The 72089-nt window shown below is 48.5% G+C and overlaps 1 protein-coding gene across 1 annotated transcript; it reads left to right on the top strand.

Moving 5' to 3' along the window:
* Positions 1-38502: 38502 nt before the first annotated feature.
* On the top strand, positions 38503-65620 carry LOC126540707 (uncharacterized). The gene is made up of 2 exons (XM_050187550.3): positions 38503-39392; positions 64605-65620. The coding sequence occupies exon 1, from the start codon at positions 38610-38612 to the stop codon at positions 39342-39344; it is 735 nt and encodes a 244-aa protein (XP_050043507.2). The 5' UTR covers positions 38503-38609; the 3' UTR covers positions 39345-39392; positions 64605-65620.
* The last annotated feature ends 6469 nt before the right edge of the window (positions 65621-72089 follow it).

The following is a 72089-nucleotide window of genomic DNA, read 5'->3' as shown; positions in this document are numbered from 1 at the left end:
TTGACGCTTTAGTTTTCCTGAATGTTGAGACCTTCAAACATTTTTGGTAAGGAAATTGACAACCTGAGGAAGGATGGTAGAGTAAGCCAGCAAGAAAGTTAGTTTAGTTTAGGTTTTAGCGTCAAAAATTGATGCAATGACTTAAGAATAAGCTAAGGAAGGACGTGATGAAGTAGAGGGAAAATCCTCAGAGGGAAAATAATTAGTAAGAAGAAAAATAAATCTAAACAAGATCTTCGAGGGTGATGGGAAGATAGAAAATTCGAGCATTCTCGTACAACAATTTTGACGCTTGTGCTAAAGGCGCAAGCACAAAACTGTGCTTCTCCCAAAACGCCGCCTGTGTATGTTTTGTAAAATATTTGGTGGATCCTTTCTCGAAAACTACTGGCCAGATTATAGCGAAACGTTTACAGCCGATAGTACATTGTATTGCCAAGCACCTCAGCTTAAATATTTTAAAGGTTTTTGTATCACGTCAGCGAAAGAAAGTCAAGGCCATTCCGCCCTGCGAAGGTGGAGGACCAGCGTAGCTGTAAACCACGTGACAAGAAAACTTTGGGTAAAGGCTTTATGGCATCACTCATTGTCACTTAGGATCGACGGTCACAATGGCTTTGTGGTCGCTACGATATGCATTAATCGGCATGCTCGCAACCGCAAACGCATTCTTTGATGATGTAAAATCGATGCACGTACGCCGCTGGGTGTTCGGTTGGGCCGGATCGGTGTGGCATCGCAAGCTATATGTCTGCAACACGGAACGCGTAAAGCTCTCCCTTTTCGGACCCGACAAATCCACATTGAAATTACCGACAACGACCACAGGTGTAGTGTCATCGCAGCTAACCCCCGTAAAGTGAGTAACCGTTACTCAAGCAAAAAATGCAATTGTTCATTGCCCCGGGGGCAATGAACCATTGCATTTTTTGCTTGATTATGGGGGGTATAAGCCATTGCTTACGAAGGCATGACCCGTTGATAATGACAGTTTTCGACATGCTGTTCTGTACGTTCCATGCATGACTGGAAAGAATGTAAGCACTGTTCACTTCACTTTGCTGAGTGATTGCGGCCTCTGCCTTACAGGGCTATGAGCGATTGCATTTACTGCTTGCTTATGGGGGTATATGAGCCATTGATGATGATTGTTTTTGTGTGCGGACATAAAAATTATATGGTACCATAGCCATATACAGCTTCGCTGTAAAAGGAATCTTGGTGTTCTTGAACACCAAGATTGAACAATATCTGTTGCCTTTAAGATGGTAATAAAAACCAAAAAATTTTCAGGTCGGTTTAAAGACAGTAACATGTGGAATTTTCCTGCCAACTCATATTATAATCAGTTTCTCAGAAAAGGTACGCTGAAATCTGAAACGCTATCCAAATTTTGGTGCACACACACACACACACACACACACACACGCACGCACGCACACACACGCACACACGCACACACACGCACACACGCACGCACACACACACGCACACACGCACACACACGCACGCACGCACGTACACACACACACACGCACGCACGCACGCACACACACACACACGCACACGCACACGCACGCACGCACACACACACACGCACGCACACACATACACACACACGCACACGCACGCACGCACACAGGCACACACACATTTTGAAGTGACACTGTGAAAAATGCTGCTGAAGTTTTAGCCAAATGGTATATCCTTTCGCCACGCAAGACTTTGGTTTAACGTATGCAGTAGTTTTTACGATAGAATGCTGAAAGTAAGGTAAACCAAGATGAAAAAAAAATCGCCACCCAAGCACTTTGTACAGATGGCTAACCAGCGAAGCTGAAACGTGCGGCCCCGGTGTCTATGCCTGAGTTAATCCTGTCGTTGCATTAAACGAAGGCTTGGTAGGCTGCCGGATCGTCGGTACGCAGTTGCTGCTTGCGCTCGGCTGCACGAGCCTGTCCTTGTACCCGAGCTGCAGCATCGGCACGGCATATACGAGCTCGTTCCCGGTTCTGCTCGCAGCGTTGCTCATCGAAAGCTGCCTGCTCCTCAGCAGTACGTATGACGCATCGCCTACCCATTTAGGAGACGGAGAGAAACTGCTGCGTGCGCGCTCAGCTGCGCTGGAGAGCAACGATGCCACTATTGGCGCAGCTAATCACCCGCCTCTCTTTCTCTTTTGTTCTTGCGCGCATGCGCGTGGGGTTGCGCCGGTGGAGATTTCAGCGTACAGGCGACAAACGGATGAACGAATTGGCTAGCCATAGCTTCGCTGTAAAAAAATAACACAATTTGAAGTGCTGCTGCAATAAATACAACTATAAGTTAAGCTAAATCATATCCCCATTCACCACACAGAATTTCGTTTTGAAGTATGCAGTAGCTTTTACGATAGAACGCTCAAAGTAAGATGAACCATTTACCCTACCGCTCCCCCCCCCCTAAATAAATAAAAAAATAAACCGACTGTCTGCAACCGCTAGAGCGTTTTTCTTCCTTTAGGTGCGATAGCCCGCATGAAAATTGGTGCAGTTGTTGCCGAGAAAAACACTTTTTCCGTTCCCATGCATTTAAATGTGAGCTTTTGAGGCAAAGGTTCCTTTTAAATCGATAACATATCTGCGTCGTATGGAAACCACAGCAGATTACACGGACTCTGATCCTGCTCTTCATAAATGTCGTCAACGACCGATATCGCAAAGAATGCGAACCTTGGTTCGAAGAAAAGGAAATCAGCTGTGAAACGCGCGCAGAATGTCCCATGTATATACAGAACGCGATATGTATCTGGCATCAGATTACAGCGGCCTCTATTTGCGAAATGTGCACGCATTGTATTTTGTTTACCGATAAAAATATAAAGCTCCGAAGAAGCCCAAAAACGTGATGTGTCACGAAGTCGGGTGGAAATTTTGTGGGGATGTATTCAATGTTTATTCACGTGGCATCCGGTGCGTGATTCCTGGCTGTGATAAAATTCACGACAGAAAGATTGAACGGAGATGATGGTTGTTTTATATAAGGACAAGGGCAGGGTGGAGTGTTTCGTCACCGCTGGTGTCGTCGAAGTCATTCGCGGCGTCTCGTCTACAGCGGCGGTGGTACGGTTCACCCCACCCATCTTAAATACCCCTAAAAGTCTTAATGCACCCCAGCATATGCCATAGACTCATCCCTTCTTAAATGAAATTTATTCATTCATGGTTCTCTCTCTCTCTCTTCAAATTGTCTCCAGAATTTAGCTTCGCATTGTGGCTTCACTGCATTATCAGTCCCTATGCAGTGAAGACAAAGCGCAGAGAAACGTTGTGGAGGGAGCAGAGGCGCAGATTGTAAGTAGCCATAACATTGGCTGCTTAACAGGATGTGTGCCAGAAGCAGCAGAAGCTTGATGTGGGTGTGTTGGTTTTGCATACTTGAAGAAAAGAGCGCTAAGAAGACGCGGACTAAAAGAAGAACATGTACGACGGACAAAGCGCTTTCTTGTGAATACAGGAAAGAGCCCAATGTAGAAGAAATCTGAAGCAGCAGAAGCTTGATGTGGGCGGGTTGGTTTTGCATACTTGAAGGAAAGAGCGCTAAGAAGACGCGGACTAAAAGAAGAACATGTACGACGGACAAAGCGCCTTGTCCATCGTACATGTTCTTCTTTTAGTCCGCGTCTTCTTAGCGCTCTTTTCTTCAATGTGTGCCAGAAAAACGCCCCATAACTTGGTCGGCCGCAAATTAGGTAAACATGGGCTATAGCCTAGCGGTCGCTCCAAAAATACAAACGTACCTCGGATAAAGAATTACAAGACCTTTTCTTTCTTTACTTTTTTTACACTTCGAACAAATTTTCTTTCTTTCCGGGTGGATTTCTGGAAGAGACAGATCTGCATGAGCAATCGAAATATGCAGGTCACCAAATTAAAAATCCACTAATTAACTTATAATTATTATCTTTCGGCACACGTCATGCTTTCGAAATTTAATCTTAGCACTTGCGAAGCCACTTCTGCTTAGCAGAAATCCTATAGACTATATAGCGCCGCTCTCGAGATATCCGTCCCCAGAATTTGCTAACAAGTGAATTCGCGTTCCACTTAATATCCTCCTGCGCTGCTGCAGGCAGTTAGTATTTTTGGGAAACTATTAGTTGGAACGCCCATGTATTTGGTAGCGCATATTAAAGGGACACTAAAACAAATATTAAGTAAAGCTAAAGGGATCGATTGTTGTTCGAGAAAGACTAAGGCGTCAGTATAATGGCGAACAGAGCTTTAGTAATCGAGAAATTGAGGTAAAGGCAGGACACGATCTGAGACTCTACCACGACATCCAAGTACCAGCCCGATGACGTAGCAACCCCTCATTATAATTCAGTCTCTAGCCCCCAACCACATATAATAAAGAAACCATCGCAATGCACTACAAGACGGTCGAAAATGCTATCTGGCTACTTCTATTCGATTCTCAGAAAATAATTGTTGACGTTTCCCTTGACAACGACGCGGGCAGTCGAAAGGTTTCGTTTTCTCTAGACTCAGCGCCGCCCTCGCTTTCGCGCTTCAGTAGTTCCGCTATAGACCGTTTTCTCGTAGGCGCCGCCATATTGTGAACGCAGTGGCGCCGCCTATGAGCAGCGCCATACTGGCTTGGGTGAAAGCGGTCTTTTGCATGGCAGGTATACGCTCGGCGGCAGTTTCTGGCGCTTGTTTTCGCGGTCGTGTGGTCTGTTTAGTATGACGTGCGTCTTCTACGTGGTAAACGGTTCTGTGAGACGTGCTGAAGTGGTTAAAGGCGTCATGGCCGGAATTTCTGCTGGCGTTGAGGTGGACGGAGCACGCAGCGCGATGTGTGCGCGCATGCATATTCGTGCCTACAATCAGCCTCGGAGATCACTTGTGTATTTCTGAATGTTCCAATCACTAATGTGACCTTATTGCAGTATTATCCTCTATTTCTGAGCTGCGATTTAGGAGCCATGAAACATACGCGACGATCGTAACAGCGTGAGTGTGGGTACCGTTCTGCTACGATAGGAGCTGTGATGTTATACTTTGACAAGCGTTCAAACTGTTCGCTGCAGATTACATTGCGTGACCACTTGGTTGGATGGATGAGGTTTCCGCCCCTGAATAAAATAGTTTTGGCAAGTGATAGCAGCATACCTTACAGTCCGGATTACGCTTGTCCAGCAAAGGGACTGTTTACGAACTGCGCGAGCGTCCTAAGCAGTGGTAGGTGCTGGATTATATATATCTTTGTTCTATATATACCGCATGGTCCAAGCATACCGCATCAGCGGTTATATATTTAATTATGGGGTTTTACGTGCCAAAACCACTTTCTGATTATGAGGCACGCCGTAGTGGAGGACTCCGGAAATTTCGACCACCTGGGGTTCTTTAACGTGCACCTAAATCTAAGTACACGGGTGTTTTCGCATTTCGCCCCCATCGAAATGCGCGGTTATATATTTATAAACGTTGTGCGGCGTGACCATGCGAGGCCCTATTGCGGCGTTAGCCCGTTTTCTCTTGCTTTTTCGAGAAAGAGGATGATAACCGAATTTCTTTTTCGGATGTGTTCGTTCCTTTCTCTGCGACGCACACACACGTATTACGGAAATTTCGTCCTCAAAAATAGGCATCGCATTGTTTTTATGCGATCCCTCATATATTATGGCTGTATGCAGGCAAAAAAAGGCAATGCCGAAGCGCACAGGTTACATATGTACCGTGCTGGTTCACCAACCGCAGTGATCGCTGTGTTGAGCAGCGCCATCGGCCTCACGCAGGAAGGCTACCGTAGACATATGGTAATTTGAAGTTTAATAGACTTGAAATGCGCGAGAACAATGCCGGTGCATCCCAAATATTTGATTGCGCCTGCCGCTTAGATGTTTCGTGGTATCCTTAGGTTGGCCGTGCACGAGCATGCGCTCTTATGCTTTATGCTTTACTCCCTACGCCAAGCGATCAGATATTGAGCAGATTTACCATTTCGTGCTGCTAATACAGAGGCACCGGTTTTCTTTGTTGAATTAAAACCAATATAAGCAAAATAGTTCACAACACATACACACACCGCGACTGATAATGTGCGTACACCACGGCTGATAAAACGCGTCCCATTTTTGCGCCCCCAAAAGATATTTCCGCCTGCTGTAGTTACCGATGCACCGAAAGGCTTCCCTGACGACCTTATATGAACGGACATGGCGTAAATTTCCCAAAGCACCATCTAAAACATCTCAAAATCGTTCCGCAGCACGCGACAGCAATACTTTCAAGCAGTGCCGCGCCGGATCGCCCAAGCCAGAGAGGAGGAAAGGCTCTCCGCGCGCCCTATCCTCCTCGCCCGATGAAACGGTCTATAGCGTCCTGTTGTTTTGGTGGCTCGCGAAACTCACACCAACGCCGTCTCTGGCCGCGCTTTTGCGTTTGGCGCAAGAAAACGGCTTTCAGACGCCATGTTTTACTCATAGAGGGCAGTAAAGAGAACGGTGACGGCGCATATGCACCGGCACCACTCCCAACTCGGGTGCGGGCGATTCCGAATCGCGCTACAGGTATGCGGACCCTTCAGACGCGATCTTCTTTAAAGTAAGACTTTTCTCGGCACGAAGCAAGCGCTGCGACGTTTCTAGACTGGATATTGTAAGAGTTACACTTTGACTTAATATTTGCTTTTAAAGTGTCGCTTTAAGGAGGGATATAGCACCGCTGTCGTTGTCGGTGCTTTCGAAAACTTATTCGGTGGTTGTCGCTGTGTGCCACCTCGTCCTTTTTTTAAAAGGTCATTGAGATGTTTGGCGCGCTCGTCACGCCACGTAGTACGTGCGAGAGCATGTATGCGTACGCGAGCGCCACTTTCCATTATAGGCCAATTACGCAGGGATTAAAAAGGGGCCACCCACCGCTCGCGTTGTATACTCTGTGCACGGCCTCTCGTCCCCACTCTTCTCTCGGCGAGCATCGCGTGAGTGCTGGCGACGTCGCAGCGTCACGACGTGACACAATGTGCGTCCGCTTGATTTAGCGTTGGCATTTGTGTATTCTGTTGAACGGCGTAGTGCATGAGCACTGCACGAGAATGAAGTTGGAGCCTATGCGGTGCTTAAGCACAAACGTTACATGAGGTTACACGTTGCGTATATACTGAATGGCTGTCTGTCGCGTAGCTTTCTTTATGTTTCTACTATAGCCTTTATAGCTTGGATCTATTGCGTTTAGCATTTGTAAATCTTTTTGGAAGGATTCGGATATATTTAGGCTCGTACAGATTACGTACGAATACAACCTGCGCGCACAAACCGCTGCATTTGGGTGTTTTCCATACCAAGAAAAATGGGGAAACGAACGTCGTCAATGCTGCTAACACAGCAGCTTCTTGCTCCTTTCCTAATATTTTTCTGCTCATTCTATAAGAAAAAAATATGCATAAAGATATTGAATGTAAACCCACTCGTAGACATCGCATTTAGCTTTTAATTAACCTCTTCGTAAGGTCTTCGCTTTGCGCTGATTTGAATTGTTCTTTGGAAGAAAAAGAAGAAAAACTTTATTAAAAAGAACTATTAATATTTTATACCCGGTTTTCTTCTGATTATTTCCTTTTTTCTCCAAACCCAAAACGTTTACTTTTAAACTTCAACGCTCAAATTGTTAACTCCCTTGTTATTGTTATTATTTTTATGCACCTAATTGAACCACCCGATTCATGGGCAATCCCCCCCTCCCCCCCTTCTGGGTAGGTGCCACGGCCACTCAGGACAACAACAACAACAACAACAACGGTCAGGTGGTTTTGGTTGTGGTGGCCTCAGGTGGCGGTTCGAAGTCCTTGGACTCGGCCGGCATCTTCGGCTTGCCGGACAGCTCAGAGCTGGCCTTCCAGCTTCGAACTTTTGCATTGGATCTGCATATTCTTAAATCTCTCATAAGAGCCAGAATTCATCCGGGACAATGACAAGGCACTGGTTTCTCTTCTTTACCTGCCGAGCTGGATGAGATGCACTATGGTGTTATGCTGCTGGTCGCGAGGTAACGGGTTGGATTCACGGCTGCCTCTTTAATTTTGTGGCTTAACGCAAAAGCGTATTTGTTACACTTTTGCATTCCAGCGGTACACTATTTTGGGTGCACGCGTTAAAGAAGGCCTGGTGTGAAATTAATCCGGATACATCATGTCTCACTGCGCAGCTTCGCAACGTTAAACATTACAATCGTTCCTTTGTTATTAATATTATTGTTATCATTATGTTGTTGTTGAGACAACAGCTGTATCCTTATAGATTATGTGGTTTTGTAGATCTCTCACTACGCAGCTGACCAACTCTAGTGGGCAGTTTCTCACCGACAAACACCTGATCGCCACCTTCGCGAAAAATTTGTACCGTCAAATCCCCTAATATCTGAACAGCACGGCATGCTATGACATCTCAATTCGATTTTGTAGTTTGAGTTTGCAAAAAGGTCATCCAAAGAGAAACCGCAGTGAGCACTGAGCAGGGCATTTCTATGCCCCTGAACTTCCGTACTCACCGGTGCTGCTCCTGTAGTCGCTTCTGGCACATATTCACAAATATTCCTGCAATGTTGGATTATGACAACAGCGTGGCCTTTGGGGCGACGTTGCTCCAGAAGAGGCCCGGCCGCGGCGTAGCGTGGACCGGCATAGCGTGGGCTCCTGCGAAGCGTCTCTTGCCAGGTCACACAGTTTTGTTACCCGAGCTCAAGGTGAATGGGTATGGCGTAACCCGAGCGCTACGTTAACCAGTTCTTGGGCTTCTAAATTTACGCTCAAGACAAAATCTAACCAATGAGCAATAATTGGTTAGGTCATGACAAAAAATCGTGGCAGCGTTACCAGCGCTAGTGTGGGGCGGGTGCGCGTCAAAATTTTGAAGATACATACATGAGGAGCTCGAGTAGCAGTCGACATACGTTGAGATAGAGAGAGAGAAAAGGATGAATATAAAAGCAGGGAGGTTAACCAGAGGTAGTTCCGGTTGGCTACCCTGCACAAGTGGAAGGGTTAAGGGGATAAAAAGAGAAATAGAGTGGAAGGGGGAAATAGAGAGATTTCGACATATGTCGAAATCTCCCTGCTCAGTCATGATATGCCGACTCAGTCGTAATGATGACGGCTCGCTTACGCGGTATGCATTCTGTGAGTGCACCACTGTGGTTCCCGATTCATCGAAGCGCCTACCTTTGCAACGCTGTTGAGATGCTGAGACGCCCGCCAAGTTTCGGCGCTGTGCCTATGTACTCGACACCATATGTACTATGTCTATGTACGCGACATTGCCTGTTTTAGCGCGTATTAGTGCGAGTCGCCATATTTCAGAGTGTGCATGTACACACACACGCACACACACCAAGCGAGACACGCGCACTCGCGTGCACTAAAACACGCACGCACATTGAGGACTGCCAGCGGCGCATATCACATCGACGCCGGCTCGATCTGCCGTTGATGGCGGCAGCCGCTCAGTACGAAGCAGAACAGCCCCCAACGTAATTTCTGCGCTGTGCTGGGGGAGCATGTTTACAACAGGGGGCGAGGCAGGCAGAGCCGCACCACGCTACGGGGCTCGTCATCCGTGTCTGCGAGCCGTAAACGAGCGCGCACTATATAGCACGCACGCGCGTTCTCGGCGACGCAGTCCAGACCACTTTATACGCTGCGACGGCCCCTGCCCGCGGCAGCATCGCGCTGCGTACACGGGCCGCTCCTGCTCGCCGTCTTCGCATTGCCTTCCTGAACGTACACAGACACGCTCGGCATCGACCCATCACCACCGCCCTCGTGGCTCGCGTACGGCAAACGCTCCGCGCGTGGCCGTGTGTATACACACACTGCGCGGTGCCGCGTACAACGCAAGTGCTCGCGTACAGGGTCGCTACACGCAATAAACGCTACACGTAGCACGTACGTAATGCGGGCCGAGGTGTCAGATGCAAGGGCCATGCGCCGTGCGGACCACACACGCACACCGCCGAAGGCGCGTGCGCGAATGTGTACTCAGGCGATCTGTAGCATTAAAAGTGTGCCGAGGTGCTGACCTATACGGACCCGAGCCACGGTGGGAGAGAATACAGTAGATGGTCGCAGAAGCTCTTGCGCGATGTGTGTGTCTGTGTGCCACGTTTACGAGCGCGTTCAGCGAGAACCAGGCGCCCAAGATTTCCAAATTTCTTCTCACGAGATTACAAGCTCCGTTAGCACGGGTACTAGTTGGTCAGTTAAGGACAGTTATGTGTCTTGCGAAAGCAGATAACGGCAGAGGCGTATACGCTATATCTACTGACAAACTGCAAATATGTGTGCTCCTGTGTATGGCTCTGAAAACTTCGTCCCTCTGCTTATTCGGCCCCGCATGCTTCGCAAAGTGCGCCTAAACCCGGTCGAGTTAGTTACGTCACAAGCGGCAGAGAAGAAAGCGTACTTCTATGTGTGTTGTCTCCTCCAAGATTGTATGCCAGCACATCGCGATCTCCGAGGCCCTTCTCGGGGACTCCTATTTTACTCGCTCCACTCGGTGTATAGGAGAAACTTACTGTAAGCATGGTCAGTTTGGTCTGGTTAAGCCCGACCTTCGACTTGAACCGCTCACGCAGAATTGCATGTAGACGAAACTATATAGATATTGATGTATATAGCACAGCGTACTCGCTACAATCGTCAGGAGAAATGTATAAACACGGTCGGGGTTGGTCTTGCTCAGCCCGACTTCTGATTTGAACTACTCGCGCCGAGTTGCGTGTAGGCGAAACTAGAGAAATTGATATATAGCCCAGCGCGCGCGATGTATTGCTACAGTTCTGCATGCTATATACCTGGCGGCGTTCATCGCGCTATAAGCAATACGTGTCATGCACGGCGCGGCTTATCAAGTGTGCAGGATGGCTGACAGCTGTGTGAAAGTGGATTCCCGCTTAGGACAACCAGTCCGAATATTGAACGAGACGAGAGGGCCATAGTGTCAGATAGCCGGTCTTGTGAGACTTCTCGGGATAATTAGAATGTTGCGATGTTCCGCGTATCGCGGGAGATTCAGACTAGCTGTTGCCTAAAAGTGAAGTTTCAGCTAGGTTTTAATAATTCGGGATCTAAGCGCTCTGTCGGGTTCATTCGTCCCCCAGTTCAGTATATGCTACAATACTGTTAGCTATAGAGAGCTTTAAACGCGCCATTTTTATATAAATCTCGCTGATTCCTTTCCTTCCTTCCGTTGCTCCTCCTCCTCCTCTTCCTCCTCGGTGATGCACCTTGTGCAAGTGGGCGACTCATACCATGCGGGTATCCGCTGGAATGCGTGGACTTTGAGTATTAAGGGGCACATAAAAACGACTGGGATGCTTTCGTATACATGCGTCCTTATGCGTGTCGTTATGCGTGGCTTTATGCGTTGTCACAGCCCGCGTCTTCAACGCATCCCTGCACAAGAGCGATGGAAACTTTTGACCTTGGGGTCGTCGGCAAGGCTACTAAGGCGCCCATAATCTGCAGTGAACTGCATCGCGATGACCACAGGGGCCACCCAAGAAGCGTCCTCTACAGCTTCCTTAAGCACCGTGGTAAGCGCGGTAATTTCCGCGTTTCTGTAGGGTAAATACACGTCAAGTCATTTCCAGGCCCGACTCCGTTTCACTGAGCTTTGCGACCGTATCGCCTGGCGGACAGGGTCGTCGCTACAGCGCGTATATAGCGGAATATCTTATCCCGGCGAAGGATATCCACTGCAAGGAAGATGGATCAATAGTTAGAAGTCTTTAGCCACGACAAGTATAAGAAAAAGTGTTACTTCTTCATCACCATCACGGCGCATTTCTTACGCTATTATGATGCTGCGTATACATATGGGAATGTTGACGAAGTTCTGTTGGATTTAAAAAAAGAAACTCAGGTTCCAAGTGATTCTTCTGTACTTCATAAACTATACAGGTTACGCCGTTTCAGTGTCAGTTCCATGCTCCTGCCAGAACCTGCTCGCAACTTTGGCATTATCCCTGCGCTTCCTCTCTCGTAATTATTATTATTAGTAGTATTTTATTTGAAAACATACACATACCTTTTAAAGAAAGAAAAGTAAAGCGAGAAGCATACTGGCAGCTGCCACCGGAAGGGGCACAACGCCTGTACTCTTCCGGAAGGAGGGTCAGAAACATAGAAGCGGAAGAGAGGAAAAAGGGAAGGAAAGAAGAAAGAAAGACCAAGATGACAAATCGCAAAGTATGACTATGACAAGCTCCTGTAAGTTCAGGAAATGCTGGAACTCGCACTGCATGATGACTGTACCATATGAAACGAACAGCGAACGACGTGTACGCTCCCTGGTGCCATGTTGTACTGGCGGAACGAAGAGCGAAACGCAACACCGTCCTGGGGTCGATGATATGTATACGTAATCCTAATGAACGATTTCTTTCATTTTTCTTTTTCCTCTTCTTCATTGGATGGCATGACGCCGGGTATTCTCTATCGTCAATATCAGCCAGTTGCTGATGGAATCAAAGAAAAAGAAATCTTGCATCATATGGCCACTGGCGAGCCTCATGGTTTTATTTCGAAATGTCGTAGTGATGTGTGCTCTGCGCGGCACCGACAACTGCCGCTGATCGTCAGTGTCGTGCGCTACATTTTATTGTGATAACAGTTATTTGGACACACCGAGCAAATTTCCACCGTCGACGTCGGCATCGCCGTGACGTTCCGTATAAAGTCCAAGCGGTCCAAGTACAATAACATGAACTTTATGGTGTAAGTGCGAGCGAAAGAGTGCGAGGGTGAGCCGAGAAGGATGGTAGCATGATGCGGCAGTGTCTTCTCGCGCTCACAAGGAAGGAAGGCGGGGAGGGTGCGCGCCGTCTTCTCACGCTCGCAAGCGGTGGAACGGGGAGAAGTGCAGCGTTGGAGGAGGATGGGGGAAGGGGGAACTTTAGTGTGCATCCTCTCCTCCCGAGACTGTTTTATTGAGGACGCCGCCATCTTGCGATCGCAGCACCGTCTCTCGTGCGGCGCCATGCTGGCATGTGGGATCGCGCTGGAGGCTGCACGGCGAACTTGCTGTTGACGACGAGTGGCAAGTCTTCGCGCTTTCCCGAGAGGTGTTAACAAGTTGCTTGGATTGAAAAACTTCATAACGTGTCGTCACTAAGCTTTTAGCTTCGGTATAGCCGCAATATTTAACGGCGACGGGTCTATAGAAGCGCTCCCGCAGCTCTTCCCACGATCGAAATAGAATAGCAGGCGAGTCAAGTCTGAACATTGTCGATACTTAACGTATACATGTAACGTGTTATTATTGTATGTCTAGCCTTGAACTCTATTAAGGTATCACTCAGGCGAAAACAATCAGAGGTATCTCCATGTGTCATGCGGTGTTCCGCACCAGCGTACATCCCAATCCAGGTAACTGCGAAGCTCCGAGGAAACTCGTTTTGCTAGCGTTCGTGGTCTTAAAATTTTCGAGGTGCGCTTTTCTAAACATTGTTTATCTAGCACCCAGGCATCAAGCTTTACAAAATAAAAAAACTGTAATATAATTCGATCAAAAGGGCTGTTAACACGTATAAAATGAGCTGATGACAGTGGCCGCGAATATATGCCACAATCACCCAGACGTACGCGACGCGTTGAAAGATTATGCGCACGCTTAAGTCTCGAATGGTGCCTGTGCGTGCAAGGGCACCTCGCCTACTCGAGGTAGCTGAAAAACGAACAACTATTATTTGCAACAGCAACTTTATTTTCTGCAGTAATACAGCGCGTAATGAGCGGCGTCGACAGCTTGCCGGCGAGATTCGGAAGCAAGCGAGAGCCCATGCATGTGAACTAGGGCTGGCCGGCACACGGTAGGCTTGGGTTACAGAATGGAAAAGAACACACCTTGATTTCTTAGTCGGCACGTGCTGCTTTAAAATACGTCCTCGGTCAACTTCCACCAGAAGGTTGGTTGCCAAATATCATAATCTCAGAACACGTTTGAAGAGAAAAAGTTTAATGTGCCTGCACGAAGAAATAGTTAACTTCATCCATTAGCAGTAGTTGACCGACTCAAATGCGCACCTTTATTTCATATCCCAGTTTGAGCATGGGTGCCGAATTCCGAGTTCGTCGCCGAGCGCTCACTGGGCACAACACCTTCCAAACATACACGCGATGGCATCAAGTCCTTTCTGTTTATGCTGGCAATACAAAGCGGACGCTTCTCTGCTATCGCAGCGGCGGTGTCCACGAAGTCGCCGCGGCTGAAGATGCATTTCACGCTTGCTTCCGGAAGGTATTTTTGCAGCCGAATAAAGCAGAGTGGTAGCCCATCTACACTGAGTCATCTGACATCCCAGAAATCCCAGACAGAACACGTTAGAATCGCACTAATTCGCAATTAAACCGCCAGCTTTCCAAGCTGCCGCTAGGAGAAAACGTAATCTGCACATCCAAGTGCGAGGAGGAGAGCGGCGCGGAGCGCTGGTTCGAGGCTACGTTCCTGCTCGCCGATAAAGCAGTCTATATGGTGGTTAGAAAGCTATTCCAAGGTCGATCCCATAGGTCGCGAAGATTCGGGCGAAAAGCGGTTCAGAACATATCGTCACCGACATCAGCAAGGGTGGTTATGGGAGCAGCGATTGAAGCGTGACTACGTTTGGAGGAAATGAACAAACATTGGGAAAGGAAAGAGCGTTTTTTAATTAAAGGGAGACACAGATTCATGCGACAAAAATAAAATTCCCGATCAATAATATATATGCGCGACGAGTAAAGAAAAGAGAAGTATATTTTATTTTATTATTATCAATAAATATTTTTTTTTCAGCTCCCACCGTAAGGGACCGACGTAATGTTGACGCCGCTATCCCTTGCAATGCAATGCAGCTCTTGAATTGTGCAGAAAGGCACGCTCGTAAAGTTCGCCTGTCACAATACGCCTCCCTCACACGTTGCGCTGTTTTGCTTGTAGACGTTCGTCTGAATTTGGTGACACGGTTAGCTTCATCGTTTCTTGACCTGTTCAGTCAAAAGTAGTGAGTTACGACCGCCTGAGGATTGTTTACTTTCGTTATTTTCGTGCGCTGGCCGACGGGCTTGGCGCCCGGCGATAGGACCAGAACTCTACACCTAAAGCGTTCGTCGGCCTCCAATGAAAGTAGGTTCTGTGCAGGGGCGCGATTTCGACACCCGTACGGCTGGCTGTTTCCTGCATCGCTTTCCGCGCTGAAAGCTCGAAGCGCCCATCAAGTAGAATGGCGGGGCATTTGAACATAGAGATCGAATGGCAAGCCACCAAAACAAATTTCGCGCCTTCGAGAACAAAATGACGTCACTTCTCTTTTTAACGGATATGGGGCCACATTATTTTTTCTTTCGCCGGAAGTGTTCCCTCGTCACACAGATGATGCTAAGCCCCATGAACCATGAATCCGTTGTGTTTTTTTTTCTTTCTTGTTTAACCTAGGTAGGACATCAGGTAGTATAATAGCAAGAGCTTGGTTACGCAACCCAGCGCCCGGTTGCAAAGGCGACGCTCATAACATCCATCCACCCATCCATCCATCCATTGTCAGGATTGGGGGCTCAATCCCATCACTCGAGATCCGTTGCCAAGATTGGAGTCCGGCATGAATTCGAAGGTAGCTGGCCCATGCCGTCGTCCAACTTAAACACGCTGAGGACGTTGATGAAGGGAAGAACTGCTTCTCATCGAGAACGAGGAAAATGGGTTTATTTACAGAAATTAAATCAGTCTAACATGACTGCTTAAGAAAAAGAGTGTCAGTCCAACATGACTGCTCAAGAGAAAGTGTGTCAGTCCAACCTGACTGCACGAGAGAGGTGTGTCGAGCCTCCGCCCAACAGCCGTTTTTAAACGCTCGGTCCTTCGGCGATACAAGGCCGCGAATGTTCGTTTCGTCATCGCAAAACTAGCCGCCTAGTTCGTCCGTCGAACCCGTTTCGTCACAACGGCGATGGGGCTGGTGTATGGGGGCGGTTTTCAGCACAAAGCCCGCTTCTTCGAACGCAGTCTTGCTGCAGCGACGGAGAGTGGGGGATGCGCGCCTTGTCCCCCAGTCGTAATTGGGTGGCAATTTTTCCTTGCAGCTCGCCATTCTTAACAGCGCCTCCATGGCCCGAAAAATCTCGACTGTCTAGCGCTGACAACCGCTAGGCAGGAAGAGAACGGCAGGTGGTCAGGGGGGGATTGATGTCTTGGCTCGCAGCGACCACTTGTGTATTGATGTCACCGCCCCAAAACATCCAACAAGGACAAGCAACTGCAAAATGAACCCCACAACACGGCTCTGCGCCGAGATGACGTGCATTGGCTCTCACTTTAGACTCGCTAGGCTTCAAAAAAAACAACAACAGAAGTGCAGAAACAAAAAATGCTGCATTTCGCTATGCCAATTTCTGAAGCAAATTCCTGCTGACGAATTCAGCAATCATGGATGGAATCCTGCTAAATGAGAGGGGATCCTCTTCGCTTAATAAAATTAGCACTAGTAACCCTAAAATTTAGGCGGGACCCTCAAACGCAGAATTCAAATTAGCCTGCTCAAACCATCCGCATTGCTATGCAACTTTCCCTTCTTATATCTAACGGAGAAGTTGTACTCTTGGAGAGTGAGGCTCCATCGGAGCAAGCGGCCATTTTTGTGTGACATTTGATTGAGCCACGTCAGAGGACAGTGGTCGGTCTTCGCTCCGTACTTCGCTCCGTACAAGTAACACGACAACTTCTGTGCGGCCCAAACTAAACAAGCACATTCCTTCTCTGAAGCGCTGTAGGCTTCCTCTCTTACATTTAGTTTACGGCTGGCATAGAGGATAGGATGCTCCTCGTTATCGTCGCCGACCTGACTAAGTACCACGCCCATACCTCTGTCGCTTGCGTCGCATTGAACTATGAATTCCTTTGTGTAGTCTGGCGCGCGAAGCACAGGGCGAGAAACCAATAGCGTTTTCAAACTTTGGAAAGCGTTCTCTTTGTCCTTATCCCAGTGTACGTTACTCGGTGCTCCCTTTCGGAGGGCGTCTGTTAATGGACTTGCCATTTGCGAGTAATTCGGAATGTACCGTTGATAGTACCCCACAAGTCCCAAAAATGAACGAAGGTCCGTTTTCGTGCGCGGCTGAGAAAATCCTCCAATCGTAGCTATTTTCAGCTCCGCCGGCCGTCTCATGCCCTGACCGACAACATGGCCCAGATAAGTAACCTGCGAACAACCAAACCTACACTTTTCCGCTTTCATCGTCAAGCCGGCTTCCCTCAACCGTGAGAACACCTGTTTGAGGTGCGATACGTGTTGTTCCCAGCTGTCCGAAAAAATTGCCACATCATCAAGATAGGGCAAGGCGAACTCCTGCAAGTCTTTCAGGACAATATCCATTAGCTTAGAGAAGCTAAACGGCGCGTTCTTCAGCCCGAAGCTGAGTGCGAGAGGGCGAAAAGTGCCTACAGGCGAGATGAATGCGGCATAACGGCTGGCACTTTCTGAAAGGGGAACTTGCCAGTACCCCTGCACGAGATCTATAGTTGAAATGTATTTAGCAGCGCTAACTCTTTCAATTCGTTCCTCAATGTTGGGTATCGGGTAGAGCTGATCCCTAGTGATGGCATTTAACTTCCTGTAGTCAACACACGGACGAGGGTCCTTGTTAGGGGTTTCTACCAGTATTAGCGGTGACGTGTAGTCACTCTCAGCGGGCTCAATAACTCCCAACTCTAGCATGCGCTGTATCTCTGCCTCCATAATCTCTCTCTGTCTTGGAGACACCCGGTAAGGCTTTGATCTTACTGGTTCGGTCGACGTCAGCTCAATTTCATGCGTTATCAGTTCGGTTCTACCCGGCCGATCGCTGAATCTGTCGAGATATTCCCTTAACACCTCTTTTAGCTCATCTAGCTGCTCGGGTCTTAGAGCGTGCGAGCTTACCGAGTGCTCGACTACTTCTTCTAGGCCGATTTCAGAGTTGGAGGTCGCCCTATACTCCTTAAACTTGGTACCAATGCCATCCGGCTCTTTGATGGTATAGTTAACGACTCCGCTCCGCTCTACATACGGCTTCATCAAATTACAGTGATATATCCTCACTTCCTTCCTGCGACCGGGCATTCTCAAAGCATAGTTAGTATCTGAAAGTTTGTGCAACACTTTAACGGGCCCGTCCCAGTGAACTTCAAGCTTGTTCTTTCTTGAAGGTTTGAGGAGCATTACCTGGTCTCCGGCGTTAAACGTACGAAGCCTCGCATTCTTGTCGTAATAGAATTTGGCGTTCTTTTGAGCTACTCCCATGTTCTTTCCGACTAGTTCTTGGGTTGCGCTTAGCCGTTCCAGTAAATTTAGTACGTATTCAACCACTGTTGGACTCTCCCCTCTTTCCTCCCACATCTCTCTTAACATTCTCAGTGGAGAACGGAGTGTCCTCCCATACACTAGTTCTGCTGGTGAGAACCCTGTCGCTTCATGTGGAACCGTTCGCAAAGCAAACAAAGTTGCCGGCAGACAGTTCTACCAGTCCTCCTTATGCTCGTAACAGAGCGCACGCAAAACTCGCTTAAGCACCGAATGCCACCTCTCTACACTGTTTGACTGAGGGTGATAGACAGAACTGTGTATTAACTTTACCCCGCACTTTTGCAAGAATGTGGAAGTCAGTGCGCTCGTGAATACTGACCCTTGATCTGCCTGAATTTCGGCTGGAAACCCAACTCGTGCAAACACTGTTAAAAGCGCGTCTACTACTTCGGTGGAACTGAGCTCTTTCAAAGGGATTGCTTCTGGAAACTTGGTAGCCGGACACAGCATGGTAAACAAGTACCTGTAGCCCGATTTTGTTTTTGGAAGAGGCCCTACCGTGTCTATTACAAGTCGTCTGAAAGGCTCTGTTATTAAGGGCACTGCCTTCAGTGGAGCTTTCCATGTCTCTCCTGGTTTACCCGAACGCTGGCAGGCGTCGCATGATCTTACAAAGTTTTCTACGTCTTTGAAACAGCCAGGCCAGTAGTATTCCATAAGCAATCTTTCCTTTGATTTGTTTATGCCTAGGTGGCCGGACCACCCATTTCCATGACAGAGACTCAAAAGGTCCTCCCTATACTTAGTAGGTACGACTAACTGATCTAAAATCCTACCCTTTCGATCTCTGTAGTGCCGATACAACAAACCTCCTCTCTCATGTATCGTCACGTTGCGCCTAGCAATGCCTTCTTTAGCTGTGTCATGTAATTTAGCTAAGCTCTCATCATTCTTTTGCTCAGCTGCCAGTGACTCTTTATCCACACGTAAGAGCTGATCAAAGTTCTTTGAGGCCGGTGATAATAACGACCCTGTCTCGCTTGTGAGTGCGTCAGCTTGCTCTTCCTGCAGGCTAGAACTTTGACACTCAAGTGCTACGCTCTCATTGAGCTGGTCAGCTGGCAGGCTCTCCTCAACTGTTCTTTTGTCCCTCGGGCCTAGCTCGGATTCGGGTATTGAAGTTATCCCCTTTTCTGCTTCCGCTGGAGGAGCGTGTGCATTTTCCACCGAAAGCGCCGCGATCTTACGAGCTTGGCCTCGGGTCAATGCTTGTGCTATGCCCTCTCCCAGTTTGAGCCCTTTGTCACACAGTAACTGATTCGAACGATTCGAAAAGATGTAAGGATACTGCAGTGGCAAAGATTTGGAAACTGCAGCCTCAGTCTCTAGCTCCCCGAATGGTCCATTGATTTTGACTTTGGCCATGGGCAGACACACGCTGTGTTCTTCTACAACCTGTTTTATCCATGCTACTTCTCCGGTGAAGTCATCTACCGTCACGTAAGACGGATGGACAATGTCCATCGTGGCGGCACTGTCTCTTAGCACTCGGCATGGTTTTCCATTAACTTGCAGGTCGTGAAGATATGGACTTAAAAGTTCCATATTCTCATCCTTTTCCTCCACGTAGGAGAAAACTACGCTAGACTTCTCGCAGTTTACAGCTATATGTCCCAGTTTGTGGCATTTGTAACAGCGCATTGGTCTAAAAGATTCGAATTTTCTTTTCTGTTCTTTTTGTGCGGTTTCTCCGTTAAGTTTCTCCTCGCTCTTTTCTGCGGGCTTTTCCGCCATGTCTACAGGCTCCGATCGTCTAGTCTGCGCACCCTTTTTGAACGGAAATGGTTTCCGCGGTCCATTTCGACCGTCCCAGTTTCCCTCCTCGGCGTTCAACTTTCTACGGGTTGCGTACTCTTCGGCTAATTCAGCCGCCCTTTCCACAGTGTTTACATTACCTCTGTCTTGCACCCACAGTTTCACAACTTGGGGGATGGTTTTGTAAAACTGTTCTAGACACATGCATTCAATGATCATGTCTCTGCTGTCGTACGCTTCCGCGCTTTTAAGCCACTCGACTAGGTTGGCCTTTAAGCTATATGCAAACTCCGGATATACCTCGCTATCTTTCTTGCCTGTGCTCCTAAACCTTTGCCGAAAAGCTTCGGCTGAAAGGCGGTATTTCTTCAGGAGACTAGCATTAACTTTTGCATAATCATATGCATCCTGTGCACTCAATCTGGCGATTACTTCCGCCGCCTCACACGGCAACATAGACAGCAACCGCTGTGGCCATGTATTCGGGCCGAAGTTCATCTTCTCGCAAGTCCTTTCAAAATTGCTTAGGAACAAGCCTATGTCGGTCCCGACCTCAAATGGCTTTAATAGCCTGTCCATGCGGTACGATTCTGCCTCACTTGATCGTCCCAGAGCGCCTTCACTTCCTTGAGACAACTCCAAACGTTTGCTTTCAAGTTCAAGTTGCATTTTTGTTAACTCGCGATCTTTATCGCGTTCCTCTCTCTCCCTGTTCCGTTCTTCTCTTTCCCGTTCTTCTCTTTCTCTTTCCCGTTCTGCTCTTTCTCTTTCCCGTTTCTCTCTCTTTTTGAGAAGTTCCAATCCCATTTCAATATCTTCCTCACTGGCCTGTTCGGAAATGATATGCAATAATTCTGACCTTAGCATTTCCTCGCGTACATCTAGGCCCAGTTCCTCACCAACAATCAACAACTCGTCTCTCAGCAGTGTCCTTAACCCCATGACTGCTGCTTTACTGCCTTGATTCTGCTCTCTAAATCTAGCTAGGAAAGCACAACCTAGCTAACACACAACAATCTAGCTTCCCTACAGTTCTAAACAGAACAACCACAATATGAAGCCTAGAGAGTCAAAGCAAGAATCACGCACTCACCGCAGATACAGCACCATGTCGCAAAGTCCATCTCACCGCTGTCAGCCAGTTGTCAGGATTGGGGGCTCAATCCCATCGCTCGAGATTCGTTGCCAAGATTGGAGTCCGGCATGAATTCGAAGGTAGCTGGCCCATGCCGTCGTCCAACTTAAACACGCTGAGGACGTTGATGAAGGGAAGAACTGCTTCTCATCGAGAACGAGGAAAATGGGTTTATTTACAGAAATTAAATCAGTCTAACATGACTGCTTAAGAAAAAGAGTGTCAGTCCAACATGACTGCTCAAGAGAAAGTGTGTCAGTCCAACCTGACTGCACGAGAGAAGTGTGTCGAGCCTCCGCCCAACAGCCGTTTTTAAACGCTCGGTCCTTCGGCGATACAAGGCCGCGAATGTTCGTTTCGTCATCGCAAAACTAGCCGCCTCCCGCGACAAGGTGACGCACACACACACGCAAACACACAGGTGCGTAGGACTGGAGCCGACGACCGAGGGGAGTCGTTCCGGGAAGCTCGGAGACATCCTGGGTAGCTCGTTGTCCCGCCGCGGCTTGCTCATGCGTAGCGAAATCAGGTTCGCACTGGGGACCTCGGGTACAATAGTTCGTCCGTCGAACCCGTTTCGTCACAACGGCGATGGGGCTGGTGTATGGGGGCGGTTTTCAGCACAAAGCCCGCTTCTTCGAACGCAGTCTTGCTGCAGCGACGGAGAGTGGGGGATGCGCGCCTTGTCCCCCAGTCGTAATTGGGTGGCAATTTTTCCTTGCGGCTCGCCATTCTTAACACCATCCATCCATCCATCCATCGAGCCGATGAAGCGCCATGTTTTGAACATATGGACTTCTATGGAAGCTTCGCTACCAGGTATATTCACCTTGGTTATTCTACTCCAGCTACGGGGGCAGAGCGTAGACACGCGCGTCCTAGTTGGAGGCAATCTGCATTGGTTTCAAACAATACCCCTGAAACTTCGCAAAGTAGCGACACTCTCCTCCTCCACCTTCACTCTTCCTCGTTTCTCCTCGCTTTCGCGCTTCCTCCTCGACTGTGGCGCCGCCTACGACGCTTGAGCGTAGCAGACGACCTTTCGCAGAGTGAATACACGCATAGCATGGCGGTGCGCTTGAAGCGTTCACGTTGGCTTTCTAACTCCCACTAAATTCGCGTATAGCATACACTTTCTATACGGAGGGTTATACAAATTCATATAACGGTAGCTTTTCATCCCCGGTTTTGATAACTATCCTTAAAGAAGTATCTAAACGAGTGCGAACGCAGCACTATGACGACTCCGAATGTATTGCGTGCGCTAGCTACAAGTAGGCACGCAACATTTGTCAAGTGCGTGTCGCAAAACCTTGTTGCAAATGGTTGTAAATAACACGTTTACGATCGAATGCCAACATCCTGGCCTCCAGCAAGCGCTCAGTAACCTAAATATACCGCGCCGTCCTTACCAAGTAAATTCGCGGCGCGTATCACCTATGATGCACAAAAGCCGGCAGAGGGCACGATCGCTGCTCTGAATGTTCGATAGAGTATTACAAGTTATAGTGCCGCCAACGTACGTGCTTGCCAATCTTCTAAGCATGCACAATGGCTCGGAGGTGGGCGCTGATTTTATTATGTTTCTCGCGCCTCAAAGTCGACAGAAATACCCGCGGCTTATCGTCGAGTCGGGACCCTGCTTACATGGAAAATCAAATTTGTTCTTTAGTACAGTAAATTCACAGTTTACGAACGTCGGTTTAACGAATATTTCAGAATAACGAACGTTTAGAAAATCCCCGGCAATTTTCATATGCATTAAATGCAAAAATCTTCCAGTTAAACGAATTTCTCAATAGCGAATATTTCAGTTGAGCGCACTTGATCAGTGAATCCGGGCTCATTTTCGAAATCAGTTAAATGAAGTTTTGCGCTCTGCAGCGCTGGCGTATACCCGATGCCCGCCGTCCCCAAATCACTCCTCCAGCGACGGCTATGTACTGTGTGACAGTGAGCATGGTTACTGGTGCTGAACTATCCGATCTGGAAATTGTTTCCAGTGTTTGTCCCAAAACATAAGAGTGCGACGAGGAAGATGCAATGGCATAGGCAGATTCAAATCTGTAATTCTAGCCGAGGCTGCCGGACGCCTTGGAAAGTTGCGAGACTTCGTGTCTAAGCAACAAGCTGTGCCAGAGGAAGCGCCGTTAAGAACGGCCCGCTGACGTGCAAGTTTCGCCTGCCAGTTGCGACAGCGGGCGTCAACTTTTCCTGGAACGCCACCGCAAACCTCTAGCCACGGCGTCACTAAGTCGACTGTGTGTGGAGAACAATACGCGCGTCCTCGACTCTCCGTCGCTGGAGCCAAGTTGAGTTCGACGAAGCAGGCTTTGTGCCTGAACCCGCCACCATCAATCTGGTCCGCTGTGAACAAGGGAGTCCCAGAGGGAACGTAGTTCGAGGTCCCTTCCCACGCGCCGTTCAAGACGCAAGACAATGGGCACCCGGCCGCGCGGCGGGGGTCAGCTCGGGGAATAAAAGGTACCTTTCCTGACACAAGCCCCGAGTTCTACGAAGTCCGTCTGACGTCGGTTGATGACCGTGAACCTCGCGCAAAGCAGTGTGTGGGAGTGGGTGTGTGTAATGCCTCGCGCAGAGAGGCGACTTGTTTATGATGACTGGTCGAACGTTTCCCTCCCCTTGGGATCGAGGGAGGACCGAGTGTTTATAAACCGCTGTTGTGCGGCCACTCAGTGTACTTACTCTCGCAGTCATGCTAGACTGATGAACTGCAACATCCTTATGTAGATACTGTAAATAAACCCATATTCCTCGTTCTCGATGAGAAGCAGTCCTTCCCTTCAACAACGTCCTCCGCGTGGATAAGTTGGACGACGGCATGGGCCAGCTACCGTCTAATTCAAGCCCGACTCCAATCTTGACAACTGATTACGAGCGATGGGATTGAGATCCCAATCCTGACAGCGCACAATAACACATACTCTCTGGATAGCTTTGTTACTCCTTGTGCTTTAAGATCATCAGTGCAAATGAAAATTACAGATATGTTTTTCGAAATTAGATAAGCAGCAAGGTAACTGTTACGCACTTCGTACATATTGAGGTACATAACTCCATAAATCTCATTTCACATTTTTCACTCGATGTCTGCTGTGCCCTACGCTGCTCGATATTCTAGTGAACATTCAGTTTAGTGAACTTTCAATTAACTGAACTATTTTCTTGGATCCCTTGAGGTTCGCACAAGTAAGAGTTCGCTGTATTCGTTCGCGAAGCGGGAACGCGGTAAAAGCACTTCATTTAGGTTCAAACAAGAGCATAGTGAGCTGACGTTGAGTAAATTATTTTTTCAGATTACTGGCTCATCACGAGAAGAAAGGGGGTTAACCGAGGGGCCCGATTTTATTAGTCATATAATGAGAAGCCAACAAACAAGGACGTTCCACGTCCGCCGCCAAGGTCTATGAGTGGTGGCGCTGGCTAACACTCCCAGAGTCTACTAGTACACATAAAACACACAAGAAAGTGGATGGGGAAACAGCGCCGCGGTAGCTCAATTGGTAGAGCATCGCACGCGAAATGCGAAGGTTGTGGGTTCGGTTCCCACCTGCGGCAAGTTGTTTTTTCATCCACTTTCATCTCCACTAATTTATCGTTTCTTCATTCCATTTATTAAGCACAAGTAATTTCCCCTATGTTGTCCTTGGTGTCAGTGTTTGTTGGCTTCTCATTATATGACTAATAAAAATCGGGCCCCTCGGTTAACCCCCTTTCTTCTATTACACAACGAGGGTCTCGAATCCGGCAACATTGATGCCTTCAGGTAGCATACGTGGGTTTATTGACCAGTTGCCTTCACCCAAAAAGATCACGTTCTCGTGACGCCTGCGGCAACAAGGACGTTCCACGTCCGCCGCCAAGGTCTATGAGTGGTGGCGCTGGCTAACACTCCCAGAGTCTACTAGTACACATAAAACACACAAGAAAGTGGATGGGGAAACAGCGCCGCGGTAGCTCAATTGGTAGAGCATCGCACGCGAAATGCGAAGGTTGTGGGTTCGGTTCCCACCTGCGGCAAGTTGTTTTTTCATCCACTTTCATCTCCACTAATTTATCGTTTCTTCATTCCATTTATTAAGCACAAGTAATTTCCCCTATGTTGTCCTTGGTGTCAGTGTTTGTTGGCTTCTCATTATATGGCTCATCACGAGTAACATTTCATCATGCGTTAGCGCGTCCGTTCACGTAGTGACATACTTTTCGCGAACCGAGTTGCACTGAGGTGCATGCATTGAGGACGGTTGCGTTCGCTCCGTTCGTGGAAGTTCTCGTTCTATTCCAGTTCTCTTCTAGGTCCCATCCGAGGAAAGAGCCTCTCTAAACACACACACACACACAAAAGAGGTACACTGCGGGGCTTCTGGCAGACAGGGACACTCGAAATGGTCATGGCGAATTAGAAAGTCGCGTTTCATTTCGACGAGGCCTGGTAAAAGGTCGGTGAGAGAAAGTTCTTTTTGCACGTGGATCAGGACGCTCACAATAGCAGGCGAAGTCACGCCTCATTTCGACGAGGCAGGGTGAGATGGTAGGTTGAAATTCCTTCCGCCACGTGGTCTCAGACGCCAACCCTAACACTGGGCTGAATCTTAAAAGTTTCGCAGTCACGTTTTCGTCAGCTGCCTCGCGTGCCCGCGAATTCAAGCCTGTTGGTGTACATCGCGCTTCAGCGCATCAAATACGACCACGTACTTCTTATATAAACAAAGTACGCGCCACGTAGGACTCGTGTTAAAGTGTGCAGAAAAATGGCCAACATGCTCAGTGAACTGTACAATAAGTTCTCCCTCCCAATTCGATGAATCCATGCCTCTCTTAACCCGACGCGACGGTATCGAGAAGAGCTTCTCGCCTTTGCTGAAACTATTTTGGCATACGAAGGCGCAGCAGGTCATGGCGTTGGAAAATGCCTTGAAGAGACGTCGCACTTGCTACAAAACTTAGTTCACGGCGTTCGCAAACCAAAACAACACGGAAAAGCAACGGCACCAACATGCGCCCCTCGCCAGTCAGTAGAAGCTTCTCAAGCGAAAATGGCGGTGGAGCGCCACTGTAAACAAACGAAGCAAACACGAGGGCTCACGTGATGCCATTAGGCCAATAGCGACCCGGCGTCGGCCAGGGCACGCGAGGAGGAGGTCGCTTTCTTCAAAGCGCGTCGCTACTTTACGAAGTTTGATGGTTGCTTTAGGTTCAAAGACTAGTATACGCATGAGATAGCTGACGGCTTCGTGTGCGCTGTATCGCAGGCCTAGTTCGCGTTGAAGCGAGAGGCGGCACGAAAGGGACTTCGCTCGCCGCTTCTGCCACCTTCTTCAACAGCGAGTGGGATCCGTGGTCACCGAGTGAGATGTGTTCGTGTTTGCCTGAGCGCGCGTGACAAGATGCTTGTTAATTTAGCTAGCAAGCGAATTTTTTACAGCAGTTTATGCAGCCGATAAAACGACTAATCTCAATCCGTACATCCGTCTAATAGTTGGCTGTCGCAATCAAGTGTGACTTTTTACTCTACTCGAAGCTATCAAATCTGAGGTCCAGTGAGACCAGGAAGTGTTGGCACGCATACACTGTCTTACGTTTTGCCAGTTACCGTTTTCTCCGGTTTGCCACTTTTATCAAGTCACTGCTCAGAACAAGGCGCGCTTACTTAAAGTTTTTGAACGTTGCTATCGAACCGGTAGCGGAATAGACGTATGTCTGATGTCTAACCCCCTACAACTAACCCCCTACAAGAGCCGCGGCGCCGGCGACCGCCAGTGGACCACCGAGGAACGGCCAGTGGGTCATCGTGAAAGAGGACAAAAACGCTCCGTGTTCTCGCCTGTATAGTCAGGCTTGACAGGAGCTGCAGCGGGCGCCCAGGCAAAAGGGTTGGGTGAAAGATGAGGGGGGGGGGGGGGGAAGGAGAGACGACGCCCGTGCGGCCTTTATATGTATATCGTTCCCTCCGCCATTGTACTGCCGCTCCGCTGTCTTTCTTCGCTTTGCCTTTTCTTTCTTTCCCGAAAAGCGCGAAAACGACATCATTTGCCTCCCGTATAGACGGCTTCGAAGAGTAGCGAAGGGCCGAGTCGGCTCGCCAGCCCCGATCGGGGGCCTCGTTAGTCACCCTAGATGCGCGGCTCTGGTCCCGCGCCGGCGGCGCCCACAGTAGGCGCGACGTTCTGGCAGCGGCGGTGGGGGCGGCGACTTCTGACCTTCCGTGAAGGGGTCTTCGCACGGCGTCCGAAAGCCGCCGCGGTCGCTGCCGCTGGCTGGCCCACCACTCACCTAGCTCCCTCGCTCGTCCCTTTGTGTCGCACTGTTCGCTGCTTTGACCCCACGCCGCGGAGATGGTGATCGAGCATCGTATCCGTGCCCCGAAGGATTAAATTCCAGGCCACGGAACTTTATCATCATAATTATTATTATTATTATTATTAAGTAACATTTAGGCTCAAATGAAAAGCGAGCAGGTGCACTATAGGTCACGACCTGTGACGCGCTTAAGAGATATACACGCGGTGGGCTGTTGGAACGTGTTGTTTATTTACGCGCTATTTTCTTCCCGCAACAGAATATTAATGATATCATCTTTTAATGCAATCGGTTCAAAGCGCGCTCGAAGCCGTGCTCTGCTGGCGCACGTTGTCTCGAGCAGGACTCCTCGAACTCCATCTCGGGAATCGGATGCGGCGCTGCTAAATCGGTGTATCGTAAACGTATCAGATGCGTGCGTCGGTCGTACAGAGCCACAGGCCACACCGTGACCGTCTCGCCGACAACAGGCGAGAGAAGGTGAGGAAGCGGGCACTCCACTTTCCGGAGCGCGAGAAGCGGTGCAGCAAATCGCGAGACTAAAGGATGCACGGAAAAGCAGGTAATTAGAAGTGCGTGAATGCTAGAAAGTTCGAACAAATTAAATAAATGCTCAGGGCTTAAGTGCCAAAAACCACAATGCAATCACGAGGCGCGCTGTAGTATGGGGCTCCGGCTCAAACTCGATCAACCGGTTTTTTTTTTGTATTTTTTCCCCCAACGTGCACTCAATGCGCGGTATACAGGGACGTTTTTATTCATTTCGCTCCCATCGAAATGGGCCACTTCGACGGCGGGATTTGATCCCATGGCCTCGGGCTTCCCAGCGCATCGCTATTAAGCCACCACGGAGGATGTAAATTTCGAGTACGCATCGAACAGTTTCTGCTATGGTATACAAATCTGCAAATTCATAGCCGGTGAGTTTGCAAGGCGTGTCCACTTGGAACGAATTCTCAGGACTACAACGATTTTCGAGATATTAATTCTCAAATTGTCCGACAAAATGCAGTGGCGCTCCAGTCGCTTCTTTTAAGAAAACACTGTTTCATGCATTGAAGCACAAAAGTAACTGGAACACCGACGCATTTCGTCGGACACTTTGAGAATTAATATTTCGAAACTGGTGTAGTCCAGAGAATTCGTTCCAAGTGGATACGCCTTGCGAACTCACCGGCAACAAGTCGTAGATTAATATATGTGCCGTAAAATAATTAAATGAATGTTAGTTAGTGTGATTATCTTAATTATGTAATTAGGCATTTTGATTTCTCGTATTAGTAATGGCAGAGCTATCCAGTAATTTAGATCAAGGCTTAGAATTGTGCTATCGGGCCCAGGCGATTTTTAAACATGTTTGACCTAGAAAAAAAAAGCACCTGTTTTATATGCTTATCCACATATATATATATATATATATATATATATATATATATATATATATATATATATATAATTTTATTCCTTTTGGGGTGTAACTGCGAGAGGATGAACTATTACTCCCCATGCATGCAGTTACTCGATCCTTAAAGGACTAGCAGTTGCTCTATCCGAAGCTCCTCAAGGGAGTAACGGTCGTTCTTTCCAGTGCTCCTCAAGTAAGCAAGTAACGAGGTTAGCCACTTATACACTGCTAAAAAAAAAAAAAATATTGAGCTGAAAAAAAAAAAAGAACAATGCAATTCGCACCAAGGCAGGATTCGAATTTACGTCTTCACATTCACGAACAAAGTAGCCTAACCAGTAAACCATGGCTACCCCTTCATTGACATCAAATCTTTATACAGTTGCTTTGTGGACACTGTGTAGAAATAGAAGGAAACCGAACCAAGAAGAACTGCACAGCGAAATACGCTTCACACATAATCGTCATCATCATCAACATCATCAGCCTGGCTACACCTACTGCAGAGCAAAGGGCTCTCCCATACTTCTCCAACTACCACGGCCATGTGCTAATTGTGGTCGTGTTGTCCCTGCAAACTTCTTAATCTTATCCGCCCACTTAACTTTCTGCCGCCCCCCTGCGCTACTGGTACTGCATAAATCTCTGTATAAACCAGACAGTATGTCGTCGATGGCATGCATGACTCGACGCACGCGGTCATATACTGTCTGTGCAGCCAGTCGAACATGATTTCCAGGCTTTCGTCCGGCGAGCGGCGAATTAAGTTGCACGATGCCGTAAGGCCGCGTTGGGCGTTACTGCACATGTACAGTAGGAGTCCGCTACCTCGTGTTTCAGATGCTTTCCGTGCAGACGCCTCCGACATGCATGGGTACGAGAACTTCCCGCAAGCCCTATTTCAGGCCGTCCGCTACCAAAGGCGGCCGCTTCCAACGCTGCGGGCACGCGTCGACGACATAGGGGAACTCACGGCTCTTGTGTACACAGGGGCTGAGCGCACGGCGCTGCTTCGACGCCACTCCCCAGTCGTACTACAGTCCTGGGCCGAGGCACCCCTTCGTGACCTCGGCAGTGCCGTGATGCCTGTCGGGGCGCTTGACCTTTAGCTTCACACTAAAGCAGGAAGCAAGTTTCTGGTCACGGTTCCCGTCTTAAATGTCTGCCCACTGACCCAATTCTGGGTGCTGACTACCTCTTCTCTGGAGAAGTTCGGCTCACCATCGAGGGCGATGCAGTAGACTTTGCCTCCTTGCCTCGATTACTCGATGTAGACAGGGCCTCCAAGAGCCCGAGATTCCTTCTCAACACGGCATTCGTTGACGCGGCCTTCGCGCTAATCAGTGCTTATCCACAGTGAGGTACTGACTCATCTCTTGCTAGGCGTTCTACCGCTCAAGGCTCCAAACGGGACCACGGACCACTGAAACGAGACGCTTCCTGACCCTCCGTTGCCCCATCTCCGGTTCTCAGGGCAACCATTGGCCGTATAGGCACAGCCCTTCGCGCCGTATACTCAGCGACATCTTGCTCAAGGATGCCGAATAACACAGCTGAGATAAACATTATCGAAGGTCTTCCCGCGCTGCCTAAGTCTGTTTGTCAGACGCACAAGAGACCACAGGTTTCGGCGCAAGCGCCGCTTTCCAACCGCCTCCCGGTGCGCAACGACGGTGCTCTTGCAGTCGCCCACGACACGGGAACTGCCCTTCGTTCCATCGTGGTACACGCGTGACTCGGCGACAGGCGGCATTTCGCCGAGTTCGGGCAATTCGAGCGCACTGGAGAAGCTTGATTCGTCCGCGGCCATGCTGCGACGATACACCACATGCACGAGGGAGCAAACGGTTCCGCTGCTTGCACGGCATGTCAGTGTGGCCGGCCGCTCTTTCATGTCCAGGATCTCCTGGCGCGCTTTCTCAACGGTGACCGTCCCGAAACAGCCAAGGCCGCCCGCTAGAGCCATGTTCGGCAATGTCTTCTTCCCAGAGCCATTTGCGGCAGCGTGGCCGAGTGTATTGAAGAAGAGCAGCTCAAAGACAGTGCCCATCCTCCCCCCCCCCCCCCCCCCCAAACCCACACATACACGCACACTCAGCTAGCTGCGGCGCCGATTGCAGACAAAAAATACATACCCGCACCTACGGTAAAAACATGCCATCCGCACTGTCGCATACGTGGGCACTTGCCTGCGTGGTGTGTAGGCCAGCTAACTCTCGCCCAGATTACGTGGGAATGCGAGCTCAGGCCACCCAAAATGAATACGCCTCACATTCCGGCGCAAAAATTCAGAACGGAGCGCTGGGAGACCTGGCTCGCCAGCGAGGAAAAGGAGGCCCAAGTGGCACTCCTCGACGAAGCACGGTGGGCTATATATATATATATATATATATTCTGCATTGAGAGACGAACGCGAACAGTTATTTGTGCATATGGTTGTGAAAGAAATAAAAGTACACGTATCGTGTGTCTCTTTGAGAAGGCTTTAATTGAAGTGTTTCAACAAAGCTTCGTTAGATTCCAACAAATGCGATGGATCTGTCGTCGTCCCATTGCTTCCTTTTCCTGTCTTTCGTTCTTTCTTTTTCTTTTTTCTAAGAAATGGATTTCAGGCAACTTTTATGTTTCTCTGTGCTTAGACGCCGAGAATATGTTCCGTATTAGATTCGATTGTTTTTCACGCATATTCTTATTCGGTTCGGAAATTTGCCTATTCTAATATCCTAATATAATTTTAGTATACTATATAGATCACGTTATTCCTTTTCCCCGACAGTAATGCCCTCGATAGTAACTGCACCAAATTATTTTCCCTTTTCTCATTAAGTTCTTGTCTTTCCCACCAAAATCGAGGATCCGGGTAACACTCTTCAATCTATATAATTATTTTTGCTATCTATTAAATGTGACAGCATGAAAAATTGGTTCATTCTCAAGGAACCCCTAAAGTTGGCGTGGCACAAAATACCTCTCAGTGAGTTCTGTTACAGTATGCGTGCACGCGGGGTATACTTCCGTGTATACGCGAACACGATAACTTCAGTGCACTGCATTATGAACTTACAATAGCCTATCCCGCATCAGCCTGTATGTGCTATAGACTGTTCTAAAAGCTCTGAAACCAGCGAGCATTCCTCCTAGACTACCGTCTCTGCCACGGATAGCGTTGTTGGAATCGCACCGCTGGCACGAGTTGTTGGGGTCACGGTGCTGACGCCCGTTATTGCCAATGGGTCGCAAGCCCCAAGGGTAGCGTTGGCCTGGCGGCCTGGGGCACTGGAAGCATCCGAAGGTCCCGGCAGAGCATGAGAAGACTGGTAACAGAACAACTTGTTTATTCTAACATAGCAAAAGAGCGGCCGGTCAGTTCGACCGAAGTGGAGAGACGGGAGAGCACGTAACTCAACAGTACAAATCGGAGCCTCTCCCCTGGCGTCCGGGGGCAGCTGCTCTTATACTCCCGGCGTCGCGGTCCAAAAGGGAAGGAGGGAAGGTCACGGGATGAAGGTCACGGGACGGCGCAGCAGGAGCCCACGACGGCGCGAACTGTCGGGCCGAGAGACCTGCTGAACCGAGTGTAGTGACGCATTGCCAACCCTCACCCACACGACGGCGCGAACAGTTGAGCCGAGAGACCTCCAGGCTCCTCATTCGGGGAACTCCGCTCCCCGGCTGCCGCGCTTTGACAAGCGAGGGCACACACACACACACGCACACACGAAGACACGTGGCACTGAAACACGCCTGGGCACGCTTGGCGGGTAGGCGTTGCGGCGGCGTCGGACGGGCCAAAATGTCCGCCGCTTTGAACAAAGCCCCGGCGTCCGTTGCATCCGCGCCGGCATTACCGCGCGTTGTAGGCGAAACGTAACAGACCGCCCCGCCGGGGGAAGGAGATCCCGATGGTCAGGGGACTGCATCCGCTGTCCGGAGGGATGTCGCTCGATGATGCTCATAACCGAAGTTGGGCGTCCTTGGGCGTTTCTTGAGCGCAGCGCACAGAGAAGGCCTCGTTCTCACGTTCAGGTGCACACAGGACACTGCAAAGTGACTTCGGGAGAGTTGACATTTTTGTTCTCGTTTCCGGCAAGCGTTAGAACCACGCCAAAAGTCAACCGCTCAGTCAGCAAGCACGGCACAACCCTCACTAAGCCCTGCCAGGCTCTTTCCCCTTTTTTACTGCTGCCTAGTTCCTTACCGTAGTTTAGCAGCACTCAGAACGCGTCCACAAATCGAAAAATTGCACTAGAAAGCACATCATCACTTTGAAACACTACACAAAAGCAATAGGTTAAAAATCCTGCCTCAGGAAGAAAAACATCAGTAACAAGCAATTTTGAGGCTGATTCTCACGTTAGGGGCTTCGACTTAAGCCATCGGCGTTACCGTTGAGACTCCCCTTTTTGTAACGCACCTCAAAGGAATATTGTTGCAAAGCGAGGCTCCAGCGCAGGAGGCGGCCATTTTTGGGAGAGATGGTCTGCAGCCATTGGAGAGGGCAGTGATCCGTTTCAATGATAAACCTCGAGCCGGCTAGGTAACATGACAATTTCTGAACGGCCCACACGATACACGCACACTCTTTCTCGGTGGCGCTATACGCCTGCTCACGACTGGTCAGCTTACGACTAGCATACAGGACGGGGTGTTCTACTTCTCCATTTTCCCGTTGGCACAGTACAACGCCCATGCCTCGCTCACTAGCATCACACTGAACAACGAACCCTTTTGTGTAGTCGGGCGATCGTAGCACAGGCTGGCTTGTTAGGGCGCTCTTTAGGGCGCTAAAAGCTCTTTCCTTCGTCTCATCCCAGACGACTGTTTGCGGCTCTGTCTTTCTTAGAGCATCCGTCAAGGGAGCCGCGATATCAGAGTACCTGGGAATGTACCTCTGATAATAGCCGGCGACACCTAAGAACGACCGAATATCGGTCTTCGTGCGCGGTTGCGGGAAGTCTCGCACAGCGGCCACTTTTATTTCAGAGGGGCGGCGACGACCCCGACCAATCACGTGTCCGAGGTAGACAACCTCGGCCTGTGCTAACTGGCACTTGGGAGCCTTGACTGTCAAGCCCGCATCGCGCAGGCGGGTTAGCACTTCCCGCAAGTGCGCCATATGTTCAGGCCAGGATGCGGAGAATATCGCTACGTCGTCTAGATACGGTAAAGCGAATTCTTGCTGTCCCCGCAACACTTTATCCATGAGGCTTGAAAAGCAGTATGGCGCGTTCTTCAAACCAAAACTCAAAACTTTAGGACGGAATGTCCCCATTGGTGAAATGAACGCCGCATACCTACTAGCCTCTTCTGTAAGTGGAACCTGCCAATAACCCCTGACAAGATCTAGGGTGGAAATAAACTGAGCGCTACTCACTCTCTCAAGGCGCTCCTCGATGTTAGGGATCGGATAAATTTGATCCTTAGTGATGGAATTAAGCCTGCGGTAGTCGACGCAAGGACGAGGTTCCTTGCCCGGTACCTCAACTAAAATCAAAGGGGAGGTATAATCACTCTCACCCGCTTCAATAACACCGAGCTGTAGCATTTTCTTTACCTCAGCCTCCATAATATCGCTCTGGCGGGGTGACACCCGGTACGCCTTGGATCGTACTGGCTCTGGGGAGGTAAGTTCTATGTCATGAGTAAGGACAGAAGTCCTACCAGGCCTCTCAGAGAACAGACCTTGAAACTCTTGTAAGAGCTGGTGTAGTTCGGTTTTCTGCTCAGGCGACAGCGATGCTTTACTTATTAAGTCACTAATGACTTGATCGGTGTCTTTCCTGTTCGTCACTGAGCCTAGTCCCGGAAGCTCGACCGGAAGCTCTTCTAACTTTCCCGCATCGGGAATTTCCTCTCCAGTATCTGGTGCCTTTAACGCTACAGGCTCAATTTTATCCCGTTCGGGCGTGCTCTGAATACTAGCTTGCTGCGCCTCTGACCCTTTTTCATCGTTCAACAACGTTGGCCCCGCAACTACCGCCTTTGCAGCGAGCTCCCGAACCTTCGATCTGGTTAAGGCCTGAACGCTAGCCTCACCAAACAAAAGCCCCTTCTCGCGCAGGAGGTGATCGGACCTGTTCGAAAATAGGTACGGGTACTGGGGGGGCAGCATAGATGACACTGCGGCCTCCGTCTCAAGTGCTCCGAAAGGTCCTTCAATAAGCACTTTTGCTACCGGCAGACACACGCTATGAGCTTCCACTGCTTGCTTGATCCATGCGCACTCGCCCGTGAACATATCGGGTTCTACGTAAGAGGGGTGAACGACATCCATCGTAGCTGCGGTATCGCGAAGCACTCGGCACTCTTTCCCGTTCACGAGGAGGTCTCGCATGTAAGGCTCGAGAAGCTTGATGTTCTCGTCAGTGCTGCCTAATGAAAAAAACACGACTTTTGGTTTTGTTTCTGGGCACTGCGCCGAAAAGTGTCCCGGCTTCTGGCACGTATAACACACGCGCACTTGCCTCATCTCGAACCGCTTTCTGCGTTCGGCTTCGGCTGCCGCCGTCTCCTCACGTTCGGTCGGACACTGCGCCGAAAAGTGACCCGGCTTCTGGCACGTATAACACATGCGCGCTCGCCTCGTCTCGAACCGCTTTCTCATGGGCGTGAACTTTGGCCTCTCAAACTTGGAGCCAAATTCACCCTTTTGACCGTCCTTAGCTCCACGAGCCCGACGTGTCACAAACTCCTCGGCTAACTCAGCGGCTCTAGCCACCGTACTAACGTCTGGCCTATCCAAGACCCAGTACCGCACGTTCTCAGGTAACCGACTATAAAACTGTTCTAGCCCGAAACACTGCAGAACTTTCTCGTGGTCACCAAACGCTTTCTCTTCTTTGAGCCACTCCTGCATGTTTGACATAAGCCTGTAGGCAAACTCTGTATATGACTCACTTTTGCCTTTCTCATTTTCCCGAAACTTCCGACGGAACGCCTCCGCTGACAGCCGGTACTTTTTTAGCAGACTCGATTTCACTTTCTCGAAATCCTCTGCCTCCTCTCTCTCCAAGCGAGCGACTACGTCGGCCGCCTCGCCGGGTAACAAAGTGAGCAAGCGCTGTGGCCACGTTTCCCGAGAGAACCCCTGCTTCTCGCACGTTCGCTCAAAGTTAACCAGGAACAAACCAATGTCCTCTCCAAGCTTAAACGGCCGCATCAGGTCAGTCATTTTGAACAATACTCGTTCTCCTGCACCGTGTGCCTGACTTCCATTACGAGCGCGTTCCATCTCTAACTCGAGACGCTTCATTTCCAAAGCGTGTTCGCGCTCTTCTTTTTCTTTCTGTTCTTTTCGTTCACGCTCATCTTTCTCTTTCTGTTCTTTTCGTTCACGCTCATCTTTCTCTTTCTGTTCTTTAAGTTCGCGCTCCTGTTTCTCTTTTTGCTCTTTAAGTTCGCGCTCCTGTCTTTTTGCCGTCTCCCTCTCCTCAATGGTCTCAAGGCATTCCGACAGCTCGTCATCCTCCGCTTCTAACTCAAGAATAGCCCTTAGCAGTTCTGGTTTTCTGAGTTTGTCTGAGACATCCAGACCCAACTCTCTCGCAAGCTCCAGCAATTTCGGTTTGCGCAACGACTTCAAATCCATGGCTGCTCTGAATGCTGCTTTCTCTACTGCCTACTATTGTCTTGCCGCAAACTAACCCGGTAGCAACGACAACCACAATTACCAGCTCTGTTTCTAACACTAACAAAAGCCTGGCAAAACTCAGAAGAAGAAAGTCCCGCACTCACCAAACCTTGCAGCCAAGACTTCAGCGCAGTCGTTCCGCTGCAGGCAACCAGTCATCACACAGGGCTCGTTGCACTGCTCCCGGATGGTCGTTGAGCTGCTCAGCATACAGTCAACCGCATCTCTTCGCTGCTGGCCTCCGTTGTCGCGATCTCACCGCTGGCAACCAGATGTTGGAGTCGCACCGCTGGCACGAGTTGTTGGGGTCACGGTGCTGACGCCCGTTATTGCCAATGGGTCGCAAGCCCCAAGGGTAGCGTTGGCCTGGCGGCCTGGGGCACTGGAAGCATCCGAAGGTCCCGGCAGAGCATGAGAAGACTGGTAACAGAACAACTTGTTTATTCTAACATAGCAAAAGAGCGGCCGGTCAGTTCGACCGAAGTGGAGAGACGGGAGAGCACGTAACTCAACAGTACAAATCGGAGCCTCTCCCCTGGCGTCCGGGGGCAGCTGCTCTTATACTCCCGGCGTCGCGGTCCAAAAGGGAAGGAGGGAAGGTCACGGGATGAAGGTCACGGGACGGCGCAGCAGGAGCCCACGACGGCGCGAACTGTCGGGCCGAGAGACCTGCTGAACCGAGTGTAGTGACGCATTGCCAACCCTCACCCACACGACGGCGCGAACAGTTGAGCCGAGAGACCTCCAGGCTCCTCATTCGGGGAACTCCGCTCCCCGGCTGCCGCGCTTTGACAAGCGAGGGCACACACACACACACGCACACACGAAGACACGTGGCACTGAAACACGCCTGGGCACGCTTGGCGGGTAGGCGTTGCGGCGGCGTCGGACGGGCCAAAATGTCCGCCGCTTTGAACAAAGCCCCGGCGTCCGTTGCATCCGCGCCGGCATTACCGCGCGTTGTAGGCGAAACGTAACAGCGTTCAACAAATAAATAAAGGAACAACGGCGTGTGAAGCGATCGTTACGTCATTGAGAAAGTCGACAGGCAGGCCGTACACTATACATTGGACGATCGCAGTTATCGGTTAAACTTCCAGGAGTGACATGTGACAAAAAGAAAGGTAGATCAATAACGAAACAGACTATGATGTGCGTATGTCACTATTAAATCATATCGATGTAATGCTTGCTGGGTCTATTATGGATTCGAAGGATTTCTGCCCATAAATCAACCCCTCCTTTTCCCGTTTCTCTGATGAGCATGTATAGAGAAGATGCACAACAAAACAAACAATAAAGAAAGGGCCACGTGGGTCAACGTCCCTTAACTTTGCCTTTAACGCGTTTACAACCCTAAATCTTTTGTTTGCTAAAGAAACAACGCCTTCAGCGAAGCCGCTGATACAACGACGTCCCGACGCTAATCTCCTGCCATTTTCCTTATCCTTATCACCCGTTTACTTTATCAGTTTTTGTCGAGCGCTCTTGCCCGCAAGTCCGTGACCGTAGAATATAGTCCTCGTCGCCGATAAAAACGTGTTCCTGGATATCTTCGGAACAGTGTTTGAACGTGGCACTAAGTTGACCAACAAGCGGCGCCTTGAAGGACTCCAAGCAAGTTGTTGAAGTTCGAAACGCAACCGCAACCACCGCAAGTGAACGCAAACTAGCGCGCTCGCGTGGGAGGCCGCGCGCGGGCCCGGAGCAGAAAGGGAGGAGGAGGACACCACACGGGGAAGTGAGTAAAGGAGAGAGCGAGAGTTCCTTCGTGAGTGGGGCTTGGCTTTGTGTTGCCGCGCCCCGAGGATCCCCATTGGTCTTGGACGACCAACCAAGCCCGGCCCCCTTCAAATTCTCCAGCTCTTGCCGAAGGACCCGATGTTTTTAAGAAGGCGGGCGACGACGGTCCGCTTTAGTCGTGTGCCACTGCCTCGCCGTCGGTCCTAGCCGGCCACCACGAGATCCGTGTTTTATCGTTTTCGTAGAAAGCTGCCCTGTTTCCGCGACATGCCTCACACGCCGAGCGTGTTTCCTTCTGCGGTGCTGGAGGACAGTTGTCTGCCGTCGCCCGCGGCTGATAGCCACTACGCCGTCCTGCAGGCTTCGTATCAGCAAAGCGTGTCTCATCACCAGCACGGTCACGTCCCCCACGTCATCGTCCAGCACCCGGTGCCCCAGCTGGCGTCCAACGGCGACGCGTGCCACCCTCGCCTTCACCAACAGCAGCAGCACCGGCTGCCGTCCCCGAACGGTGTCGAAGAGCGATCGTGCATCGGAGAGCATCTGCAGGGCATCGCCGCCAAGCGCCAGCGCAAGCCGTCGCAGCATCAGCAACAGCAGCAACACCACCAGCAGCAGCACAGTTTAAAGAGGAACGACTCGGACGGCGAGTCCTCCTCGTCGTCGTCGGACGGTTCGCGGTCGCGCAAGCGTCCCTGCCACAGCTTCGAGGAGCTGCAGACGCAGCGCATGCTGGCCAACGTGCGCGAGCGGCAGCGCACGCAGTCGCTCAACGAGGCGTTCGCGTCGCTGCGCAAGATCATCCCGACCATGCCGTCGGACAAGCTGAGCAAGATCCAGACCCTCAAGCTGGCCTCCATGTACATCTCCTTCCTGTTCGAGGTGCTCAACAGCGACGAGACCGAGAGCAAATTGAGCAGCCAGTGCAGCTTCATCGCCAACGAACACCTCAGCTACGCCTTCTCCGTCTGGAGGATGGAAGGAGAGTGGTCCACGCTCTGACCGCCGTGCACCGCTGCTGCTGCTGCGGCGACGTAACTTATTTGCCAGGTGAGTGTCGTCTCTGCTTCTCGCGTGTTTCACATCACTTTGCTTTTTTTTTTCTTTTCTGTTCGCCACTATACACCGAATTTCATAGGCGAAATGTGTGCATCTCGGGCGACGCTATACGCCCACGTTTAAATAGTTTGAAGGGAATATATTGGTCAAACTAAGCGCAGAGGGAGGCTGATGGCGCGATATGATTATTCGTTGCTGCTGTCGACGCAAAATAAAGATGGCCGATCGCGGAAATAAGTTTAATCGAGAGTGTGGGTGGGCCGATCGTGACAAGGGTGCACGATATGCGTCCTCGCATAGGGTATCTAACGGCGGGCCGATACCAGACGTGTGCTATGTAATCGAAAATGTACGGGCTGACAGATCCTGTTAACTTTTGATAGATGAGTATCTTTTCGGCCAGTTGGCGTTGAATAGCAAATGATTTTCTTTAGGGCAGAAAAGAGAAAAAGGAGACAAGTTCTGGAAGACAACATAAGCGTTTACTTGAGTTTGTTTATTCGCACTAAACATATACTCGCATATGAGTGAGAGAGAGAGAGAGAAAAAAAAAGCACTTGGAATTAATCTTTTAGTTTTACTGATAACGCTATCGCATTATAATCACTCAGGCCAGCACGTGGGTATATATGACCTTTTATATCCGATCTAGATACTTTACTTATGGGCAATTCAAATTCTTTGGTGTTTGGTGTTTATACTTAAATGCATGTAACAAAGCGAATCGCAAGCTCATGCTCGCTAGTCACCCTATATTCTCGCATCTTGTACGAAGTTGTTGACACACCTACAGAGATAGGTAGGTAAAGGCAGTAAACTTCATTCAGTTCCGGAAGAATCTTCACTTCGCTGTTATAGGGCCAAGACTGCGGACCGCTCCCACGTTGGGACGGGCAGGCCAAACCTCACCGACGCATCGCGGTAAAAAAAAAATAGAGAGAGAAAAAAAGAAAAACAGTAAGTACGCGTTTTACAGCTGTAATTTTCGGATGTAGGTCAAACTGCAGTGCCATTTCTCCAGTTTTCGAAGACTTGGTCTCCTGGGCAGCTGCCCATAAGTCGAGCACGCGGTTACTCAGAAAAAAAAAAAAAAAAACTTTTTTTTTCCACGTGGCTGCGATGAGGATGCTCTATACTTTCCTTTAAAAGCCGCACACTATACATCTTACATAATGCATTATCCAACTATCGGTAGCTCTCGTGTGCGAGGCATACGCGCTAGTGTACCACAATGGTCAATTACCGCAAGCACTGCTAGATGCAGTCATCTTCATTGCAGGTACTGAAATTCGGACAGTTACTGAAAGCTAACAAGACGTCATCATCCTACGCGGTTGAATGAGCGGAGGATAGGATAACATTCTACGATGGCACATACCCATTGCGGGGGATTGGTAAAGATTTTGTTGGTATTAGGAAGATGCTGTTAATACTAAAATTGGTAAGATTGTCAGGAGGAGATGAATAAAAATAGCGTGTCAAGAATTTAAGAGAACCTCCCTGAAACAACTATGAATTCCTCCACGGCTGAGCAAACATCCCTTCGCTAGTTTCCAAGAGAGGAGGCTCCTAGAGAAAGGATATTTAGAATTCACAAACTTAAACTAAGTTGCCTGAACGTTAATTCTAAAAGGTTTTTCCTTAAAGAATAAAAATGGCGGCTGGATAAAAAAAAAGAAGGTCTATATATGGTCGCACTTTCTGCATAGAATGGGCACAGAGGGGAAGGGGCCAGTCCATCCCTGCGACGATAAAGGTTTCATACTGGTGTTCGACAGCGTAAGCGGGTTAAAATTACTTCAGTTTTTCTAGTGTGAAAGGAATTTTTGTGCCGAGGGAATATGTAGTAGCTTTTCATTCTCTTGTTCTTCTTCTTCTTTTTTTTTTTGTCTGTGTAGGCAGATATTGTATGTGTATTTTTGAACGCGATCTGTGGCAACGCGAAACACACTAAGTGACAAGTTGAGACTGCAGCACCAGATGCCCTCCAATTGGCACACGTTGAGATGCGTCATTGGATCTCTTCGTCTCGACATTCCTGTCCTTCCTGCTCCTTTCTATTCTTTGCCTTACTCAGGTGCTTCCTTCGTGCGAGACTCTCCCCACTATTGAGGTTTACTATTGGTTCATAAAGTGCGGCGATACCGATTTACATATATACCGGGTGTTTCAGAGAACACTTTCAGTTTTTTTAACGGTTGTCTGTGGCAGGGGATAACACAATTCTAGGTCATGAGCTGGTGTACTAGATGAGGCGGACATTACTTGCACAAAAATTGAAATGCATAATCAGCTAATTAACAAACAGTCACTAATTAATTGTAAGTAATTATCTTATGGCCCATATTGCAATTTACAAATTCTACCCGTGGAGTTCGAAAGGCGGATCCACTTCGAACGAATTCTCAGGATGACGACAGTTTTGAGATATTAATTCCCGAGCTTTGCGGAGAAATGCATTGGCTTTCCAGTTACTTAATTTAACAAAATGTCGTTTTATGCATTCAAGCACAATTAACTGGAATGGCAATGCATTTCTCCGCAAAGTTCGGGAAATAATATCGCGAAACTGGTGTCATCCGGTAAATTTGTTTCAAGTGGACTCTCCTTGAGAACCCCATGACTATAATTTGTAAATTGCAATATGGGCCATAAAGTAATTAGTTAAGAACTTAATTATATAATTTTGGTTAATTGATTGATTATGCTTTTTTTTTTTCAAGTAGTGTTCGCCGCTTGGAGTAGACCACCTCATGAACTAGAATTGAGCTATCTGCCACAGGCAAATATTAAGGATTTTTGAATGTGTTCGCTGAAACACCCGGTATATACGTCTGTGAAGTGGTTTATACAGTGGGTCATTCCTTCCATGACGTGTCGTCTCAACCACGTATCCACAAGAACGGAGGGGACGAGCAGTGTGGGGCATTGTGTATTGACGGGCAGGTATATTATGGACATAAGATCCGAGAATCGCCTCTCCTAATATTTTTTTTTCCAGAGAAAAAGGGAAGAAATATAGGCAGGGGTGCTTACCAGAGGTACCCTATACGATGGGGTTGGCTACCCCACACTAGGGGAGAGGAACATGGAACAGAAATACGAGTGATAAAGGACGAAAAGATGCAATGAATGAGCGAAAAAGGGAAGAAATATAGGCAGCGGTGCTTACCAGAGGTACCGTATACGATGGGGTTGGCTACCCTACACTAGGGGAGAGGAACATGGAACAGAAATACGAGTGATAAAGGACGAAAAGATGCAATGAATGAGCGCATGTGCATTCCCTGAAACGACACGTTCCCAACGCTCGTCGGTCTAAGGCTATGAAAGCACTCTTATGAGTTTTAAAAACGTCTTCAAGTTTCTCGTTCGTGGTGTGACCGTTAGAGTTTTCGTGCGTGTAGTGCGTGACCCAGCGTTCTCTAAGAAACTGGAACACCTCCTCTCCGTATTGGTGACATTCTTCGGGGTACTGTTTCTTGAATCACGGAGTTAAGGCGCATCAACCCCCCCCCCCCCCCCACAAAAAAAAAAAAAAGAAAGACGAGAGAGAGAGAGAATCGGTGTACGTATTTTTTAAAAGAGCATGTTCTGCCTTATTGACAGTGCACGTTGAAATACTAAGCGCTTAAACGGGAAGGCATCAGCTGAACTCGGTAAAGCTGGCAGCCGCTTTTCGTCCTTATGTGTCACGGCCATTTTCATGCATTAATTGACCGCTTTTTTTTTTTCTTTTTAGAAAGCCGGTGATCCAACTCAGTAATTTCAACAATGCCAGCCAGCTTCATATTAACACAGTTAATTAAAGACTCGGTGAGCGAGTTGGCTGCAGTCGTATATACAGCGCCTGCGCCGCCGCCTTCCACACAATATATGTGCCCTACCGTTGCGCTATAGTTAGCATCAAACATCCTACAACCAACGCGTCCCAGCAACCAGTTTTAACGAATTTCGTCTTCGCGCCGCCATCGAGAAGAACAGGAAGCGAGGAACCAGATTTTCCGTAAAGTAAAAAAAAAAAAAAACTAGGATGAATTGTCGAAGCTTTTTCGTTCTTAAGTGCTCTTAGCCATTGGCCGGACGCCATCGCTATCATAATATGTCCAGCATCAGGACTGCCTACCATTTGCTCTGAAGAATTCTCGCGTAAGGTCTATTTGTGACTATACGAGCCCAAGTGCAGTCAACAGGCAGTCAAGCCAAAGAAAGCGCGACGGACGTAACAATAATGAAAAAATATATATTATTTGTACTGTCGAGATAAGTGAAATGTTGCATTTGAGACAGGCCCGTTATTACTTTGTTGCGGCTAAATTTTAAGGCTGCTGATAAAAATTGACGCATTTTTCTTTTCGTTTGACCTTCTCGTAATTCTTCTGCGTTTAGTTTATAACAAAGCAATGTCCAAGCAATCACTGCAGCACAGACGCGACCCTAAAGCCCTCCCCCCCCCCGTTCCCCATCCCTCATTTGTAATTTCTTCAACTGCATTGTGTGCTGCGTGTTTTTTTATTGGCTGTTGCAAAATTGTTTTCCTCAGCGTCGTGAACTAGATAATACCTTTCATTAACCTGCTAAGAAGTTAACTCCAGCAGCAGAACGTTCTGACGCAATCTGAGGCCATCGGCCGCGTCGTGGTGAATGCGCGGGTAATAGAAGATGAGCAACGTTGCACGTGACCGTATCGAGTACTGGCTTGACTAGGAGAACGTTACGTAGTGCCGAGGGTTCAATGCCTCGGGAAAAGCCCGGGGTGTCGCTTTGAGCAAGACATCCATATAGTATCCATTGCAAAAGATGTCCCCTTTCGTTCAGTACCATTAAATAATATATATTTTTTAATTTGGTTCAGCAAAGCTTCGCAGGATGCAATCGCCATCGTTATAATGTATGCGGCAGTTGAGCTAAGTGGCAATTATGATGTGTGTCATCAGCAGCAGCACGTTGGGTGTGCGCTCCAGGATGAAAGTCCTCCCAGTGGATCGCTGCGTTGCTGCTTCAGCTGACACCATCCTATATTTGGAAAATTTTCTACTCTCATAATGGAACCCAATTCCTTGTCATCTTAAACTGCCTTTACCTTCTCTAGGTAACAAATGTGTTAATTTTTAATAGGTCATCAGTTATCTGCTCTTACGCACTCTGTTACTTACGTGTCTTTCCTTTTAGCCTTAATAAGGATATCCACTTGACACGTTCGTTCTCTGATCCATACTGCCATCGTCCTGCCTCTTAAAGTTCTATTTTTCGTTGCATTACTTGTTGGACGCTACGGTTTTGACAACATGTATGTTTCAGTCCCTATAGTAGCGGGTACTGATAGAATACGATGCTTGTGTGCGTTTCTTTTCAAGTATAACGATGAGCTGCCGCTCGTGAATGTATATGTGCTCCAATCATCCTTTACTTATCTGGGGCCGAATGTACAAAGTTTTTCTTTGGCAAGTGTCCTTGGCCATTGGCCAGCCGCCTTCGCTAAAGACATGTCCACCGTGAATACGGGCTCTGAACATTTCCTTGTGATAATCCGAGTCCTCTGTGACTACTTGGCGTAAATATTTCAGCACAGCTTCAAGAGGCGTATACGAATCGCAAATTCTTGTTCTTTTTTTAGTTTCGATATATGGATCATGACCTTATAGTTTATGTCAGGTTAATCCTCCAACTTACCCTTAGATGTTGCCGGATCATAACCTCAATCAATTGTTTTCAGCCACCTCCAGCGTTAATGAAGACGACAATGTCGTCTGAGAACGGCATGTTGCCGAGATAGCTCTCTCTGATCCTTCCTGTTAATCCTTCTCAATATAGAATACTGCATGTCTCTTGAAAGCATACATTGAATAACACTGAAGAGATTGCGAGAGAGACACTGTGAACGCCATATAGAGGGGCTGGTGTTCAATTACCCGAGTGTCAACTGATGTGGTTCATCGTTGAACATTACCTTTTTAAAGGCAGATTCGCGCTGATTTGGCTGAGTTCAAGAGTTGCCCTGATTCTATTGGAAACCACTTCACTGAATATGTGTCACACCAATATCAATCTAATGGGCGTAAAATTGCTCAGTTATTTAACGACTCCTTTATTGTGAATTATTATCATGTCGCCCTTGTTCCAAGTCGCTGGTACACTTCTAAAGCTACGAAGCATTGCGTATAAGTGGTGGGAAGCTTCTTAAATACCTTGTCCCCACTATATATTACCAGATCTACTTTTCTCCTGTCTTTTGCTATACATTTCCTTGGGCATATTTCTGAAATGTCGCATAACTTCATGTCTAGTTGGACCCTGAACATTCATTTCTTCTCTGCAACTGCGTGGAATCGTGGCTTCGTGGCTCTTCTGGGTACTGTAGAGTCTCGCAGAAAATTCCTTGGCAGCCTTTATTATATGGCGCAAATTGCTGAAGTCACTGTTTTGTCCATCTTTGACTGCATACGCCTTGTTTTTATCAATGCGGAATCTAATTTTTTTGCTGATTTCATGCTTCTTCTGTTCATTACTGCTTCCTCAATCTCTCCGGTAATTAAATTTTTAATGGCCCGTATTTCCCGTTTGGTGACCAGTTTTGACATGCCAGTCAATTCAACCTGATTGACCTGAATTATATGCTCGGTGCATTCTTTAATTTTTTTTACCAGGTCCTTTGTTGTTTGCGAGAGCTCGCCTGTCTCCTGACTTGATGCCCAACCTCCGGCTGCAACGCTGAAAAGTGCAGTTAAAGTTATTGCTGGAAAGAAGATAAATTCTTTACGGTCCCTTTGGCACTCATTCAGCAACCAAAAATGCACTACGTAAAACAACAGAGCGCATCATGTAGCCCGGCGTTGAAGAATTTGACTGAGTAGATACGACAGTGTCTTAATTACAACTGCCGTCATTCTCACAAACACACTTCGACTTGAGCATCGTGAAGAAATCTCGGTGCGCAAATGTAAAGAAAGAGATTACTGAAGACACCTGCAATCGAAGAGGGAAATGCAACTGCAGATGCTCGTAGATACCAGAAATTGAGGATCACGCCCCGGTCCATTTTCAAATGGGAAATTAAAGCTGATTATAGCGATCGTGCCTAAAGAACAACACGAAGTACTCGCTATACACCGAATTAAAAATTCATATGTTGCAATTGTTCGGTTTGTAATTTAGCTTATATACTTTAAGTTCTGTATATACCATGGGGCAGTGCACTGTGCGTCAACTGAAAATAACGGCAGTTATCGCATGCTTGTCTTTGCAGCCGCCCTTCTTTCGTAGATTCCTTCCCACGCTGTTTACTCACCGCGCAAAGAAGCGAACCAAAGCGAAACTCGTGTCGACACGAGTTCAGACACGTTCTTCCTGCTCAACAGGCATTACGGCCTCGTTGAGAACTTAGCAGACCCGATACCCAATTCTGCACGGCCTCCGCAACGCCACAGAACGACCCTCTAAACTCGGCACCAAAGCCGTCAACGAGGCCGTTTAGTTGCTCTCCCACCGGCCGCGGGCGGAAGATACATGCGCACGCGATAAGAAGGACTCGCCGCGCGCGCAACCAAGAGCAAGCACCGCGGTGGATCGGCAGAGGCACGGGAAACGCGGGGTCTGGGGCGCTTCTCTGCGAGCGGGGCAGCGAACAACAATCGACAAGGTTCATACACTGTCCGCCGCACACCCCTCCTCACCCGCGCCCACGCTCGCAGTCCAGAAAGGCTCCATCTTGCAGAGGTCCCCGTTTCCGTGAATGTCCGAGCTAGAAAGTGCAGAGCCTACGGGGAAGTGGGGGCTTCGCTCGCAGTATCTTCTTCGGTTCCGAACGCCACGCTTGCGGGGGGTGGGGACGGGTAGCTCGAGGACCAAGTGCGCGCGGTGTCGACCCCTGCGGTTCACATGTCAGCGGCGCCGTAACGGCATCCGAGAGCGTGCCATGCTGCGGACGCAGTCCCCGCGGGGCCCGGCGCGGAGAGACCGTTGGGCACAGCTCGTAAACTACGCGGTTTCCTGACCATGTGACGCGCGGCGGTGCGCGCACGGACACATTTATGTGGTCCGCTTACCGAAAGCCTCGTCGCACGGCTGCTCGGCGCGAGGATGCGCAGTTCTCGGACAGCGCTGCTCGTTCCGTTGCAGGAGCGAAGAAGAACGAATGAAAAAAAGAAGGGCGCAGGAAGAGACGGCCAGCGCACTGAAAATGAGTTTGTGAGGGTTAATTTCTTTATGTGTTCTGTTCGCAATGTATGTTCAGTATTACAAAGTCCTTTCCTGTTGACTCCCCTTGCAAGCACGCATGAGAGAGAGGGAGAGAGAGAGAGAGATGAGCCGAAGCAAAATATTTGTCTCAGTGCAGTCAAACCTCGACTTAACGATGCCTGATTTTACTAAATCTTAAATTTAACGAAGTACTTTTCATTCCCTGATAATGACAAAAGTCGGGGCTGTGAAGTAAGTTCAGTGATCGTTTCCAATTTAACGATTTTTTATGGGAAAAGCATGGTAAAATATGCGTATGTGAGGTTTAATTTCTGGTTACGGGCGCCACTGACATGTTATTAGGGATGTTTGCAGCTGCCATGAAGCAACCCGAAACATGCAGTGTGACCTCGAGCGGCCAGTCGCGCGGCAATATGGCGTGTATTCGCGGGCGTCTTTCACGCTCGAAAATATACTTTTGTGTAGCACGTATTGAGCAACATAAAGCTGTATCGGGAGTTTTTCATGTCGCCCTACAATTTCCTCATCTACACTTTTCATCTGATTATAATATTTGAAAAGTTGATTAAATTATTCAGGCTAATTATGTAATTAAGCGGAAGGCAAAAATATAATCTCAGTATCTCCAAGCGACGGCAAACAACATTACCTTGTTTCGGTCCAGCTACGTGACATTTGCATATTTTTAAAGGTATGGCTCAAGTTACGTGAAACACCCTATATATTTGGCTTGACAAAAAAAGAAACAACAACGTGCAAAAAAAGAAACAACAACAACAACAAGAAAAGTAGAAAAGAAGAGAAACACCGCGAGCCGTTAGTACACGACACTCACAAGGTTCGCATCGTGTAGTCTGCCTATGCACAATGACCATTATCACCGACCATCACCGGAGGCTTGGGACGTCAGGAAAGACTCGGGAGTACTTGACTGGGTGACGGGGTGGTCTGGTTAGTCGTTTAGCGGTGCAAAAAGGACTGCATCGCATATTATAGAAACTTGTGATTCAGCATATATATCATGTTCTGAAAACATTTCCCGCGCCAAAACGCGGCTCGAATCTGGGAGCAATATCTCGAAATTCGTGATTCGCACTGCCGCAAAGGCGTTGAAGCTGGCCCAGAGTTCAGAAAATGGAACTGCGTCCTTCATTTTATCCGCTACCACTCAGTATGCCTATTAGAGTACGAAGAGAATGCAAGTCTAAATTGATTTACGTTTGCTCGCTAGGGTTCTTATAGGTCACGTTCATAACATGGCTGCCGAACGCATACCGGCTACCGAAGGCCTCACAAAGTTGGCGCTATAAATATTTGCTGTAAGCTGAGCAGCATTATGAAGCTGCTCCGAGAGGAACCGGCGTGATTCGAGTCGAGAAGCGAGAAAACGACAGGCACTTCTCCGCCGCTTCCACGCCTCTATGTTTCGCGCCTTGGCATCGTGCCACTAAGAAGAGTGGAGTGGTCGGCACAACGGCGCCAACGGCGGGGCAGTTTTGTGCAATCACATGTAGTACAAACTCGCGTTTCCCCTGCGTTCGTTATCGCCCTAACAAAGCCATATGTGCCTCGCTCCTCTATAGGAACAAAACGAGAAAAAAAAAATGCAGCGCCGGGTCCTGTCACGGGCACATCTCTCGCTTAAATCACTGCAAAGTGTGTGTGCTTCGATGCTGCGGCAGAAGAGCGGGCGACAAAAAGAAGAACACGAAAAAATAATATGAAATAGAATAAAGCAGGATGGGAGGACTGACGAGCGAATTCTGCGGATGTCCGCGCGCTCTGTTTTCCTGGAAAGGTTCCAAGGGGCCATCGCGTTCGTGTGGACTATTTGACAGGAGCCTCCCCCCTTTCCCCTTGTCCCATTAGTGTTCCGCGCACGGAGACAAAACGCCAGCGCGTCGCCGTTGTCTCGGCCAGGACCCCGCGGGCGCGTCAAAACAAACAACTTCGCGGGACCACGGAGAAAATGCCGAGAGCAACGATGGAGGTACTGCAAAAAGAAAATTTGCGTCGATTGACAACGGAAGGGGCTGTTCTTATCGCTAGCACTAACCGATCTAGTTTCAAACGACGTTGTATTTTCTTCTTCTTCTTCTTATCGTCATCATCATTATTATTGCAGAGGATGTTTTCCTTGGCGAGTTACTGTCACTTTTCCGAAGCGGGTACATCTGTTTTTAACTTCTGTTTCCAGCCTCTTTCGTGGGCCAAGCCCCAAGATAGTGCAGTCTAAAATCATGCTGGTGATGATGACCGATGGTGATGATGACGACGATGGTGATGTTGGCGTTGCTGCTGCTGCTGCTGATGATGATAACTGATGACAAAAAGTTGGAAGGCTAGTCAACCTCTAGTTGACGTCGATTAAACGTCACTCCAGCACGGCTCTCACAATAAATTGTACGGTCCACACACCCCATTCAAACCCCCATCTCGCACGGAAAGACATTGTCTTTCATCGACTTTAACTAGAGGTTGAATCCCTTTCAACTTTTTATTATTATTACTGCTAGAGCACTTAAACGAAAGAAAGAAAGAAAGAATATCATTTCCTGGGTTCGAACCATGAACCCCACGGCTGTGAAATGAGTGCACTTGCCCACTTCGCAAGCGCATTGCTTTGCTAAAGAGAACAAAAGAGAGACAGTAGAGAGAAAGTCATGTTGTAACCTTACTCTCTTAGTTCGCAAAATCGTTTAAATGGGTCACGTCCCATTAAAGGTAGCTAGCATTTATTTATTTATTTATTTATTTATTTATTTATTTATTTACATATACTGCAGCCCAACATAGGGCTATAGCAGGAGTGGGAACATTATACATTACTATACATTACACTTTAATAAACACTGATATACACAAAAAGATGAATGATCAAAAAAAAGTGCGTTACGTGCTAGCGAAGTGCCTACCAGTGGTAGCTATAAAATCTTTTAGTGATAGTGAAGGAATGTTACCGGGCAGATTGTGCGTGGAAAAAAACTGTACTTGAGTGTGTTAGTAGGGGCATAAATAGGTGTTACGTTCAAGGCGTGGGAGCTACAGGTGATGATAGTGGTGATGATACAGGTGATGATAGTAATGGCCAAGTGCAACTTGCGTTAGTAAATGTGAGATAGTTACAGTCAGAAAGACCAGAGGTGGAGTTATTAATTGCATATAAAAGTTTTAAGGCTTCAATGTGATAACGTGAAAGTAATGGCTAAGTGTTCAAAGTCTGTTGAGCCTGTGTTGGCGAGAAACTGCGGGTGTAATTTTGGCAAATGAAATGGATAGATTTTCGTTGAACGTTATTTAGCGACCTTATTTCACATCGTCTGTAGGGGAACGAAACGACAGACGCATATGTTAGAACAGGGAGAATTAACGTTTTATATAATAGCAGTTTAATATTTTGGGGGGGTCTTAGCTACAGTGCGGCTCAAATGACCTATTTCTTTAGGGCTTTTTCCCGTTTACATATTCAATATGTTTAGACCATGAAAGATGTTCTGTTAGAATGGCGCCTAAGTATTTATATTGAGACACTCTTTTAAGTTGGATGCCATCCAGAGAATAATTGAACGAGAGGGGGCTCTGTCTATTGGAAGATGATATCGCGACTGTTTTACTAGAGTTGATGTTCATTTCCCGCGTTTTGCAGCAAGCGCAGGCAGACTTATGGGATTGGTCAAGACGGTAGTGGTCATCAGTGGCGTTAATAGATTCGTATAATACGCAGTCATCTGCATAACGTATGATTTTAGTTGAGGTGCTACGAATTAAATTATTGATGTATATTAGAAACAATAAGGGGCCTAATACGGAGCCCGAGGAACGCCTGACGTAACGTCGACAGGAGTTGATTCCACTGAGTTAAAAAGAATAAATTGTGAGCGATAACGAAGAAAACTGGCTATCCAAGAAACAGGACGGGGATTATTGAATATGGCGTTTAATTTTACCAGTAGTTTAGAATGAATCACAAAGTGAAAAGCTTTAGAGAAGTCAATAAAGATGGCATCCACTTGATTACCCATGTCTAGGTTAAAAGCGATATCATGACCAAATTCGACTAATTGTGTTACAGTGCTATAACCAAAACGGAAACCATGCTGGGCAGATGTTAGAACATCATTAGAGTTAAGGAATTCGATTATATGTTTGTGAATAATGTTCTCTAACATCTTGCATTACTGGTGTTGAATGGGCAGAATATGACTGGGCAGAATATAAGGTATCTTATTTCGTAAATTAAATTTCACACCACCACTATAAGAGAGGTGGCGTAACTGGTCACGTATTCGCTAGAAGTACACAAAATGTGAGGTTAGGAAAATATTCATCACATTTTAGCGCATAGCGTCCTTATACTTGCTCTCAGGGGCAATTCACATCCTTCCCTTTTTCTTGTTCTTATTGACATATCTATCTATCCGTCTCCCCGTCACCGCGACCTGTTATGCTTAAACACCTTGGTCCATATTCACGAAAGTGTTTCGCATGTACACTAAACAGTAGGTTCGAAAGAGCAGGCGTCGGTGATTCAGGAAAGCGAACATGTAAGGGAAGGCCACCAGCTGATAACGAATCTTTCACGGCGAACAAATAAAACAAATGATGAAAGCTTCGTAAATTCAGTTTATGGTTCGCGATACTTCAGACACAGTCGCATATTGGGAACGTTCGTGCGGCGAAGTTTTCGCTCCTCCCATAGCACACTGAGCATTCAGCTTGCTAAGCACGGTGTCGTCGGGTTCGTTTTGTGCCAGCGGCAGCCGCATTTCGATGAGGACCAGATAAAAAAAAATATTTAAAAAATAAGAAAAGTAAAACCACTCGTGTACTTGAATGTAAAGAACCCCATGCGGTCCCAGACTCCGGTCTCATACTATAAGATCGGGGTTGTGGCACGTAAGGTCCTACAGATATTTTTTTTTCCTTAAGCTTTCTCTTTCTGTAGCCAGACAACGTGCACATAGTTTGCGTGATACGTTCGCAGCAGGCCTGACGTAGCTGCACACGTAGGCTTCGCGCATGCGCCGCAGTTCTGCGGTGAAAGAGGGGAAGTCTGCGCCGGATACCAAGAAAAACAAACCGCCCATGGCGACGCGTGTTTTGACAGCGACGCATGGGCAGCGTGCGCAGGGATTACGCTGTGTCTGGCGCGCCCCGGGAATATAGGTAGGAGGCCTAAATCCCGACCCAGGACAGGGTAAATATAAGAGGCCCCGCGTGGGGTCATGACGTCGGCCTGCTGTGGGCGCTCGATCACGGCCGAGTTTAAACAGAGCGCCGTTCACGGTGCTAGCGAGGTCTTTATCTACAAGGCGACGGGTTGCACGCAATTTGCGCATATATATGTCAAGAACAGCTTGATGTCGGGCCAGTTGGCACGTGATGGTATATTGAACACAGGATGCAGGCGGGACTTGTAATGCAATTGTACATATATTGTATCCAAGTTAGCTTGAATTTGCATTTCTACGCCTGTACTATAGCGAACGATTCATTGTATCCTCTAATTATGTTTCTCTTCACGTTCTCCTCATATTTATTTCCTTGTATTCTCTCTCTTCACGATGCCGATTTTGATGCTGCGACTAGCCCTAGTCAATGCATTCTTTATTACAACACATTCTGCATGTTTGCTATACATTTAAATTCTCTTTCCCTCTCCCCTTCCGTCCCATAAGTCGTGCCTTCCGTCCCATTGTCGGGACTTAGGGCAGAGGGATGAAATGACGTGTGTCCAACGCATCGCGGCGCAAGACGGGCATCTCCTGTTCTCAAGTCTTGACGTGCGTTCTTGCCAAAATTGCGCAGAGATTATGGCCTTTGTTAAAGAAGTTGTGCATGCGCCGTGCAACCATAGATCGGTTCATATTTGGGGGCAGCACGAGAGACGAGAACGAAAGAAGCGAGTCGAAAAACACGGCGCTGAACTAGCAACTGAAACTTTATTACGCAAAAGAATAAATATATAGAAATATACACTGATCACACCGCGTGATTCACAATCAAAAGCAATGGAAGAAGTAAGAGGAAAATGAAAAGAAGATATATATATATATATGTATATATATATATATATATATATATATATATATATATATATATATAAATATAAGTAAGTAAACATGCGAAAGGGAAAAAAAGTGGCTCTTGGTTCTATCTCACGGTTGAAGACTTTTTCGAACCTAAAATAGGGGGAGGCCATGCACTCCTCGAAAAGACTACGTTTCCGCGGAATCTTGAGCACGAACCGGGAGCGTGTTTCTTTGTTAGCTGGTGGCCCGGTGGCAACCTGAAATAAATTGGACTCAAACGACAGCGCGCATCTTAGATTGGTTCGCAAGAAGAAGCACCGGGGCAGTGCCTCCGGGGCCGCTAAATGAAGATACCAAGCATATCCTTCGCGTTAACTGCCAGCCTGTGACATAAAGTCGCCTTTTACATCACAGCAGCTCGAAAGCGTCAACCCAAACTATAGTATACGCTACCAACGCCTGAAACGCCCTTACATCGCGCCAGCTATCTGATAATATATTGTCACGTGGTAGTGACGGTGAAGAAAGAAGCAATACGGTGGAATACAAAACTAGCTTTTATTGGGCGAACCTGTGCCCACAAAAACAGGCTACACTTATAGCACAACGATAGCGGCGAACACGGTCGGCGATCGTCGGAAAAACTGATTAGCTGGTCAAGTGCGTCGGCTTTTATAGATCAGTCGTCGAATGTTCCAGATTAACTGATGGGACCCGCGTGTCTTCCACAAAGTTCTACACCATTCGTGTCACGCGATAAAATCTGATAACACAAGGTTCGGCGACAACAGACACGCGGATAGAAGCGTCGATAACTTTCCAGAAACGTCGGATACATGCAGTCGCGTCCCTCGCTGTGCGATTACAGTTGTTAAGCGGCGAAACGTGGTTGCCCGATAAAGATAAGTACACGTGTCATTACCCCCCTCTTAAAAAGCATCGACCCGATGCTGCTAACAAACGAAAGTAACAAAGAAAAGCACTCGTAGCAAAGAAAACAACAAACTAAGGAAGTTCATCAGCGTCCGTAAAATGGTTTAAGGCGCACCACGTGGACCACTTCAGATGGTGCGCGGCGCCGCTGTGAGTGCGAAATGCCGTCTGGCACGACCTCATAGTCTAGTGCGCCAATACGTCGGATGACCTTGTAGGGTCCGAAATAGCGTCGCAACAGCTTCTCACTGAGTCCTCGCCGGCGTATCGGGGTCCATACCCAAACACGGTCGCCGGGCTGGTACTCGACGAAGCGTCGTCGGAGGTTGTAGTGTCGGCTGTCGGTACGCTGCTGGGTCTTGATCCGTAGGCGGGCGAGCTGTCGGGCTTCTTCGGCGCGCTGGAGATAGGTAGCGACGTCAAGATTCTCCTCGTCAGTGACGTGCGGCAGCATGGCGTCGAGCGTCGTCGTCGGGTTCCTGCCGTAAACCAACTTGAATGGCGTGATCTTTGTTGTTTCTTGCACCGCCGTGTTGTAGGCGAAGGTGACATACGGCAGGACCGCGTCCCACGTCTTGTGCTCGACGTCGACGTACATTGCTAGCATGTCGGCGAGGGTCTTGTTCAGGCGCTCCGTGAGACCATTCGTCGCGGATGGTAGGCAGTTGTCCTCCTGTGGCTCGTCTGGCTGTACTGCAGAATGGCTTCGGTGAGCTCTGCTGTAAAAGCCGTTCCTCTGTCAGTGATGAGGACTTCTGGGGCACCATGTCGCAGCAGGATGTTCTCGACGAAAAATTTCGCCACTTCGGCTGCGCTGCCTTTTGGTAGAGCTTTGGTTTCAGCAAAGCGGGTGAGATAGTCCGTCGCCACGATGATCCACTTATTCCTGGATGTTGACATCGGAAACGGCCCCAACAAATCCATCCCAATCTGCTGGAATGGTCGACGAGGAGGTTCGATCGGCTGTAGTAATCCTGCTGGCCTTGTCGGTGGTGTCTTGCGTCGTTGACAGTCTCTGCATGTCTTGACGTAACGGGCGACGTCGGCGGTCAGACGCGGCCAGTAATACTTTTCCTGTATCCTCGACAGCGTCCGGGAGAATCCGAGGTGCCCAGCGGTTCGATCGTCGTGTAGGGCGTGCAGTATTTCTGGACGGAGCGCTGACGGCACCACAAGAAGGTAGCTGGCGTGGACCGGTGAGAAGTTCTTCTTCACGAGCAGGTTGTTTCGTAGCGTGAACGAAGACAACACGCGCTTAAATGCCCTAGGGACAACGTCGGTGTTCCCTTTCAAATACTCGACGAGGCGTTTTAGCTCCGGGTCTGCTCGTTGCTGTTTAGTGAAGTCTTCCGCGCTTATTATCCCAAGGAAGGCGTCGTCGTCCATGTCGTCTTGCGGCGGGGGATCGATTGGGGCGCGTGATAAGCAGTCGGCGTCGGAGTGTTTTCTTCCGGACTTGTATATTACCGTTACGTCATATTCTTGTAGTCTGAGGCTCCACCGCGCCAGCCGTCCTGAAGGGTCCTTTAAGTCAGCTAGCCAACACAACGCGTGGTGGTCGCTGACGACTTTGAATGGCCTGCCATAGAGGTAAGGGCGGAATTTAGCTGTAGCCCAAATGATGGCGAGGCATTCCTTTTCAGTCGTAGAATAATTGCTTTCCGCTTTTGACAGCGACCGGCTAGCATACGATATCACCCGTTCAAGTCCTTCTTTCCTCTGGACTAGGACGGCACCGAGGCCTAGGCTACTGGCGTCAGTGTGGATTTCAGTATCGGCGTCCTCGTCGAAGTGTGCAAGTACCGGCGGCGACTGCATGCGTCGTTTGAGTTCTTGAAATGCGTCGGCCTGCGGCGTTTCCCAATTGAACTCGACATCAGATTTCGTTAGATGTGTTAGCGGCTCCGCGATGCGCGAAAAGTCCTTGACAAAGCGCCTATAGTAGGCACACATGCCAAGGAATCTGCGCACTGCCTTCTTGTCGATTGGCTGCGGGAACTTTGCGATGGCAGCTGTCTTCTGCGGGTCGGGGCGCACTCCAGATTTGCTGATGACATGGCCGAGGAATAGAAGCTCATCGTAAGCGAAGCGACACTTTTCCGGCTTCAGGGTGAGCCCTGATGACTTGATGGCCTCTAATACTGTCGCAAGCCGCTTAAGGTGATCGTCGAAATTTCCGGCGAAGACGACGACGTCATCCAAGTAAACAAGACAGGTCTGCCACTTAAATCCTGCTAAAACCGTGTCCATCACGCGCTGGAACGTTGCAGGCGCCGAGCACAGTCCAAATGGCATAACCTTGAATTCATAGAGGCCGTCTGGCGTGATGAAGGCGGTCTTTTCGCGATCCCTTTCGTCGACTTCTATTTGCCAGTAGCCAGACTTGAGGTCCATCGATGAGAAGTATTTAGCATTGCAGAGCCGATCTAATGCGTCGTCTATCCGTGGGGGGGGGTATACGTCTTTCTTCGTGATTTTGTTCAGTCGACGATAATCGACGCAGAAACGTAGGGTTCCGTCCTTTTTCTTCACTAAAACAACTGGAGACGCCCACGGGCTTTTCGACGGCTGGATGATGTCGTCGCGCAGCATTTCGTCGACTTGTTGTCTTATAGCTTCGCGTTCTCGCGTCGAAACTCGGTAAGGGCTCTGGCGTAGTGGTCGAGCGCTCTCTTCGGTGATTATTCGATGCTTTGCGACTGGTGTTTGTCGAATCCTTGATGACGTCGAAAAGCAGTCTTTGTATCGTCGAAGCAGACTTCTGAGCTGTTGCTGCTTAATCACGGGGAGACTTGGATTTATGTTGAAGTCTGGCTCGGGAACTGCGGTCGTCGGGGTAGATGCAACAGAATCCGAGAGCACAAAGGCATCGCTGGTTTCCTGTATTTCCTCGATGAATGCGATCGTCGTGCCCTTGTTGATGTGCTTGAACTCCTGGCTGAAGTTTGTCAGCAACACTCTCGTGTTTCCTCCATGTAGTCGAGCGATCCCTCTTGCGACGCAAATTTCACGGTCGAGTAGTAGACGTTGGTCGCCTTCGATGACGCCTTCTACGTCAGCGGGTGCTTCGGTGCCGACCGAAATAACGATGCTGGAGCGAGGCGGGATGCTCACTTGATCTTCGAGCACACTCAAGGCGTGGTGACTACAAGGGCTCTCCGATGGTATCGCTTGATCTTCCGACAACGTTATTGACTGCGACTTCAGGTCGATGATTGCGCCGTGTTGGTTCAGGAAGTCCATGCCGAGAATGACGTCTCGTGAACACCGTTGCAGGATAACGAAGGTGGCAGGGTAAGTCCGGTCATGAATGGTAATTCTTGCCGTGCAGATTCCAGTCGGCGTAATGAGGTGCCCTCCAGCGGTCCGAATTTGGGGGCCCTCCCATACAGTCTTAACCTTCTTCAACTGGGCGGCGATGTGTCCACTAATTACGGAGTAATCGGCCCCTGTGTCGACTAAGGCAGTGACTGCGTGGCCGTCGAGAAGCACGTCAAGGTCGGTGGTTCTTTGTCTGGCGTTGCAGTTAGGTCGTGGCGTCGGATCACGGCTGCGTCGTGTTGAACTGAAGCTGGAACGTCGCTTCGTCAAGTCGTCTTTCGTCGGTGTAGTCTTGGCTTCCTGACTTCGTCGGGACGGCGGCGTGTCGTCATTAGGTCGTCGAGATTTTTTCTTCGTCGTCTTCGTCGGCGGCGGAGGATCTTCGTCAGTTCGACGAACAGCAACCGCACCTCCATCGGTTGCTGCTTTTAGTTTTCCGGATATGGGCTCGCAGAGCGGCCCCGGGCTGGGCCGGTGTATGGTCGGTGCTGCGGCGACAGGTAGCGGCCTGGTGACGGCGAACGGGACGGTCGTCGAGGGCTCCACTGAGTAGCGGCGAGGTAGTCGGCGATGTCACGAGGGCGTTCACCTTCCCTCGGGCGCTGTGCGTTCACGGCGAAGCCTCGCAATCCCAGGTCGTGGTATGGGCATCGGCGGTACACGTGGCCGGCTTCGCCGCAGTGGTAGCAGAGCGGGCGGTGGTCGGGGGCGCGCCAAATGTCCGTCTTCCTCGCGTAGGTGCGCTGGGCGACGGGTGGGCGTGCTGGCGGTGGCGGCGGTGGACGACGGAATTGTGGCGTTACAGGGCCCTGGCGTTGTCGCGGAGGGGGAGCTTGACGGCGTGCGACGGCGGCGTAAGTCATCGCTTCTGGCTGGGGCTGCGGTAATTGTGGTTGCACCTCAGGAACTCCTAGCGATCGGTGCACCTCTTCTTTCACGATGTCGGCGATCGAGGCCACTTGAGGCTGCGACGATGGCAAGACCTTGCGCAGTTCTTCGCGCACGATGGCCCTGATGGTCTCGCATAAATCGTCCGTGGCCAGTGATTGAATTCCGGAGTAGCTTGTTGGCTTGGTGCGTCGGTCAAATTGCCGGTTCCGCAATTCCAGTGTCTTCTCGATGCTCGTCGCCTCACGAAGAAACTCGTCGACGGTCTTCGGTGGGCTTCTTACCATACCGGCGAAAAGTTCCTCCTTTACACCACGCATCAGTAGACGTACTTTCTTCTCCTCGGACATTTCTGGGTCGGCGTGGCGGAACAGACGGCTCATTTCCTCAGTGAAAATCGCGATCGTCTCATTCGGCAGCTGCGCTCTTGTCTCCAGTAGAGCTTGGGCTCGCTCTTTTCGCACGACGCTTTGAAATGTTTGCAGGAAGCCGCTTCGGAAGAGGTCCCACGTCGTCAAGGTGGCTTCTTGATTCTCAAACCACGTCTTGGCGGCGTCCTCCAATGCGAAATAGACATGTCGTAGCTTGTCGTCGCTTGCCCAGTTGTTAAACGTAGCGACCCTCTCATACGTTTCCAGCCAGGTTTCCGGGTCCTCAAATGTGGAACCGCGGAACGTTGGTGGTTCCCTGGGCTGCTGCAGCACGATGGGGGACGCTGGGGCTGCCATTGCGGTTGCCTTGGCCACAATCTTCTTGGTCTTCTCAGGTAGAAGTCCGTGCTCCGGGGGCAGCTGTTGAAGACGGCGGCTTGCTCGGTGGTCCGGGACTACGTTGGTATTCTGTTTGTGGTCTGGGCTGGGATCACGGCTTGTCGGGGGCGTCCTGTACATGGACGAAAAGCACCTCCACCAGATGTCACGTGGTAGTGACGGTGAAGAAAGAAGCAATACGGTGGAATACAAAACTAGCTTTTATTGGGCGAACCTGTGCCCACAAAAACAGGCTACACTTATAGCACAACGATAGCGGCGAACACGGTCGGCGATCGTCGGAAAAACTGATTAGCGGGTCAAGTGCGTCGGCTTTTATAGATCAGTCGTCGAATGTTCCAGATTAACTGATGGGACCCGCGTGTCTTCCACAAAGTTCTACACCATTCGTGTCACGCGATAAAATCTGATAACACAAGGTTCGGCGACAACAGACACGCGGATAGAAGCGTCGATAACTTTCCAGAAACGTCGGATACATGCAGTCGCGTCCCTCGCTGTGCGATTACAGTTGTTAAGCGGCGAAACGTGGTTGCCCGATAAAGATAAGTACACGTGTCAATATTCACTTGAAACTCGCGTAATATTGGCACACTCGAACTGCCCAGTCAGACTTAAACATATAGCGACTTGCCACTCGTGTAATACTAAAGCAACGCTGTTGACTCCACAAGCGGCACTCAGCGCTGCTTAATTGTCACGTAGAAAAATTTAACCAAAGGGAAGATGTGATTCATTTGTAGTGTACTCGTTCAACTTCCGCCGCTTCGGCTATAGCGCTTGTAGCCGATGTGTTGCGTGCGCAAAGAGAGCAGACGAGATGCCTCGTAGACTTCTGCGCTTCAGGCAGACGAAACTGTATCCGGATGACGAATCGTGACAGAGACCGTCTGTCACGATCGAATCAGCGCAACCGCGCCCATTTCTCTCGAAAAAAGAAAAAGAAAAACCAAATAAAACTTACGAGGTGTGGTTTACCCTGTAGTCATACAAGGAGGTGCTGAAAAAGGGGAGTGGAGAGGGAGCCGATGAGGAGGAGGCACTGCCGGCTGCCGTCGCCACTCTTGTGGTGCAGCATGAGTGCAGTCATTCCGCGTACAGTTGTGGTTACGTCGAGGAAAGGAAAGAAAGAAAGAAAGAAAGAAAGAAAGAAAGAAAGAAAGAACAAAACGGAGGCTCACGATAATCAGTGAACAAAAATGAGAACGCCTTCTGATGAAGAGAAGCGTTAAGTCGGCGACTGTCCTGTGCCACTGTGCGACGGAGCTTCGCTCTGTCGAACTTAGCAGGCTGGGAAACGAAAGATAAAAAAAAAAAGAACAGCGGAGAGAGAGAGAAAGATAGAACAGCGGTTTAAGAAGGACGAAAGGCAAGGACTGCAGAGAAGCCGGTACTGAAAAAATGAAAAGATGATAAAAAAACATAGGAAGAGACCGCTTCTGCTCCGAAGAAATACGAAGACAGCACCGAGAGCGCGCGCGGAAGCCTTCGCTCTGAACAGCTCCCCGTCGGTTGCGGGCCGTGGTTCTAATGGGAGGGAGGCTTCCAGGGTACGCCGCCGTATCGGATGTCGTCACCCGTCCCCTCGTCGCCGTCGTCGTCGTCCGTTCCGCCGTCGCCGATGACTGCAGCGATCTCGGCGCCCGACAGCCTCTCCTAATGACAGCGCACTGTTGGAGCAGAGCCCAAGCACGGAAGCCGGGCATTTGCTGCTGTCCGGAGACCGGTCCCCTTTCGTGTGTGGCCCGGGCCCACTGCAGAGGAGATGTCGACTCCCACTAAACTCCTTCCAGTCTGTGATTGACGCCCGTTTCACCTATAGTCGAATCTTCTGCACCGTTTTTCGAAACTTGTGCACTTTTCGCTCATACCGTTTTGAACGCGCACATCGCGGCACTCGCAGTTTCCGCACTGGGGACGAGGCACCCAGGCAGCTTACTTACTTATTGTCGGCGTACACGCTTATATATAATGCACGTGGTTTCAATAATTTCACATCCACTCGTACTCACCATGACTCACTCAGAATCACACACACTTAAGCACGTTAATGGAATGGGGCTAATTTAGATTCAGACTTAGTTAAAGAATTTTATCCGATGTCTATCTGCCCTTATATAGTGAGTCTAGGTATCAATGGCGACGATTACAAGGGCTTATTCACCGACATATACAAAAACGTCAGTTACGCTGTAGTTTTGCATTAAGCGTACACGCTCAGTGATGATAATGATGATGATGATGATAATAATAATAATAGAGAGGAAAAAAAGGAGAAAAGTGGTTCTTGGCTTTATCTCATCAATAACGACTTTGTCAAGCCTAAAGTATGGGAGGAGGCGGAAGGTCTGGGTACGCCGGCGCCGTTATGAAGCTGTTGAGCGCCTTCGGGAATTAGCGCCATCGGTCATTCAAAGACACATTGCGGGCAGTGGTATTCATGCACTCTTCGGTAACTACTACGTTTCCAGGGGTACTTTGGGGATGAAACGGGAACGGGTTTCTTTGCGAATTGGACAGTGTCACACAAGGTGGGCCGCGCTAATCTTGAATAAGTTGGGCTGAAACGACAGCCCTTCTGAAACGACAGCGATTCAATTGTTAGAGTGTACGAGCTGTTACTGTTAGTCTTCTCGTTATTTACTCTATGGAATGCAAACATATTTTGGATGCAAGTAAACTCGGATCATGTAGTCCGGTGACGAGCGTTGAATGACAACTTTATCTCCTCTTTCCTTCGAACCGTACATCGGTTAGGAAATATAAGGCTACTCGCCAAATGTATATGCAGTCGGGATGGACGATGCATTGCCGTATCAACCTGCAGGACGAAAGTTCGAATTCCAAGGCCATCGCGACGAGTTCCCTGTTCTCTTCTTTCAAAGTTGGTCGCGGAACGATCAGCGTCGCAGCTACCTGTAACATCGCGCCGCCGTAAATCATCTCATATCCGTATCGCTCTCCAAATGGACGGGAGCGTGCAGTTCTGGGCTGCGAGCGCGAAAGCGGCGACGCCACGTTGTCGCCGTGGCCGTCCACGCTGTCGGCGCCAACGCACCGCGGCGCGTCATCAGGAGGGCGCGTCGCGAAAAACGAAAATAGAAAAAATAAAAAGAATAGAAAAGACAGCGTGCAAGTGTAGGTCGCGGTGACTTCGGCGGATGAGCTTCCAAAGAAGCAGCTCATCCTCCGCTTCCTCAGCAGCGGTGTCCTCCGGCAGGCCGCAAGTGGGGCCCATTCATCTTAGTCTCCGCCTCGAGACAGGACTGCGCTCCCGTGGCTTGGCTGGGCAAAAGCCCTCCCGCACCCTTGATACGCAGGCACCGTTCTCATCAATCCCGTTCGCTCGGAAAGATGGAGTGCGTTGATAGCGCGGGCGCCGTTATGTACGGCTTTGCACCCACTCCCTTCTGAGTGCGTGCGTGTTCGTGCGGTTTGTTGCGCCGAGCAGCGTGTGTACAGAGTGTCCGTGTATAGATGTGCGCCCAAGGGGGGCAGAGCCTCAGACGTGCGAAGGACGAGGACGCTTTATTGTCGCCGTTGGGAAACGTATCGCTTTCGCGCTCTGTTGACTCGAGGAGTGGCGACAATACAGACTGCCGCGCTCTCGCGCTTTTATCGATTAACTTTTTTGTTCTAATCGTTTTCGTGTATCGCAGAGGGGTGCACACATCTGCCGCCGCGCGCGGCTTCCACTTAGGCCTCAGAATGTGAAGAGTCAGTAGCTGCGTTCGAATGACTTAATGAGCTCGCAACACGTGACGCAACGCTGAAATGCTTGCTTCTTTTTTCCTGCGCGCACATTGCTACCTTTGTTTCGATACTGCGGTCTTTGGATGGCAGGATTCAAGCAGGGGACCCCTAGCACAACAGCTAATTTTTTACTTAGCCAGCTTAGGTTTGCTTCATCTCATACTGCCACTACAGCTACTAGTGGCAGTATGTGCCGTTAACAGTGCAGATCGATGAAGAATTTGTCACGCCAAATGTATTCAATACTCTCCATTGTTCTGCAGCGTATACGGCATATACCCTAGCAGCTTCCATGTATGATGGTGCTACTGGACACGTTTGAGCTGATAGCATTCTATGTTCCTGAACTTCCCATTTTGCCTCAGTTAATAAACGAGAATGTCTACTGAAAGTGTGGTTATGATATCTAAAAAAAAAAAAACATCACAGCTTCGCCACAAGAGTGAAGCAATGAATGAGATAGCCGCATGTGAGAGTATTACACGAAGTGTATAAGACTAGTAGCTGTAGGGGCAGTATGAGATGAAGTAAACTTAGGATGACTAAGTAAAAAAGGAGCTATTGTGCTAGGGGTCCCCTGCTTGAATCCTTGAATCCGGATAATTTCATTTATGTTTATTAATGAAAGTCATATCGTGTTTCTTAGCGACTTTACCACCACTCTTCCGTCTCGGGTTTGCTTCAAACCTATTTCCTGGACAGAACCCAGGAAATCGTGCGCAGCCCCGCCAATAACGTTGCACCATTTTCAGGTTTGAGATCTGTTATTGAGAAGATCTAAGATAAAAGGCAAGCGCTGTCGATGTTTTGTTTCATGACAGTTGTGTGCGGGATGCCATTCTCAAAATTATGAGGAATAATTTTGTCAGGAGCGTAAGGCCTGGTATAAGCAACTTTAGTGATCGAATGGTGTGGCAATATAGCCCACATTGAACGCATGTCATATAGCATACATATGCCTAAATATACACAGAACCTCACGGCGACGGCGACGGCAAAAATTCACTTGGAGTGTCCACATAATTGCTCTATCGCAGTAAACAAAAAGTTCCCTCTCTATATATGTTTGAGGCGCAAGGTATAGTTCTGAAATATACGTTTTTTTTTTTTTTAACAGTTCGATGCGTGCTCTCTCTGCTGCGGATGAGACCACACGGAATTCCTATAGGCCCGTCCAACCACACTAACGTCACGCGTATGGCGTATACCGTACAGCGTATACGTCACTTTTCGGCGTAGATATAGACACGAGTTTTAAACTCGGCATGGTTATAGACCTCACGTGCTTCTTGTTTCTGTGTTCGCAGGAGCTTCCTCCCACGGCCGGACCACTTCCTTCCCGCCGTGGCCCGAAGAGAAAGCGGAGACTGGTTGGTGCGTCTTTGAGTCGTGCGAATCTGGGAGAGACAAAACGACGGAGCGAGCGGCTCGGTGTCATCGGGGAGCACACCGCAGACTTCTCCGTGTGCCGCAGACAGTCAAACACGTCAGAGTGTTTTGCTCGTTGCACACACGGGCAGAAAAGCTCGAGGAACACCTGTGCGGCGAAACAACGAGGTCAACGGAGAAAGAACTGAATTTCTCTCGACGCAGTTGCACATGGCGAGAAACTGTGCGACGCACTACAGCGTTCACACGTACACGGAGCTTCGGTTTACACTTCCAAGGTCGAAGGTTGCAAGCTCGACTGACGGGCAAATTTTAGCCCTTTCTCTGTGCCTTTGCTCCACAAACATTTGTACCCATCTCCGACTGTGCCTTCCATCCCAAACCTGACCGGATTGGCAATTTTTAAAATTACTTTTTGGGGGTCATGAGAACTATTTGTTATTGACCAAGTGCATTTTCACGAAAAGAAGTCCGCCAGTATGATCGACCGGAGCTTGTTCAACCCACAGCCCTAAAGCGTATATGAACTGTCGTAGCTCTCGTAATGCTCTGTGAACGCGGACTCCAGACTGTATGCTTTCTAGCGGTTTACACTTAGTCGCGGCAGCTCGAAGAGTGTATCTCGCTGTCGGCACGATTGTCTTTAATTTCTCGGGCTATATCGGCGTAACAACTCCGCATCTTTGCACGCGAGAACACAGTAGATCCAGTCGTCCTGTTGCAAGGTTGATTCCCACAACCGATCGAACCGCCGGAGGATCATGCATGCACGAGCACCGGACTTGCTCCTGGCGGTACGATTCTGCGATGTCCTTTCTGTCTGCGGACTAAACGGCGATTCGGTCCGTCGTGCGAGTGCAGTGTTTTCAAGGCAGCTGGATAAATACGTGCAAATCTGCTTCACGAAAGAAATGCGTGCTTTTATTCTTCTGCATTTCGTGTGAACATCTGTAAGGGAACAGAAATCGGGAGTGTCGACTTTCATTGAGGGACTGATTGAGTTCAATGCCTAAAAAACAACTCTGTGGCTATGAGAAGCGCCGTATCGGGCGGCTCTGGGTTAGTTTTGACTACCTCGAGGAGATCCTCACAGCGCGCACCTAAATATAAGCCCTTGAGCCATTTGGACCTTCTCTCCGTTCTAAATGCGGCCGCCGCGATCGGGATTCGGACCCGCGACCTCGTGGTCAGTAACATCTGTATGCCACAGACAGTGAGCGACCGCGGCGGCTGAGTGTGGACTTCCGTACACCAAAGAAATAATTTCGTACCACGCGAAATTAACAAAGGAAAACAAACATGTGAATATAAATTAAAAGAAGCATCGAAAATAACATTATGAACCACAAAATGAGAAAAAAAAGAGAATCACGCATGAAGGAATAGAATCTGAAGCTTTTCTGTTTAGACATGCAGTCATCGTTTTATTGTAGGAGTCTTCGTAATAAAAGCTGGCTTTCCCGGAATAAAACCCGCACCTGTGGGCGGCAATACAGATAGATATCAAGTGCAATAATAAACAAATAATGTAACGCAATTTAGCCTTTCCCCCCCCCCTCACACACACCTATATATATATATATATATATATATATATATATATATATATATATATATATATATATATATATATATATATATATATATATATATATATATATGTATGTATTTATATATATATATGATGTGGGTGAATAAAACCAAAGAAAAGGCTCAGTAAACAACAGCGCGCGTTCTGCAGTTGCACTACAGGAAAATGTGGAGAAAGAAATGTCAGACTCAAGTTCTCTGCGACTTGCACCGCGATGTGAGGCTGACTGCGTCTAATGGTCGTTGACAAAATAACGCGCATTTATTGAATTTCACTGTGCCAAAGAAACACCAAAGAGCGACCTCGTGTCTTATCGACTGCCAAAGACCTTGTGATATAGATGGCCATTTCCGAAGGCAATATGTATTTATGTATTTCCCATGTATCTTACGGATGCCATATTTTGGACAGGTTATCACCTAAGTGTAATGTCGGTAATGGCTCATGTATGTCGCGTGCCAAATTTTCGCGCTGAATATATAAGTACGTTGTTAATTGTCACAATAAGCCAGACGTGTATATATAATGGCTTAAACGGCAGCTCCGTAAATAAATTATCAAGTTAATATCTGTCCACCGCATTATCATGGGCATTCTAAACATATCGAGGAGCGTGCAATCTTTTTAGGAGCCAGTTTTATATTTCTCTTTTTAATGTTTTCTGACCACTTCGTTGTCTTTGTGTCTGTGCTCATCTGCCATCGCAAATGTTTTTTTCTTTTTCTCTAGCATGCCTCACCACAAATTCCAACTAGCAGATCATGCAGATAAAACACATTGTTTCTGCTCCTCACGCTTTTCGTATGCTTGTTTTCATTACACCGCGTGCTTTATCGCAGCAGGCGTATGCATAACAAGCTGCACGTTGTTATATGTGTCTTTGTAAGCAGTCTTGTGTTTCTTCGCGTCTTGTAAGAAAGGGCAGTGTGAAATCTTCGACTTGCCTGTGCCCGGGACCTATTGCAATATCGTTCTGTATATACAGTCATATGCTCGTGCAATGTGAATAGTCTTGTTAATACATGAAGTCGTCGCAAGGAGATCAATAAAATGTACTATTTTTATACGTGCTAACGCTGCTTCCAAGAGTAGTTCTTATGTATGTATGTATGTATGTATGTATGTATGTATGTATGTATGTATGTATGTATGTATGTATGTATGTATGTATGTATGTATGTATGTATGTATGTATGTATGTATGTATGTATGTATGTATGTATGTATGTATGTGCGTCTGTGCACGTAATCAGAAAAAAAGATTAACGTGCACCTTGCAGGAACGAATAATGCAAAAAAATGAATTGTTAAATGGCAGTGAGTATCGTTTGACAAAATTATTATTTTGCTTTCATTTTAATAAAATATGTTTTCTGGATTTGAGCGGCCGGATGAATTTCGCTCATGAATGCTCTGTGCTGTCCTTCAGATTCTGAAGGTCAAGCTGTAATATCCACGTCTTCCTCAGCATGTTCAGAGCCGGCCCACAGTGACTTACAGGAAACCAATTTCCGTTTCGCGTTTATTACTGTTGCTTTTTCCCAAAGACTAAGTTCTGGAAAAACAAAGCAAATAAATAAAGAAAGGCATCGTCTTGAGTTTCAAGGATAGCAAGAAGTCATCGGATCTAAACGTTTAGGCGTCACGTGACCCCTTTCCTCAGAGTGCTCGTTTACCCTCGGTGTAATCATTTTATAGCAATGACAATAACAAAAGAATCTTTTCATTGCAGGATACCATATTCAAAATATACAGATCAATCACTTCCACAGGAAGATCTATACAGGTTGTCCCACATAACTTGAGCCAAAGTTTTAAAAATGAGAGGCACTGCGGACACGAGTTGAACCGAATGCATAAAGTTGACATTGGCCTAGCGTTACTCAGGTTATTTTTTATTTTCTCATTAACTGAAGGATTAGTTATGTTTAATTAATCAACTTTTTAAGTATTGGCTGCAGACCCCAAGTGTGATGCGCAAAGTTGTACGAGCACCTTGAGAAACCTCTCAATAAATTGTTTCCAACAGGATATATCTCACGTGGCTCTTTCTTCCGCGTTCCAAAGAAAGCCCGCGAAATATGAAAAAATACCACGTGACGGGGCGATTGCGCGCTGTTATTGTGCAGCTCTCAAGTGTGCGATGGATGAAAAAGGTCGGCTATAGCGAGACTGGCCCGCGACAAACCGCTCTCTTTCTGTTTCTTAACGTTATCCCTTAACGTGGTTATGCCTAGCAACCTTCGTTCCATCGCTCTTTGCGCGGTCCTTAACTTGTTCTCAAGCTTCTTTGTCAGTCTCCAAGTTTCTGCTCCACATGTCAGCACTGGTAAAATGCACTGATTCTACACCTTCCTTTTCAATGATAATGGTACTTCCAGTCAGGAGCTGACAATGTCTGCCGTATGCGATCCAACCCATTTTTATTCTTCTATGAATTTCCTTCTCATGATCAGGGTTCCCTGTTATTAATTGACCTGGGTAAACGAACTCCATCACAGACTCTAGAGACCGACTGGCCATTCTGAACTCTTGTTTTTTTGCCCGGCTATTCATCATTATCTTTGTCTTCTGCCTATTAATCTTCAACCCCACTCTTACACTCTGTATCAAGGTCCTCAACCGCTTGTTGTTATCCGCTGTTATTCGATCCATACGGTTTAAAATTGTAGCATCAGCGTTCAATTCGAAAACTACTACAGCGTCATTTGTGTACAAAGGCAAAATTATAGCAGCCGTCATCGCCTTCCATCGCTCCCACGCGCTTCGCCCTTTCCTTCTTTCAAGCAGAATCACAATGTTATTTTCGTCTTTTCTTTTTCGTGGCCTTGGACCGTTTATCGCTTCGGCAACGCTCGGCCAGCAGCATGCATTTGCACCGTCATGTGATAAGAGCGGCATGCCCAGATACCTACACCAGGCATAACGGCCTGTCGCGGGCCAGTCTCGCTGCAGCCGACCTTGTTCATCCATCGCACAATAACAGTGCGCAAGCGCCCAGTCACGTGGTATTTTTTCATATTTCGCGGGATTTTTTTGTAACGCGGAAAAAAGGACCACGTGAGATATATCGTGTTGGAAACAATTTATTGAGCGGTTTCTCAAGGTCCTCTACAACTTTGCGCATCACACTTGGGGTCTGCAGCCAATAATTACAGAGTTGATTAATCAAACATAACTAATCCTTTAGTTAAGGGGAAAATCAAAAATAGTCTGAGTAACTCTAGGCCAGTGCCAACTTTATGTATTCGGTTCAACTCCCGTCCGGAGTGCTTTTAACTTCTAAATCTTTGGCTTAAGATATGCGAGACAACCCGTATACTGCCAGCATACCTAACGTAGCAGCTTCGTTTAGAAGGTGGATATGTCCCACGGAAGAAAATTTATCAACAGAGACTGACCAGGAAATTAACCATCGAATCGCGTCTCCACTAAGCAGCAAGCATCTATAGCAGTCTCACGATACTGCAGACGTCTAAGCTGCGGGTTTCTGCTCGCATTTTGTTTATATAGCAATGTCCATATGCACTCCCGACTCCCCGCTGTGGCAGCCGCATTTCCAAGGAGGCGAAATGCGAAAACCTTCGTGTACTTAGATTAAGGCGCTCGTTAAAGAACCCCAGGTGGCCAAAATCACTCCGGAGTCCTCCACTATACTGCGTGACTCACAATAAGACCGCGGGTCTGGCACGAAAGAGCACGGAATTAATCTTTTTTAAAGCGTAGAGGCTCGGCCTTGTTGGTGTATCTTTGACGAGCGAGAAAAGTTGACTCGCAGTCCCGGCCCTGCGAAAATGGATGTCTAGCGCAGCTGTTGAAAACCACCATTACAACTGCTGAGGGGGATACGTATGCAAGGCTCTATTGGTTTAGAGTAATGGCAGTAATGGTAATTTAGAGTAATGGCCGGGAGTAATGGTAATTTTTACAGCACGCCGCAGCCCAATGTGGTACTGAAACAACATTGAAATCAGCTGCTTGGCTGGTTCCTTTATATACGAAAGGCTATGGATGTGGGGAGCGCTACGTGCTTCTGATTGTTATCAATAATCAATTATGCGTTTGTTTTGTGCTTGTTCTTGATTGAAACGTATGCTGTTCGGTATATGTTAGCAGTGTGTTCAAAGGGGCTGGTTGGTTCATTTTTAGAATAAAAAACAGAAACAGCGTGACACAGGACGAGTGAGTAAAGCGCACAGGACAGAGAGCTGTTGTGTGCGTGATTCCGAAGAATCTATGTACTGCTCGCTTCACTTTTCTGAGTGCTTGAAGTCTTACGGGGATACAAGAGATTGCTCCTGGCCCTGCACTACCACCAGGATTGGACCATGTTTTTGCTAACGGACACGGACACGAAAAATGCCGACCACCGGGAGGCCAACGGCTTCGTTGTCAAACGGTGCACAAAAAAAGATGGCGACGCAGGCACATACATCAGCGCTGTGGTACCGTCTCTGCCGCTTCACGATTTCATATGGGCCCTATATATTTTTCCCTCGTTCACATACGCGATTGAAACTCCGTAATCAGAGAGTATTAAAACGCACACGCAAAAGATAGAGGATGAGAGAGAAGCCTTCGTGATTGTTGCTTTGCGCGAAGTCATCCTATTGTCTTCACGATGAGCGGACGCATTGAAAAAGGTAAAGCGTGCGAAGGCAAGATGGCTTACTGGAACTTCGTAACTGGTTTCTTTTCTTGGCGGCGTTATAGCGTGGGCAACAAAAATTAAAGCGCATCAGAGGCAACTGATGGCAAAGCAAAGCAAGCGGACGGCGTTCAAGCACAGCTAGTTCCCGTCGACTGTCGTGCACAGCTATACAGAGACTTCAGAGGATTGGCGAGACAAAAGAGGGAATAACAAACACAGCGTGTGCGTAGGCACTTGTGAATGCCAAAGAATGGACCTCTTTTTTCCAATTCCGCTTCGCGTATGAGCCTACCCCCTCGCCCCATCTACATTCCAATTAAGCTGCGCCGCCATTACACCAGGGCAGGTGGGCGAAGTGAGTGCGTGATCCCTTGCGTGATCCGCGACAATTTCCCGAGGTCGAGGCACTGAACAATAATCTTTATCATATTCGGGGCGAGAAAATTAGTTAAAGGAAACACTTCAGCAGTTAGTGGGAAATACTGCAAGCACGTTTTTTCGACAAAAGTGACTGCGTGAACTAACGCTCGAGCAATAGGCTCAGCGTTAGCGACGAGTCTCACGCCGGACACTTGCTGTACTGCCGATTGCACAAACTGCCATGGAATGTTGAACGTATTGTACTGGTGTGGCGCACACGGTCAATTTACTTTAAAAAAAAGAACTAGCCCTTTTACCAGATGTTCATGACGTGATTCTTGCTGAGTGAGGCAAGCCGGCGTTCTGGTGCCCTTGTTCTGGTGACCTAGAGGTGCCGCGCCCCAGAGCTTACATGCACTCATCAATCCATCATCGAACAGGCTGTAAAAATCGAACAGTCTGATATGGAACACCTGGGAGACTAAAAGACTAGCAATCCGTTGGAGAGGAGCTACGGGAAGCAAACACTGCATAAAGATATGAACCGAATCCTCACGACCGCCACAAAAAGGGCACACTCCACGAGCCGGGATGGCTGTGAAGTGCCTGTAACTCAACGAAGGGCCTGTAACTCAACGGTAGTCGCTCTCGCGCCAGGCGGTGCATGAACGTAGCTCGCCTAGCGTCGAGGAAACTGGCCGTAATGAGCTTCCAGCTTGACCTGTGGATGGGCAGATCGTACCTTTGGCAATGCGGGGGAAGACCTGGGGTAAGGATATCGACTAGTTCTTGGATTGGAGT

The sequence above is a fragment of the Dermacentor andersoni genome, chromosome 2 (assembly GCF_023375885.2).
Source record: "Dermacentor andersoni chromosome 2, qqDerAnde1_hic_scaffold, whole genome shotgun sequence".
In the NCBI taxonomy this organism is placed as follows: Eukaryota; Metazoa; Arthropoda; class Arachnida; order Ixodida; family Ixodidae; genus Dermacentor; species Dermacentor andersoni.
The sequence above is the reverse complement of the archived record's forward strand: the minus strand, read 5'-3'. Positions and strand labels throughout refer to the sequence as shown.

Coding starts and splice junctions, on each gene's coding strand:
- LOC126540707 (XM_050187550.3), top strand. CDS start 38,610: ATGCCTCACACGCCGAGCGTGTTTCCTTCTGCGGTGCTGGAGGACAGT.